The sequence below is a fragment of the Xenopus tropicalis genome, chromosome 5 (genome assembly GCF_000004195.4).
Source record: "Xenopus tropicalis strain Nigerian chromosome 5, UCB_Xtro_10.0, whole genome shotgun sequence".
NCBI lineage: Eukaryota > Metazoa > Chordata > Amphibia > Anura > Pipidae > Xenopus > Xenopus tropicalis.
In genome coordinates, this window is record NC_030681.2 from 144,039,811 (window position 1) to 144,111,899 (window position 72,089).

The following is a 72,089-nucleotide window of genomic DNA, read 5'->3' on the forward strand; positions in this document are numbered from 1 at the left end:
TAATTACCCCTTATTGGGGGCAGAACAGCCCTATTGGGTTTATTTCATGGTTAAATGATTCCCTTTTCTCTGTAATAATAAAACAGTACCTGTACTTGATCCCAACTAAGATATAATTACCCCTTATTGGGGGCAGAACAGCCCTATTGGGTTTATTTAATGGTTAAATGATTCCCTTTTCTCTGTAATAATAAAACAGTACCTGTACTTGATCCCAACTAAGATATAATTACCCCTTATTGGGGCAGAACAGCCCTATTGGGTTTATTTAATGGTTAAATGATTCCCTTTTCTCTGTAATAATAAAACAGTACCTGTACTTGATCCCAACTAAGATATAATTACCCCTTATTGGGGGCAGAACAGCCCTATTGGGTTTAGTTAATGGTTAAATGATTCCCTTTTCTCTGTAATAATAAAACAGTACCTGTACTTGATCCCAACTAAGATATAAATAATCATTACTGGATGCAAAACAATCCTATTGGGTTTAATTAATGTTTTATTTTTAGTAGACCTAAGGTATGGAGACCCAAATTATGGAAAGACCCTTTATCCGGAATACCATTGGTCCCGAGCATTCTGCATAATGGGTCCTATACCTGTACTGGACTTCTGTTTGATGAAGATGCAGGAAAGTTGCCTAACCTTTGGTAGGAAAAGTTGTGGTCATCAACAATCAGGCCTAACTTCCTTAGGAGCTTAGACAGACTTCCCGAAAACAGGTAATTCCTTACCACACAAGGTGATATTACATAGTCTAATCACTTAATTGTAAGTAACCCCACCTTGGTTCCAACACAATTATAAAAAGTCCTACGTTTCTGTCAATTCCAAGTAAAAGTATCTGGGAGGGGGAAGCAAAGAGATGGATTCTCATTTGCTGGAGACTGGATAATAGAATTTATTAATTGTCCCTGGAGATTTATCACTTTGGTTAGATCCTATTACAAGTTCTGGATAAGGTGGGCTTCAATCTACAGCTTCAAGATTGTAAGCTCTTTTGGGCAGGGCTCTCTTCCCCTCTTGTATCGGTTATTGATTGCTTTATATGTTACTCTGTATGTCTCCTTGTAGATTGTAAGCTCTTTTGGGCAGGGCTCTCTTCCCCTCTTGTATCGGTTATTGATTGCTTTATATGTTACTCTGTATGTCTCCTTGTAGATTGTAAGCTCTTTTGGGCAGGGCTCTCTTCCCCTCTTGTATCGGTTATTGGTTGCTTTATATGTTACTCTGTATGTCTCCTTGTAGATTGTAAGCTCTTTTGGGCAGGGCTCTCTTCACCTCTTGTATCTGTTATTGATTGCTTTATATGTTACTCTGTATGTCTCCTTGTAGATTGTAAGCTCTTTTGGGCAGGGCTCTCTTCACCTCTTGTATCTGTTATTGATTGCTTTATATGTTACTCTGTATGTCTCCTTGTAGATTGTAAGCTCTTTTGGGCAGGGCTCTCTTCCCCTCTTGTATCGGTTATTGATTGCTTTATATGTTACTCTGTATGTCTCCTTGTAGATTGTAAGCTCTTTTGGGCAGGGCTCCCTTCACCTCTTGTATCGGTTATTGATTGCTTTATATGTTACTCTGTATGTCCAATGTATGAAACCCACTTATTGTACAGCGCTGAGGGATATGTTGGCACTTTATAAATAAATGTTAATAATAATAATGTTAATAAACATTGAACTTTGGGATATGTGGGTGGGGCAATACATTCTCCAGCAGAAAGAGGGGGGAAAGGATCCTGTGCAAACAAACAGCCATCGTCCATGTAGCAGTGGACTGGAAGCTTTTTTTTTTTTTTTTACTTTAGAACACATGCTGCAATTATTTAAGCACTTAATTTATTTGTAGAGTGTTAATGAATGTACTTAATGCAAATTACTCCTTTCAAATGAACAGCTATAAGTATGTTTAATTTTAAATGCATTTGTTATTGCTGAAAATAGAGCTCGAGAATTTCACTACCGAAGTAAACAAAGAATAACAGTGTGTCTAGTTACATAGAAAATCTTTCATGATGGCTCCTCATTGTCTTTATTACATACACACTGCAATGTATTGTGAGTGTCAAGTGTACATAAGTATAAAGCATGTAAACATGGAGCAATGCCAGTATGTTATTTATAGTGGTAATATGATGTTAAGTACGGTATCTCTTTGTAAGAAAGTGACTAAAGAAGCAAACTAAAAGGAATAATGTCACAGGAAAAGTTAATAGTGCTGTTGTAGCAGAATTCTCAACTGGCATCTGTTTTTTTAAAGAGCAAATAGATGTTTTTATATTTAATTTTGAAATTTGACATTTCTGTAATTTTTAGACATTTTCTTAGGTTCCCAGGTGTACTCAGCCATGTGATTTGTGCCCTGATAAACTTCAGTCACTCTTTACTTCTGTGCTGCAAGTTGAAGTGATATCACCCCCTCCTTTTTCCCTGAGAGGGTGTGTTTTGCTGAGCTTCAGGGAGAGACTGCTGCATCCCAGGCCCATCTGGGTCTGGGGGAACTTTTTCTGTATTGTGTGCCTCTGGCATCCTCTCCTGATCACCCAGTTTTCCATAGTAGCGTTTTTAATTTGCTTTCATCATGAGGAAGAAGAATTTGCCCCCTTCAAGCTGTGTGTTGAGGGTCTGCCTTGAGCAGGAGGGCTGCCAAGCAGAATATGGATGCTGTGGTGGAACAGATGGTGTTACTATGCAGGCATCGTGTCAGGGAAGCCCTGTGGGTGCGACTGCAGACTCCGGAGAGTGTAAGCTTCAGGAGCAGAGCAGTGAAACAACAGAGAGGGGAACCAGGAAGCAGCACAGTGCAAGAGGAAGCAGGGGGCTCAGCTGATGTGCCCCTTACCAAAAACCTCTCTAATTGCACTATCCCCTGGGCTGTAGGTGAACTTTTTTCTCTGACATCTTTACTTTGCTTAGGCATTCTTGACCCTCCTGCTTAAGCATTTGAGTGTTGTAGACAGAATGTGCCCCTGGGGTTGAGCAACAGATGAGACGCAGGAACATTTTATGAAACTGTCGAACTTCTAAAGCTCTAACAGAAAGGCTGGCAAGGACTACCGTATATACTCGAGTATAAGCCGATCCGAATATAAGCCGAGGTACCTAATTTTACCTAAGAAAACTGGAAAAACTTATTGACCCGAGTATAAGCCTAGGGTGAGAAATAATTCAATAATTTCAATAATCAAATAAATAATAAAAGGACACTCAGCGTAACCCCCTGTGAACTCTTTATAAATATATCATGTTGGCAGCTGCAGATTAGGGAAAGGTGGATGGAGGACCCTTTGACCCTCCTGCATGCCTGTCTTTTTGTCCTCTCTGTCCCGCTCCTGTCTCTATGCCCTCTCTGTCTCACTCCTGCCTGCCTTGTCTCTATGCCCTCTCTCACTCCTGCCTGCCCTGTCTCAATGCCCTCTCTGCCCAACTCCTGCCTGTCCTTTCTCTGTGACCAGTCTGTCAATTCTGTTTCCTGATTTTCAGCCTCACCCCTTGTATAGTTACATTTTTGCCAGGACTCATTACAACCCAATAAAATTCCCTTACAAGCATAACCTGGGGTATATGGAGTAGATACATTTCTGGGACAAGCACAAATGCTATATGAAAAATAGTGTGTTTTCTTAAGAGGACAGACTGTATTAAACTTTGCAGTGCTAGTCTTGCAAGCTGAAAAGCAAAAATGATAATTACCCAACACAGTATTTTACTTTTAGTTGATATATAATTAGAATTTGAAATAATCTGGTAATAATAATTCACAACCAGATTATCATCTGGAAACAACATATTTTGTGGTTACAGCCTTTAGTGCACCATGCCATTTACCCAAAGCAGTTTTGTACAGGCTTAATCCTCCACTGTGTGCGCTCCCTTCTGCATCCCCTTTGTATCAGGTCTCTCAGCGCTTCCTTAGTATACATACGTGCGGTGTACAGGTGTACTGTGTGCGCCCCCCTACCCATCTTGTATACGTACTTGCGAGCGCTCTCCCTTTGTATGCAGTTTTGTACAGGTGTAATCCTCCTGGTTTAATCCTCCTGTGTGCGCTCCCTTCTGCGTCTCCTTCATATCAGGTGTCTTAGCGTACGTGCGTGCGCTCCCTTAGTATACGTACATGCGGTGTACAGGTGTACTGTGTGCGCTCCCTTCCCCATCTTGTATACGTAAGTGCGTGCGCTCTCCTTTTGTATGCAGTACAGGTGTAATCTCCTCCTTGTTTAATCCTCCCGTGTGCCCCGTGTGCTCCCTTCTGCGTCCCCTTTGTATCATGTCTCTCAGTGGTCCCCAAGGGGCTGATTTACTAACCCACGAACGGGCCGAATGAGTCCGATTGCGTTTTTTTCGTAATGATCGGTATTTTGCGATTTTTCGGCTAATTGTCGCAACTTTTTCGTTGCCATTCCGAATGTTGCGCAAAATCTGATGATTTTTTCGTAGCGTTAATACTTGCGCGAAAAGTCGCGACTTTTTCGCAGCTTTCGCGCCGAGTACGAAAGATTCGGATTCATTCAAGCTTCAGTATGGTGACTTTTCTTGGGCCAGGTTGGAGCTGCAGAGTGCCATTGAGCCCTATGGGAGACTTTCCTTGGGCCGGGTTGGAGCTGCAGAGTGCCATTGAGCCCTATGGGAGACTTTCCTTGGGCCGGGTTGGAGCTGCAGAGTGCCATTGAGCCCTATGGGAGACTTTCCTTGGGCCGGGTTGGAGCTGCAGAGTGCCATTGAGCCCTATGGGAGACTTTCCTTGGGCCGGGTTGGAGCTGCAGAGTGCCATTGAGCCCTATGGGAGACTTTCCTTGGGCCGGGTTGGAGCTGCAGAGTGCCATTGAGCCCTATGGGAGACTTTCCTTGGGCCGGGTTGGAGCTGCAGAGTGCCATTGAGCCCTATGGGAGACTTTCCTTGGGCCGGGTTGGAGCTGCAGAGTGCCATTGAGCCCTATGGGAGACTTTCCTTGGGCCGGGTTGGAGCTGCAGAGTGCCATTGAGCCCTATGGGAGACTTTCCTTGGGCCGGGTTGGAGCTGCAGAGTGCCATTGAGCCCTATGGGAGACTTTCCTTGGGCCGGGTTGGAGCTGCAGAGTGCCATTGAGCCCTATGGGTGACTTTTCTTGGGCCAGGTTGGAGCTGCAGAGTGCCATTGAGCCCTATGGGAGACTTTCCTTGGGCCGGGTTGGAGCTGCAGAGTGCCATTGAGCACTATGGGAGACTTTCCTTGGGCCGGGTTGGAGCTGCAGAGTGCCATTGAGCCCTATGGGAGACTTTCCTTGGGCCGGGTTGGAGCTGCAGAGTGCCATTGAGCCCTATGGGAGACTTTCCTTGGGCCGGGTTGGAGCTGCAGGGTGCCATTGAGCCCTATGGGAGACTTTCCTTGGGCCAGGTTGGAGCTGCAGGGTGCCATTGAGTCCTATGGGAGGCTTCCAAAATCATGCTAAGTCTGAAAGTTTCGCCCGCTGCTTAAGAGCGCTCAATACAAAAAAGTCGCGACAAGATACGAGCGCATCGTAATGGCTACGAAAAACTCACGTTTTTTCGCGCAAATCGTATTGGTAACGAAAAAGTCGTGACAATTTCCGCAAAGTCGTAAAGGCACCGAAAATTCGCAAAAAATACGAAAAAGTCGCAAAATGTTCGTTTTCCAATCGGAATTTTTCCAATTCGGATTCGAATTCGTGTCTTAGTAAATCAGCCCCCAAGTATACATACGTGCGTATACTAAGGGGCTGATTTACTAAGACACGAATTCGAATCCGAATTGGAAAAATTCTGATTGGAAAACTAACATTTTGCGACTTTTTTGTATTTTTTTCGACGACTTTTCGGAAATTATCGCAACTTTTTCGTTACCAATACGATTTGCGCGAAAAAACACGAGTTTTTCGTAGCCATTCCGAAAGTTGCGCAAAATCTGGCGATTTTTTCGTAGCGTTAAAACTTGCGCAAAAAGTCGCACCTTTTTCGTAGCGTTAAAACTTGAGCGAAAAGTTGCGCCTTTTTTTTGTAGCAAGTTTTAACGCTACGAAAAAATCGCGATTTTGCGCAACTTTCGGAATGACTACGAAAAACTCGCGTTTTTTCGCGCAAATCGTATTGGTAACGAAAAAGTCGCGATAATTTTCCGAAAAAATCGCAAGTACCGATCATTACGAAAAAAACGCAATCGGACGCATTCAGCCCGTTCGTGGGTTAGTAAATGTGCCCCTATGGGTGCGCGCAACACATGCCGCCGAGGTTGCCAGCGAAGCACATCTATATACTCCACGAGGTAAATCCATATACTCGAGTATAAGCCGAGGGTGACTTTTTCAGCACTCGGCTTATACTCGAGTATATACGGTACATCCATATAATTATTTGGCTACATATGCAGAATTATCCTGTGGAATTGTTCCCAGAGTCATTAGTATTCATAAGAAAGTGTATATAATTATTGCAGCGTTTATATTTTTTCTCTGGAACATGAAGTGTCGCCTGACACGGGGACAGGTGGAGGAGTCAGTGGGCTAGGTGACAAATGCTATAATAAGGGAAATCAGTTTCATGCAAACAAAGGATATGGAGAAATCAAACTTAATATGTCTCTTTGGGAAAATGTTAACTTTGAATTATATTAATTTGAATTAATTAACATTTATTTTCATTGTATGTCTTTGTGAATTAATGTTTATGCATTTCTTCTGTTACATAATAAACAAAATTGCATTGCTAAAAATGCTCCCATGCCCCACCTAGCGGTAGATATCAGAATAGCAAAAATAGTAAAAATCCAAGTCCAGCTCACCCAAGCCATGACTCCTCCATTTACACTGGCTAGGAGAAAAAATAGTTCATCTGAAAGCACTTCCATTGTGCAGTGCTGACTCTTTCTAAAAAGCTCAGTATCAGACACAATGCACTGAGATGGCCTACACACTAATATTACAACAAAAAAATATTTTAATGGTAGAGTGTAAACAGTGTGATTTAGAATTAAAAAGTACCCCATAAAAAATCATGACAGAATCCCTTTAAAATACGGCTTAAGGTGGCCATACACCTTCTCCCCACCTACAGGTGGGTGATATCGGGAGAATCCTGGGGCCAAACAATTGAATTATAACAACGGGTATAGGCAAAGTCGGTTCGGTGACCGCATCAACGAGCCGTTGTGGTCCCCGATCCGACTAATTTTTTTAACCTGCTCGATCGATAACTGCCCGATTTCAGGCCAGATATCAGTCAGGCAGGTCCATCGGTAGTGCCCATACACGGGCCAATTAGCTAGCATATTGGTCTAAGGGACCCATATCGGCAGCTAGAATCGGCCCGTGTATAGCCACCTTTACCTCCCATTTTACTGTTTCCTACCAAAATGGCCATTACTCCTGTAATGAGATCAGTCTGGTCTGTTCTTCAAAAGTACTTAATATTACAGTGCTGCTGAATATGTTGGTGCTTTATAAATAAATGTTAATAGTAATTAATAATAATAATATTAACAGTGAGAATGCTGGAATAATTAAGATGTTATCTCTTACAGTACCTTGGACATACAAATTAAAAGAGCAACAATGACAACAAGAAACACAAAAGACAGAGCACAATAGAAAGGAGGATGAGTAAGAAGGCAAGGGGAAACAATCATGAAATGAAGAATCCAATAAGGGAGAAGAAGACTGGGGTAGAGTAGTGGGGTGGACAAACTAACAATGGCTGACAGAATGGGAAAGTAGCATGAGGAAAAACAACAGCAGCCAGGCATGAAGGAAAACATGTGGGGAAACAGTAGATTGGTGGACACAGGGCGATAGATAATAACCAGGGTAAAGGACCTAAGGCAATAGAACATTAAAGAGCAGGTCTTGGAAAAACAGGAAAAATGTACAATGTAAAATCCACATGGAACTGCCAAATAGCAAATCACAGCCTGTATTGCTGACCCCTAGGAACTTTTTTCATGCTTGAGTTGCTCCCCAACTTTTTTTTATATTTAAATGTTGCTCATGGGTCAAAAAGGTTGGGGAACCCCAAGATGGAGTACAGGCTTTCCCATCTTAGATTTTAGAAATTAAATCGATTTGCTATCAATTACCGATTTGCATTTCTTTCATTATCTCTATTTCTGCTGTTGTCAATGTCAGGGCCCCATTAAACTATTGTGTTTAAGAAAATGATAAATTCTATGGATTTTTACAGGTTTTGTTTTTTTTTTTTATATTTTTAGTTTTTTGTCTTTTCTTTTGCAAGTAAACATCAGTACAAACATAAAACGAAACATAGTAAGCATACTAGACATAGAGAACCTGAGTTCTGCTGATTTCGGTTGTCTTGAAGCGATAATAATTATTGTCCTTGTTGTTATTGTCCTCATTCCCCTTGTATGAGTGAAGATTGTTTGAGTGAAGATTGTGAAGATGGGCAATCCTAGACTCAAAGTTTCTGTTACTTTCAATCCTTTGATAGAGTTCTTCCCATGTTGGGAGAGTTGGTGTTTTCCATTTGGATGCTATGGAGATGCGAACTGCGGTTAGTATGTGGTTGGAAAGTTTCTGTTGTGATCTAGTGAGTCCGATTATGGGTCCGCCCAGTAAAAATGTGTTCTGTTGTGATCTAGTGAGTCCGATTATGGGTCTGCTCAGTAAAAATGTGTTCTGTTGTGATCTAGTGAGTCCGATTATGGGTCTGCCCAGTAAAAATGTGTTCTGTTGTGATCTAGTGAGTCCGATTATGGGTCTGCCCAGTAAAAATATGTTCTGTTGTGATCTAGTGAGTCCGATTATGGGTCTGCCCGGTAAAAATGTGTTCTGTTGTGATCTAGTGAGTCCGATTATGGGTCTGCCCAGTAAAAATGTGTTCTGTTGTGATCTAGTGAGTCCGATTATGGGTCTGCCCAGTAAAAATGTGTTTTGTTGTGATCTAGTGAGTCCGATTATGGGTCTGCCCAGTAAAAATGTGTTCTGTTGTGATCTAGTGAGTCCGATTATGGGTCTGCCCAGTAAAAATGTGTTCTGTTGTGATCTAGTGAGTCCGATTATGGGTCTGCCCGGTAAAAATGTGTTCTGTTGTGATCTTGTGAGTCCGATTATGGGTCTGCCCAGTAAAAATGTGTTCTGTTGTGATCTAGTGAGTCCGATTATGGGTCTGTCTAGTAAAAATGTGTTCTGCTGTGATCTAGTGAGTCCGATTATGGGTCTGTCTAGTAAAAATGTGTTCTGCTGTGATCTAGTGAGTCCAATTATGGGTCTGCCCAGTAAAAATGTGGCTATGTTTTTTTGGATTGTTTGGTGCATAAGAGATGACAAAAGATCTCAGGCTTTGTCCCAGAGAGATTGTAGGGGAGGACAAAACCAGAATATATGTGGTATGGATTTTTACAGTTTTACTGCTGGCCTTTTAACCACTGCAATCAGCAATGAGCTCCTTCAGCAGTGGGTAATTAGCAAGATAGCAGGGTCCACATATTAAATAGTGCCAACTGACAGTGGGTTGGTATAGTCCATGTTATGTGTGCTGCATTATGTAACATTTGTATGAAACTATGGTGTATTATTTAGATTGCATTATATATAAAGCTCCATAATTTCCTTCTTATTTTATTCTTATTACTAACAAGTTTTTATTGAATTAATTTACTGTCAGCACTTCCATTTCCATTTTATGCGTGAAAGCAAGCATATGGTTTCTGTATAAGCATCGGAGAGTTTCTCTCAGATACGGGAGCTCGACATATGTTTTTACATGTATAATTTACCGTGTATTCATTTTTTTGTGTGGACTTTTTGTTTCAAGACCGTCTTTAAGATCTAACATCCGTCTGAGGCCACATTTACATTCTACAAGGTCATAAATATCTATAAAAAAATGTTATATCAGCCATTCAGCCGTAGTTCCAAGAAAAAATAGTGCAGTAAACAGCTGTTGACCCAAAAGTCAATGACCTTCCGAGGGTGTATGAGGCCAACACTTAGGAGAACAATGCAACATTTTACACTATTTTTTCCTGCTGCACTCTGTGTTTCTCCATGGAACTCCAGCTCCATTGCATTCACCAGAAAATCATGTTCATGTTGCAAACAATGAGCCAATGTAGCAGCAATTCTTACACCCATGTGTGTATCTTGTGCAACATTATAGGGCACTGAGTTCATTGCTTTTAGATCTAAAATCAAAATGTGAGTTTGCAGCTTAATACATAAAAACTCACCCACGTTCTACTCTATCTTCTTGGGTTACTGGGAGCACATCCAGGATTGGACATGGGGGGGGGGTGAACCTGATTCTCTACAAACATTTTATAGATGATATTCTAATCTTCTGAAAGGGTTTTAGGGCTACTCTAGAATCCTTCAACTCCCCTCTCAGTTTGAATGATATTGGTATCACATTTACATCTACCAACGACCCTGTGAAAATTACCGTTTTAGGTACTAAAATCAAATCACTTTTATTGTCACATCATATTACTGGTACACTGGTACAGTACATGTGAGTGAAATTCTTGTGCGCAAGCTTCACAAGCAGCAGTGGGGTACAATATATAGAATAAATATGCACACGAGTAGGCACGTATAAGAATATAAGAATGAGTGAACATGAATAGTGTCATAGGGGCTGATTTACTAACCCACGAATCCGACCCGAATTGGAAAAGTTCCGACTTGAAAACGAACATTTTGCGACTTTTTCGTATGTTTTGCGATTTTTTCGGCGTGTTTACGAATTTTTCGTTACCAATACGATTTTTGCGTAAAAACGCGAGTTTTTCGTAGCCTTTACGAAAGTTGCGTAAAATCTTGCGATTTTTCGTAGCGTTAAAACTTGCGCAAAAAGTTGCACTTTTTTCGTAGCGTTAAAACTTACGCGAAACTTCGCACTTTTTACATTTTAACGCTACGAAAAAGGCGCAACTTTTCGCGTAAGTTTTAACGCTACGAAAAATTGCAAGATTTTACGCAACTTTCGTAATGGCTACGAAAAACTCGCGTTTTTACGCAAAAATCGTATTGGTAACGAAAAATTCAAAAAGACGCCGAAAAAATCGCAAAAAATACGAAAAAATCGCAAAATACTGATCTTTACGAAAAAAACGCAATCGGACTCATTTCGACCCGTTCGTGGGTTAGTAAATCAGCCCCATAGTGTTGCTGAAGTGTTAGCGGTCAGTGTTCAGCAGTCTGATTGCCTGATGGAAAAAGCTGTCCCTCAGCCTGCTGGTTCGGGACCGGATGTTACTATATCTCCTGCCTGACGGAAGTAGTTGGAACAGTCCGTGGCTAGGGTGACTGGAGTCTTTGATGATCCTCTCCGCTTTCCTCAGGCCTTCCTATAGATGTCCTGGAGGGAAGCTCACCTCCAATTATCCTTTTGAAACACCGCACCATTCTCTGCAGAGCTTTGCGGTTGTAGGCAGTGCTGTTGCCGTACCAGGTAGTGATGCATCCAGTGAGGACACTCTCAATGGCACAGTGGTAGAAGGTCCTGAGGATGCCTCCTGAGAAAGAAGAGGCGCTGCTTCTTCGATGTTTTGTCCGTGTGAACTGACCATGTGAGATCCTCCGCTAAATGCACACCCAGGAAACGGAAGCTACTCACTTTCTCCACAGCAGCTCCACTGATGGTGATGGGGTTATGTACGCCTCCACACCTCTGGAAGTCCACTATCATCTCTTTGGTCTTTGTAACATTGAGGGTAAGATGGTTCTCCTGGCAAGGGAGAAAGGAGAAGGGCAAGGACAAGATGGGTCTATACATAGTCGCTAGTTTTATTGCGGCAACTTTTTTGTCTCAGCAATGTTTTTTCTAGGCGACTTTTTTGACTTGGCGACTTTTAGGAGAAAAATTTTGCAAGCGGCAAAATTCGATGGTGAATTTACCTGCGAATCTATGTCTGCCAGAACTTTTATCATCACTAATAGTCACATACGTTTCAAGGTTGTTTCAGGTAATAGCTACTTAAACAGGTCCAGTAACCACCATCCACAATGGTTGATGAACATTCCATAGAAACAATTTCTCAGATTGAGGAGGAACTGTTCTACTGTCGATGCCTATAATAAGAAGGCTGATTTATTGCCCCAGAGATTTAGAGATAAGTATTATGATGTGTGTGTGTACTTGGGTATGTATATGCATATTTTTACACACACACTCACAAATAGCATTTATATATTAAAACAAACATTTATTTCCTTAGTTTGACCTTGACTCGTTCTCATTTCCCCTCTTCCACTTTACTTTTCTTCTTCTACATTTTTTCCCCTGTTCGCCACCGGCCTAGGTACGATTTCATAAGCACCGCTAACTACTTTGGGAAATGGTCTACATAGAAGATTCTATTTGAAAGAAAATGACTTTCCTATCTATCTGTTCTTCAAGATAAATGTAAACATCCTTCGCCTGAAAAACAAAGGCATTTTGAGTCCGGTAAATAATAGGTTTATTATGTGTGAAACTGTTCAAACAGTTTATAAGAGATTGCCCTGAAAAGCAATAAAAATGTTGGTCCAATTTCTGCAAAACAACTTATCCTTCAACATTTCAGTATTAATAGTGCTGTGATTGCTTAAATGTTTTTATTAAATGAATGTCCCAGAGCTGTTTAGTATCCTAGATACTTTGTTTTTTGCAACAACTATGGTTAAATTAGTATTTTGGTTCAGGCTCTGTTGGGTACTGACATTTTCAGTTGCTGTTTACACATCAGGTAATGCTATTTAATAAGAGTTGGTCAGATATAAACACATTCATCCAAAGGTGCTCATTGCTCTTAAACTTTTTAGTAGGACCCCTTATCCGGAAACCCATTATCCAGAATGTTCCAGATTATGCCACCTCCCATAGACTCCATTGTAATCAAGTAATTTGCGTTTTTAGAAATGATTTCCCTTTTCTCTGTAATAATAAAACAGTACCTGTACTTGATCCCAACTAAGATATAATTACCCCTTATTGGGGCAGAACAGCCCTATTGGGTTTATTTAATGGTTAAATGATTCCCTTTTCTCTGTAATAATAAAACAGTACTTGTACTTGATCCCAACTAAGACATAATTACCCCTTATTGGGGCAGAACAGTCCTATTGGGTTTATTTCATGGTTAAATGATTCCCTTTTCTCTGTAATAATAAAACAGTACCTGTACTTGATCCCAACTAAGATATAATTACCCCTTATTGGGGCAGAACAGCCCTATTGGGTTTATTTAATGGTTAAATGATTCCCTTTTCTCTGTAATAATAAAACAGTACTTGTACTTGATCCCAACTAAGACATAATTACCCCTTATTGGGGCAGAACAGTCCTATTGGGTTTATTTCATGGTTAAATGATTCCCTTTTCTCTGTAATAATAAAACAGTACCTGTACTTGATCCCAACTAAGATATAATTACCCATTATTGGGGCAGAACAGCCCTATTGGGTTTATTTCATGTTTAAATGATTCCCTTTTCTCTGTAATAATAAAACAGTACCTGTACTTGATCCCAACTAAGATATAATTACCCCTTATTGGGGGCAGAACAGCCCTATTGGGTTTATTTAATGGTTAAATGATTCCCTTTTCTCTGTAATAATAAAACAGTACCTGTACTTGATCCCAACTAAGATATAATTACCCCTTATTGGGGGCACAACAGCCCTATTGGGTTTATTTAATGGTTAAATGATTCCCTTTTCTCTGTAATAATAAAACAGTACCTGTACTTGATCCCAACTAAGATATAATTACCCCTTATTGGGGGCACAACAGCCCTATTGGGTTTATTTCATGGTTAAATGATTCCCTTTTCTCTGTAATAATAAAACAGTACCTGTACTTGATCCCAACTAAGATATAATTAATCCTTTTTGGAGGCAAAACAATCCTATTGGGTTTAATTACTGTTTAAATAATGTTTTTAGTAGACTTAAGGTAGGAGATCTGAATTACAGAAAACCCCAGGTCCCGAGCATTCTGGATAACGGGTCCCATACCTGTACTTTACTAATGAGTCAATTTTCTCCTCGTCTAACTTCACCAAACTTGGGGCATTTATTGACATTCCGATTTTTGTTTTTTTTTTGTTTTAGAGTTTTTTGAAACCATGACTAAACTCACCAGAAATGTCAATCATTTATCAAAAGATCTGAATTGAAAAAGCACAAATGAAAAAAGACAAGGAAGAAACATGAAAAACGCAACTTTTTCATATTGTCGTGAAAAAAAAGTGACTGATTAATATTGCTGAACAAATGACAGTGCCAAAACCCCCCAAAAACCCCCCAAAGATCTTCCAGTTAATTTCCAGTTGGGGCATCTGCCAATGACTTCTGCATGATCTGGACATGTTTTAGATGGCGTATTTTTGCTTTTGGATTTGTAATTTTTTTGTCACATGATAAATCGCAAAAATCGCCTTTTTCATGAGAAAACGGTATTTTGGTACTATTATAAAAAAATAATGTTTATAATAGTGATGAGCAATTGGGAACCTGCTGAAAAATTTGGGAAACGCCAAAAATTTGCAAAACTTATTTGCCATGACCACAATTTTTTTACGTGATCGCAACTTTTTTCTCACTCTGCAAATTTTTGTCGCAGCAAATTTTAGAGCCAGTTTCGTAAGAAAATTCACCAATGCCGAAATGCAGAATTTTGCATCGAATCAATGCCTGGGGAGAAAAATCTCATCACTAATTAATACATGCTCCCCTTAGTCTCAATTCACCAGGAATATTTTCACAACATATCTCATATTTACCAAAAATCATAAGTACGCTTCTAAGAGAAATTTTGCCTGGTGAAAAGATGTACATTTTTCACCAGTGTGATGTACAATTTGCACCAGTGTGAAGATAATTTGCCAAAACTTCTCATAATCATCTTTTAGTAAATTCTTGTAGCGAATTATCATACTTGGCGAAAATACACCGACATTCAACATTTGTTTGTTGGTAAATATGCTCCTATGTCTTCTTAAACCTAAAACTGATAGGGAACAAGAGCTGACAGAAGGTAGGGCTCTGGGCTGTGAGCCTATTATCGGTGCATTTGCTCATGGATATGTAATTATTTAGAAAAACAAATGGACCTCAGCTTCATTAATAGGTCTGTGTTTGAACAGATCCATATTGCTGAAGAATGCTCACCACTAAGTACTGGGCATTCTGTTTCAGGGTAGAAATGTGTTGGGCTTTAAAGGAGAAGGAATCACTTACCTGAAACCCTGGGCCAGTGCTCCTGTTTGCTAAAAACTGCCCTGGCCCAGGGTATTTCTGCAGAAGATCCTTTTGACCATCTTCTCCAGAATATTTTTTTTGTTCCGGTTCGGGCAGGCGAATGAGCAGTAGAATTAAAACCGAACTTAGAAACAAAAAAGCACGTCCGCACCACGGTGAAAAGAAGGGAGAAGGGGAAGAAAGGTTACGCTGAAGAACTTCTGCAGAAGTACCCCTGGCCAGGGCAGTTTCCTGCTAACAGGATGTAATAAAGGGGGGTGGACTTTTATTAATATTAATAATTTGTATTTATTGACATTATTAATAAATATGCTGGATCAATGATTAAACCTTCTGATAGACTGTTAGTGAGCAATAACTTACACACACACAATTAATAATAGAATCAAATAGATTTACTTATTTTTGTATGATTATAGTTACAAGCATAGCCAGTTCTGCATCAATTCAGCACAATCGGGGAGCCCCACAATCTTTGGTGCAAGACCTTTTAGGTTCCCGATAACCAAGCGATGATCCAAATGTCCCGGCACTCGTTCAGGAGTCCCAGGCAAAGCTACTGACACATGCTGGGGGCTCCCTTTTTTAGTTCTTAGCAAAACCCCCAACACCAAGTGCTGACTTGTGCAATATTGTGTACAAACATTTGTCATGAACAAAAGATCTAACTATACAATTTATTAGCTTTGTAGCAGGCTTTATTTATTTCTTAAATAAGTTGTACATAGAGTATATTGTCTATCAGCTGTCTGTTTATTCCAAGGATATTTGCGGGGTAACAATACCTGGGTTTACTGTTTACCCAGCAATATACATAGAACAAAGACATTGTACCTTGAACATTGGACAATAACTGTCCCAAAATCTGCTGCTTTTACTTGACTTAAACCTAAGATTTGATTCATATGTCAAAGCAGATGTACAGGTATATATTGTACAGTAAATCATTATAAAATCAATAGAAAATCCACCGTGCTACACAGGAGCACCAGTTTGGGGTATTAGGTAAGGTATTACAATCACTGGGTACCTAACCTAACATTTGCCCCCCACCAGTGAATTAGACTTTCCTTCTCCTATAAGGCGATGTATTATTATTATTGTTGTTCAGCAATGGGGGAATATTCTGTTTATTTGACATGACTTATTCTCTAGGCTGATGGCAGAAATATTTCCAAATGATGACGGTAATTTAAAAAGGAAAAAAAAAAATTGTGCATAGCAATGAATTGCTGAAGGTTATATATCTCAGAGATAAGTTAGGCAGGTGTTTAACTGCAGGCAGTTTATTTATCAGATGGTGTTATCCATTAGTGGCAGGAGTGTAAATCTCTAAATACTAAAATAAATTCCACTTAGGAGAAATCCTGATGATTGAAAATGAAATGTCTATTAAACTGAACAGATTTATTGAACTTTACGGGAGTAGAGAGACATCAGCCCTTAGTGCATTTGCTTGTAGTGGGGAATAAAAAAAACCAAGTAACGACCTCCGACTGTCAAGATATATGTTTCCTTTGCTTCTTGTTCGACTGTAGATATGATGGTAAGAAAAAGGCTCGAAATGTGTTTGTTTTTGTAACAAAATGCACAAAGGGTCTTATTTGTGCCAGTCAGCAGCGTAATTATATTGTCTGAAGTCATGTTGTTTTGAGAGAAAAATAAAGAAAAAAATATTTCGGTACCAGTGAAAGAGTAGTTTCTTATTTCACCAGATTTTGGTCTTCTTCAAAGTAGCAATTGGTTAGTTATAAAATCAGAATGTTTTTTTATTGAAGGTGATATATTTTTTGAAACTGGAATGGATATTTTAGCAAGACAGGTGAACTTTACTGAAACTCCATTACAAATCTATTGGTGGGTAGTAGGATCCCCATGATCTTGGGCAATCATCTTTCTTGAATAAAGCTCTTCACTCTCCTATAATATATCATGGTTTTTACAAAGTCAGAGATGAAAAAATAGTCACAATATGAACCTGTGAAAAATGTTGGAAACTTAAATTTTTGTTAAAAATAATAATAGGAAAGGAAAGTTGCAAATGCATTTTTTTTTTTACTTTCCACCTTAGTAAATGACTATATCGTACAATACCAAAGCCTTGCATGGCTCTGGCTGTATATGCTGGTCGGGCTATGGTTACACATATTCAAGCAACATATAACTAGCGATGAGTGAATTTTTGGGGCAGGCATAGATTCGCAGGCAATTTCCAATTGTTTTGTGAAACTTCAACAGAAAATTGAAGCGGAAAAATTTAGCCCGTCAAAATTGGCACGGGCTTGTCAACAAAAAGTCACGGGCGACAAAATGGTCATGTGACAGATTGTCTCATCACTGCTTATAACCTCTTGGAAGTATTCATACAAGTGTTGCAGAACCCTTTTTACATTTTAATGAAAATAAAGAAGCCGGAGTTCCCCTTTAAAAATGGAACTAACTGTAAACTTATATAGATAATCTGCAATCGTGGCCAACTCCCTTGGGATACCCTCGACTTTCAGGATAGTGTATTTCGTGTAAGAGCCTTTCTTACTTTTGTATGTGCCCAAAATGAAACGACACATAACAAAGATTTTTGTTTGGCAAGCCAGCCAGGGAGTTTTTATACAGGTCAGATTTTAACCTTGAAATCTGTTCAACTGGCAGAATATTAGAAGGCTTTTGTGTTTCTCTTTTTGATATTTTTAAAAATCCGATGTGTTTGTGCACAGTAAGCAAGGACAGCGGGTCAGGGCACAGGCAAACATTGTCACTGGTTTTCCCACATAATTTATCTCTCGGTCTCTTGAGCTCCAAAAAGTACATTGGAAGCTCAGAAACTGGCAATATTATCTGAAAATACAATATGTAATACATCAGTAATAGGTTTCTTTCTCTCAAAGCAGCAGTTTTCCTTTTGCTAGACTGACTGAGGAACTGAGGTTTTGTAAGGAAGATATCACTGAATTTTTGTATGGCTTTCAGCATTTAAAGCGCTACACTACCATCAGAGCTAGTGTGGCTTCTTAAAGGGATTCAGTCTTGGTAAACCATGTTTTTTTGTTGTTTTTTTTTTTTTCAAAATGTATCAGTTAATAGCACTGCTCCAGCAGAATCCTGCACTGAAATCAGTTTTTCAAAAGAGCAAACAGAGGTTTTTCTATTTGATTTTGAAATTTGACATATTCTTAGTTTCCTGATTGCTCTCAGCCATGTGACTTGAGCTCTGATAAACACCAGTCTCTCTTTATGGCTGTGTTGCAAAGTGAAATGAAATCACTTCCTTTCTTCCTTCCCCCAGCAGCCGATCAGCAGAACATTGGTAGGGTAACCAGATAACAGTTCCCTGACATCTGCTTTGTTAAAAATATTCCCATGCCCCACCTATTGGTAGGTATGAGAACAGCACTTAATAGTAAAAATTCAAGTCCGGCTTACCCATGTCATGACTCCTCCAGTTACACTGAATAGGGGAAATCATAGCTTATCTGAAAGCAGTTCTATTGTGTAGTGCTGGCTCTTTCTCAAAGCTCAGACTCAGCAAAATGACCTGAGATGGCGCCTACATACCAATATTACAGCTAAAACAAAAATACATTTATTGGTTCAAGAATAATATTTTAAATGAATTAATTAATTATTTGCAAGGTACACAGTATTTGAAGAGAAACTCATTGAAGTCAATGGGCAACAATACTTTTATGTTTTTTATTACGTGCGCAACTTTTTTTTTCTCCCTTCGAATGTATTTTTTGTATGTTTTGTTTTCACTCCCACAGCGTGACAAAAGATCTGTGAAATGGCGTAAATGTTGCACGTCATTTTTTTAAATGACATTTCTTATGAAACAATTGTTTTCATGCGGGCGACAATTTTTTGTTGCGCTGCAAATTTGTTTGTGAAGATTTTTTTGCCCGTTTTACCGGGCAAAAAAAATGGAGAAATGCAGAAATTTGCTGCAAATCCATGCCTGACGAAATTATTTTACCCATCACTAGGGGTAATCCACAGCAACCAATCAACAGGTAGAATTTACCGGTCATCTGTTTAAAGAATAAGTAAACCTTTTTTTTTTTTTCAATCAGTAAAATTACTCTAAACAGCCTCCAGAATTACCTACCTTTGTCCCAGCATTCTCTCTGACCTGGTTCCTCAGTCAGAAGGTTTGTTTTTCTTTGCTTCCTTGTGCAGAGTGAAGCCCCACCCCCACTTGCTGTTCAGTTTTCTCTTCAATTCGACTACTGTTGTCGACCTGGAGAGCCTTCTGCGCATGCCTGGAGGCAGCAGGAGCCAGTCTGTGCATTAGTAGGGTTTTTTTTTTTTTTATGAGAGACCTGAACAGGAAGTGGGGGCGGGGCTTCACTCTGCACAAGGAAGCAAAGAAAAATGAACACCTTCTGACTGAGGAACCAGGTCAGAGAGAATGCTGGGACAAAGGTAGGTAATTCTTGAGGCTGTTTAGAGTCATTTTACTAATAGAAAAAAGGCTTAGTTATTCTTTAAAAGCCAACATCTTATTGGTTGCTATGGGATACTACTCCTGGGCAAATGTATTGCCTTTTATTACATTTGGGGGAAAACCTGGTAAATTATTCAGTGGTTTATTTACATATATAGCCAGTTATTTTGAAATAGGGCTTAATTAATTTTTTTTATTAAAAAATATACTTTTTTTGTAATTAATAAATATCTTTTATAATTTTTTTAGCTACAATTTTCACTTTCCAATTAAACTAACCAAGCTGGTATTCGGAATGTCTCTTGTACAGTAACTGGGAAAATGGAAGATAGCATTTTGTTAGCAACTAGATGGCACTGTGGAATGTGATATGAGAGTATGCTAAAAGGGAAAAAACCTGGATTGGTAAGCACTGTTTAATAGTTTCTTGCACAGGAGATTTACCGTATGCTATTTAAATCTCTCCTTAAGGCAGGTGGTGAGTAAAAAGCAGTGCAAGGATAGCCAAGACTTTATGTAAACATGCTCACATAAATCACAATAAGGGATTGTTGTGCAAATACAGTATGTAGGGGGGTACAAAAAGGGAAAGCTAACTCATATCATAGTCAATGTATATCCTAATTTATTCTGAAACTAAAAATTCCTCCTTCAAAATATCCGTGTCTCACATCGACATTGTTTTGAAAGACTCCGCAGCTATTTTTATCCGTATTTGCAATTATTTTATGCATGGAAATGTACAGGCATATTTATTTTTAAATAATAGAGTGAGTATTTAAGGTGGCCATACACGGGCTGATTTTAGCTGCCAATATTGGTCCCTTAGACCGTTTCAGCAGCTTATCGGCCCGTGTAGGGGCAGAAACAATGGGCCTGCCCAACCGACCGACATCTGGCCTGAAATTGGGCAGATATCGATCGGGCAGGTTAAAAGATTTAGTCGGATCAGGGACAACATTGGCTCGTTGATGCGGTCCCCTAATAGAGATGTAGCGAACTGTTCGCCGGCGAACTAATTTGCGCGAAGATCGGGTGTTCGCAAGTTCGCGAACTTTTCGCGATGTTCGCAATTTGGGTTTGCCTAGGTGTTTTTCCGCTGCATTTTTTCTCGGTCTAAAAACGCCGCACAAGCCACACGTAACGTTTTTCAGCCTAGTACTGGTGTAAGCAAATCCCGTTTCCATGGTGCTAATAGTGCCAAATAGCAAAAAACGCTGCGTATTTCCGCTAGGTCTGCCAGCTGACTTTGCGTATACATAGGAATAGCTTGCGTTTTTACGCAACGCTGTTTCAACAACGTATTTTTCAGAGAAATTTTTGCCCTTGATCCCCCTCCTGCATGCCCCTGTCCAGGTCGTGGCACCCTTTAAACAACTTTAAAATCAGTTTTCTGGACAGAAATGGCTTTTCTAGGTTTTAAAGTTGGCTTTCCCATTGAAGTCTATGGGGTTCGCAAAGTTCGTGAACGTTCGCACTTTTTGGCGGAAGTTCGCGGACTTTTTTTTTGAGGTTCGCTACATCCCTATCCTCTAACCGATTGCCCCATTGCCGCCATTATAATGGGGCCAGACGATTGAATTAGCCTACATTTCCCCGTAGGTGGGGATATCGGGAGAAAATTGCCAAGCGAGCGGATCTTTACGTGTATGGGCACCTTTAGACTTTTCAAACCCATTGCAAAGCTAGTGTTAACTTAAACAAATAAAACAAGTCTCCTATCAGAATTACAGACTGGAGAAGACATAAGACTTTTTGCTCATGTAGAGTAGGTTAGACTGCGGGCAGAGAACATGAGAATAAGACTTTGTCATTGCATTGCTTATGGTTCCAATACAAAGCCTTAGACCATTTAATCATGTGGCTGTTTAGTTGTCAAAAAACAGTAAATACACAGGGAGACTTATTTATCGGTTCTCGAATTTGAGAATTTTACTGGAGCTTTTTGTTTTCAATTTGAAATTTTACTGAACTCAAATGTCTATTTACTTATTAAACCTATACAGGTATAGGACCTGTTATCCAGAATGCTCAGGACCTGGGGATGTTTTCACAATTTGCATCTCCATACCTTAAGTATACTAAACAATCATTTAAACATTAAATAAGCCCAATAGGAATGGTTTGCCCCCAATAATGATTGAGTCTAGTGGAGATGGTCTTCCTGCAGGGCCGCCATCAGAAACTCTGGGGCCCTGCACAGGTTATTATATGGGGACCCCCATGAACACAAGCGCTCAGTACCCACATTTTGGCCACACCCCTTGTTTGTGCAATATAAACAGCTCTATAATAAGCAGTTCATATAAAGAGTTCCATTGATTAATGTACTAATAATTCAGTCAGTTTATTGGGGGTCAGTGGAGTTTGCCCTGAGTTTAACCCCTTCCCACCTACCTTCCCCTGCTCTGCACTGTCATTGCTTGATATGGAAGTTTTCCCTTTAGTTATGTAAACTGCGTAAGTTTAGGGGCCCCAAAGATCTTGCTGTGGGCCCCAAAAACTAGTCAGCAGTAATTAAAAAAAATAATAATGTCAGTATTTTAAATGGGTGGGGGGGGGGGGTCAGTGGAGTTTATATGTAAGTTACTTGAGTTTCTTTGAAAGTAACGTAAGTTTTTGCACAAGTTACGTAAATTTTGTAAATGTAGGGGCCCAATGATGTTGCTGTGGGGCCCATTCCCACTGCTGGAAAATTCATGTAGGAGCCGATGATAAAATTTAGTAAATAGCTTCTAAAATTAACATTCACCCAGTGGGTGAGCTTTAGCCTATAGGACAGAGGTCCCCAACCTTTTTTTACCCGTGAGCCACATTCAAATGTAAAAAGGTTTGGAGAGCAACACAAGCATAAAACATGTTCCGGGGGGGGTGCCAAATAAAGACTGTTATTGCCTATTTGGTAGCCCCTATGTGAACTGGAAACCTATGGGATGTTTTGTTTGTCAGTATACCTGGTTTTTATGCAACCAAAACTTGCCTTCAAGACAAGAATTAAAAAAATAAGCCCCTACTTTTAGGCCACTGGGAGCAACATCCAAGGGGTTGGGGGGCAACATCCAAGGGGTTGGGGAGCAACATCCAAGGGGTTGGGGAGCAACATCCAAGGGGTTGGGGAGCAACATCCAAGGGTTGGGGAGTAACATCCAAGGGTTGGGGAGAAACATCCAAGGGGTTGGGGAACAACATCCAAGGGTTGGGGGCAACATTCAAGGGGTTGGGGAGCAACATCCAAGGGTTGGGGGCAACATCCAAGGGGTTGGGGAACAACATCCAAGGGTTGGAGGCAACATCCAAGGGTTGGGGAGCAACATCCAAGGGGTTGGGGAGCAACATCCAAGGGGTTGGGGAACAACATCCAAGGGTTGGGGAGCAACATCCAAGGGTTGGGGAGCAACATCCAAGGGGTTGGGGAGCAACATCCAAGGGTTGGGGAGCAACATCCAAGGGTTGGGGAGCAACATCCAAGGGGTTGGGGAACAACATCCAAGGGTTGGGAAGCAACATCCAAGGGGTTGGGGAGCAACATCCAAAGGGTTGAGGGCAACATCCAAAGGGTTGGGGGCAACATCCAAGGGTTGAGGGCAACATCCAAAGGGTTGGGGGCAACATCCAAAGGGTTGGGGGCAACATCCAAGGGGTTGGGGAGCAACATCCAAGGGGTTGGGGAGCAACATCCAAGGGGTTGGGGAGCAACATCCAAGGGTTGGGGAGCAACATCCAAGGGGTTGGGGAGCAACATCCAAGGGGTTGGGGAGCAACATCCAAGGGTTGGGGAACAACATCCAAGGGTTCGGGAGCAACATCCAAGGGGTTGGGGAGCAACATCCAAGGGGTTGGGGAGCAACATCCAAAGGGTTGAGGGCAACATCCAAAGGGTTGGGGGCAACATCCAAGGGGTTGGGGAGTAACATGTTGCTCACAAGCCACTGGTTGGGGATCACTGCTATAGGATAAACCAATGTAAATGAGATTTTTTTTTTAGGAGTTTGGAATTCATTCCCATTATTACAGAGAAAAAGGAAATCGTTTTTATAAATTAGAATTATTTGCATATAATGGAGTCTATGGGAGATAGCCTTTCTGTGATTCGAAACTTTCTGGATAATGGTTTTCCGGATCCCGGATCCCATACCTGTACTTTTGTTTGTGTATACTGTGCCAAGGAGAAATAACATTATGGCACCTTCTAAAATACAGTTGTAGCCTTGCACATTGCAGCACAAAATGAACATTTTCCAATCAAAAAATAAAAAACAAAATCATAAAAATACATATAAAAAGCAAAATAACACAGACTAAACCAACTCTTCTTAAGTGTTTGACTCAACTGTGTCCGTATGGCACATTTCTGCCCATTGTAGTACTGAGGCATAATGCTCAGCTAAAGCTCCTTTCATCTGTGCAAATCAATCTCCTCCAAGAAGTGTTTCCTAGGGGCATCTTTCTAGACTGATTATCGAGTAAAACCTTGTTAATCTCCTAGAGGGGTGGGTTTTTATTTGCTTTGTAAAGCTTTTCCAAAATAGAGAGCGTCTAAGATACTTAAAGGAGAATGCAAGTCAAAATGTAAAAAGCATAGTGCCCAATAGTCCTCCTATTGTTTAGTAAAAACCCCACACTTTTGGCTCACCTAATCACATATTTACTCACTCACACTTACTCACATTTTCTAGAACAGGCAGCCATCTTTAAAAAGGTATTCTCCCTTCCTTTCCCTCCTTGCTTCATACTGCACATGTGTTTCATTCCCTCCCCCCCTCCCCTCTGCCAGATCCGCTTCTGATTGGCTGGTGGGCATGTGTAGCTCAGAACAGGAGACAGGATCAAGTTACACACATGCTCAGAGAATAGGAAGGCTGCCGCTGGCACCTACAGGAAGGGGAGAGAGATTTCAGTGATGTCACTGTAGGCTTCACTATTTTTCCTCCATGATTCAAGGGTATTTTTGCGCTAATAATCATAAATTTGAATTTATTAAGTGACAGAAAATTTGAAAAATTCAGCATCTGAGATCTTGCAAGGTTTTGTGGAGCTCAAGGGGCTGTTCGAGGCAGAAATGTAATTGTTTAGTCAGTTGGAGTTTTGTTTTGTTTTTTTTACTTTTTTTGGGCTTTGTAATTAAAATGATCTGAAAATTACTCATTTCAACATTTTATCAATGGCTTCATGAAAACAATGTTAAAGGGATTCTGTCATGATTTTTATGGGGTACTTTTTATTACTAAATGCTGTTTACACAGCAAATAATTCCCTCTGCCATTTAACATTTTATTCTTGAACCAACAAATGTATTTGTAGCTGTAATATTGGTGTGTAGGCGCCATCTCAGTGCCTTGTGCCTGAGTCTGAGCTTTCAGCCAGCGCTACACATTAGAACTGCTTTCAGCTAACCTATTGTTTCTCCTACTCCCATGTAACTGGAGGAGTCCCAAGCCGGACTTGGATTTCTTACTATTGAGTGCTATTCTGATACCTACTGGGAGCTGCTATCTTGCTCCCTTCCCATTGTTCTGCTGATCGGCTGGTGGATGGGGGGGGGGGATATCACTCCAACTTGCAGCGCAGCAGTAAAGTGTGCCTGAAATATATTTGACTAGCAATCCCCAAAGCTATGGCAATTGTTCTTATTATTTCATATTTTAAAAAGGATTCTGGCATTCCATGTGTAAGCAAATTACTCTTTTGATTTTGTATTCATTCTATTAAATGGGAAGCACTTCGCCCTGAATGGTTACATGGGCAACACCTGAATACTCTTAAGGGCAGATTCTTCAAAGTATGAGTTCGAATCCCGAAATGGTAAAATTCGGATTAGATATGATAATTTCTTTTTTCTGAAAAAATCGTATTAGTCTCAATAATATCGTATTGGCGATCCGAAAGTCACAAAATTTTCGTATCGAACGATCGTAAACGGCGGGAAAACCTTTTCGACTTTGATCCTTCTCTGCATGATTTTAAAAGTCTCCCATAGGGCTCAATGGCACTCTGCAGCTCTAACCCGGCCCAAGGAAAGTCTCCCATAGGGCTCAATGGCACTCTGCAGCTCTAACCCGGCCCAAGGAAAGTCTCCCATAGGGCTCAATGGCACTCTGCAGCTCCAACCCGGCCCAAGGAAAGTCTCCCATAGGGCTCAATGGCACTCTGCAGCTCCAACACGGCCCAAGGAAAGTCTCCCATAGGGCTCAATGGCACTCTGCAGCTCCAACCCGGCCCAAGGAAAGTCTCCCATAGGGCTCAATGGAACTCTGCAGCTCCAACCTGGCCCAAGGAAAGTCTCCCATAGGGCTCAATCGCACTCTGCAGCTCCAACCCGGCCCAAGGAAAGTCTCCCATAGGGCTCAATGGCACTCTGCAGCTCCAACCCGGCCCAAGGAAAGTCTCCCATAGGGCTCAGTGGCACTCTGCAGCTCCAACCCGGCCCAAGGAAAGTCTCCCATAGGGCTCAATGGCACTCTGCAGCTCCAACCCGGCCCAAGGAAAGTCTCACATAGGGCTCAATGGCACTCTGCAGCTCCAACCCGGCCCAAGGAAAGTCTCCATAGGGCTCAATGGCACTCTGCAGCTCCATCCCGGCCCAAGGAAAGTCTCCCATAGGGCTCAATGGCACTCTGCAGCTCCAACCCGGCCCAAGGAAAGTCTCCCATAGGGCTCAATGGCACTCTGCAGCTCCAACCCGGCCCAAGGAAAGTCTCCCATAGGGCTCAATGGCACTCTGCAGCTCCAACCCGGCCCAAGGAAAGTCTCCCATAGGACTCAATGGCACTCTGCAGCTCCAACCCGGCCCAAGGAAAGCCTCCCATAGGGCTCAATGGCACTCTGCAGCTCCAACCCGGCCCAAGGAAAGTCTCCCATAGGGCTCAATGGCACTCTGCAGCTCCAACCTGGCCCAAGGAAAGTCTCCCATAGGGCTCAATGACACTCTGCAGCTCCAACCTGGCCCAAGGAAAGTCTCCCATAGGGCTCAATGGCACTCTGCAGCTCCAACCCGGCCCAAGGAAAGTCTCCCATAGGGCTCAATGGCACTCTGCAGCTCCAACCTGGCCCAAGGATAGTCTCCCATAGGGCTCAATGGCACTCTGCAGCTCCAACCCGGCCCAAGGAAAGCCTTCCATAGGGCTCAATGGCACTCTGCAGCTCCAACCCGGCCCAAGGAAAGTCTCCCATAGGGCTCAATGGCACTCTGCAGCTCCAACCCGGCCCAAGGAATGTCTTCCATAGGGCTCAATGGCACTCTGCAGCTCCAACCCGGCCCAAGGAAAGTCTCCCATAGGGCTCAATGGCACTCTGCAGCTCCAACCCGGCCCAAGGAAAGTCTCCCATAGGGCTCAATGGCACTCTGCAGCTCCAACCTGGCCCAAGGAAAGTCTCCCATAGGGCTCAATGGCACTCTGCAGCTCCAACCCGGCCCAAGGAAACCCTCCCATAGGGCTCAATGGCACTCTGCAGCTCCAACCCGGCCCAAGGAAAGTCTCCCATAGGGCTCAATGGCACTCTGCAGCTCCAACCTGGCCCAAGGAAAGTCACGATACCGAAGCTTGAATGAATCCAAAACTTTCGTACTCGATGCGACAATACAATTTGGCGCATAATTTTTGAGGCACAGTATGACAAAGTTGCACAAAATAAAGAAAAAATCATCAAAAATATGCAAGGTACAAAAAAATATGAATAAGTTGTGTTCTGAGTACTTTGATGAATAGGCCCCTTCATATACTTTTTATAAAACTTAAATTTAACACCAAAAGTATGTTATTATTTTATGTAAGATGTCTTAAAGTGAGAGAGGATTAGTCAAGGAGATATCTGGGTTAATTAAATATTCTTTTTTGCCTCTACGTTGTGCCTCTAGCATAAAATAAGATTAAGGTTACAAGTGAAGTAAGCACTATTAACCATTGCTTTTCCTACATTTTTGTTGTATCAGCCTTTGAAAGACTCCTTGCCTTCCTATCTGTACACGTCCATCAGACTGCTCTTGATGAGCCTACTGCTTGAGTCTCGGGCTTCATGGGATCTAATCTAGACCAACACACACAAGTTGATTGTGTCTTCTTATGAACATGCCAGTCATCAGAGTGAGTCAGTACAGAGTTGCCTCTATATCAGGAGTGAAGTCTACCTCTGTGACATGCTCTCAGGGAAGCCTGAATGGCACCTTAATTGTCAGTTTACATTAGATCTTCTGAAGTCTGAGGCTCAAGCAGGGAGCCTGTCTCAAACAGTCTGAAGTCAGAAAGTCTTTGATGGCTAATATTTTCAATCCAGTTCCCAGACGTTTGAAAAATATATGTGTCTGTGTGATATACAGTATATATAAAAATATATACTTCTGCTGGCTCAGAAATAAAATATTGAAGACGACCATAAACATATTTTATGTATGAAGTAATGACAGTGCAGTTTGGTTTACTTTACAATCATTCAGTTGACTTAGTGATAAACTGCTGAAAACCCATATGGGCTTTATTTGCCTACAAACAAACAAGGGCACATTCACAATGCTCCACACAGTGTGCAAATTGCAAAAAAAGGCCACAATCAGGCATGTTTTTTTTCACCTTGCCCACTGTATGGGGATTGTGCTTATAGCCACAGGCCTCTGTGCTGCATTTCACACCGAATAGAGAATGGTCTGCGTTAGGCCTCGCTGGAGTCTAAAGGGGGGATTGGGGGCATATATGCATTCTTCCCTCCCATCTCTTTCCCACCATAATGTTTATGTAATTTGCATGGATAAGTTATGGAGCAAAAAGAGGTGCTTCCCATATACAGGCAGTAAGAATGGCTGCATCTCCAGATGCTTCTCTCAGCGTGTTCTGTCGGACTTCTGGAGCACTAAAACATTATTTTGCCTAGTCCTGTGCTTAAGGGCAAATGCCCATACCTGGTGCACTCTTACCTTCCAGTTTGTGCCTGTATGTTACCCAACCACTTAGATCGTAAGCTCTACGGGGCAGGGACCTCCTTCCCACTGTGTTTCATACCACATGGCACTTATATATATAAGAGGAAGAGTGGAGCACACCCTATAAGGGTACAAACGCCCTAGGTGCTGGCTAAAATGAGGGAATATATGGACAGAGAGCCGCACACACATGGACTTAGCAATAAAGTGAAAAAGTTTATTGAAAAAAAATCCAACGTTTCGAGTACTGACTGTACTCTTCCTCAGGGACAAACCAGGAAGAACCAGGTTTGTCCCTGAGGAAGAGTACAGTCAGTACTCGAAACGTTGGATTTTTTTCAATAAACTTTTTCACTTTATTGCTAAGTCCCTGTGTGTGCGGCTCTCTGTCCATATATATATATATATTTATTTATTGTATTTATTTATTATATCACTTGTCCTCCCTGTGTGTAATTGTGTATATTGTAAGATTGTACAGCGCTGCTTATCCTTGTGGCGCTTTATAAATAAAGTTATACATACATACAGTACATACATACTTTCTCCAAAACTTTCTGCTTTCAAAAGGTCTCTTAAAACACATTTCTTCAAAGAAACTTACGCTCATGTAGTTTAGCACAGTGTGCACTATATGCTGCTAAATGAATTGCACAATGGCACTTTTCTCACCTTGCCAGCTCCTAATCTTGCCCATCCCTGTACCATATGTCCCATACCCCTTCTTTGTTTTTGATTGTAAGCTTGTTGGGGCAAGGAGCTCCTTGACATGTAATAATAATAATAATGCCGACGGTGTACTTTACTGGAATGGCCATATTCCTATGTAGGAAATAGTTGAAAGTTAAAACATATGGAATACAGAAAACCTTCACTAAACCACATATTTATAAAGAGTGAATACTCACAGCACTAACATGTAGGTCACTGTATATCAAACACAGTTTAGAAGGCGCTAAAAGGTTGTTGCCCTATTCAGTAACGATAATGAGAAGATTAAGGACATAAGAGCCTGCCTCCTTGCAACCTTCCCTACTCATTTCTTGAGGATACTTCATAATGCAAACCAGGGCATTAATTGTTATTTGTAATTATGTTCATGACTTATAACTACGACCCATAAGGGATTATTTATGAAAATTCCCATTTGTGTCATTTTCTCATTTTTTTTCTTCAAATAGCCTGTGTAAAAAATGCTCAAATTTGTATTTTACTCATTTAGGTAAAAAAACAATTGGAAAACTAAAATCAGAAGACTAAATACTTAGGACAGCTCCCATTGACTTCTACATGTCCTTCCAGTTGCCGAAGTTTTACACTGTTTTACAAAAGTTTTTTTGCTTAATAAATATCTAAAATTCAAGTTTTTTTTAAACCACAATTCAAATTCATGATTTTTAGCGGAAAAAAAATGTAAATCCAAATGTTGATTAATAACCCCCTTGGTGGGGCATTTACTAATAGTGATGAGAAAATTTTTTCTTTCGCAGAAATTCACCACGAAAAAATTTGTTGCGCACCAAAAAAAGTTGCGGTCGCTTCAAATTGGGCACCGTCGCATCAAAATAGGTGCGGTCATGTTAAAATAGGCATGGTCACATCAAAAAGTTGCGCGTGGCAAATAAAAGTCACGTGACACCTGCGTTTCGTGAATTTTTTTGCTGTTTCACAAAAATTTCTGTAGTTTTGCATATTTTTTGGCGAAACAAAGAGGGACAGATTCGCTCATCACTATTTGCTAACATTAATATTCTATTTTTTGTGCTAAAATTCAAGTTTTTAGTATGCCATTTATTGGGCCTGATTCACTAAAGTGCGATAAATTTTATTGCACGCTTTTTTGCGTTAAAAAAGTCGCCATATCGCATGCGTTATTTTTCGCGTGACCGCATGCGTTAATTTTCGCGCTGGAAAAAATACGATCGCATGATTCACAAACAGTAACGCGCGCAAAATATCGCATTAGGCTATGCGAAAATTAACACCTACTTCAGGCAGGCGATAATTATAGAGTAAATGAGCTTTTGGCAATAAAATATGGACTTTGCAGTGTTATTTATTCAAGTCTGTGTTTCCCCTAGAGTGACGCAGCCGCCAGTTTGCAGGGAAATGTTCATTTTTTATACAGTAATTTTCTGCAAGTATTGGCGTGTATGGCTAACATGAGTGCGTTTATTCGCGTGACTATTTATATGCGGCTACAATTGATGAAATGTTTCGCCAGGCATGGACTTGCAGCAAATTTTTGGACGTGCAGCGAATTTTTCCGCGGCAAATTTTTTCATGTGTTTCGCAAAACAATCCGCCAATGGCAAAACGCATGAAAAAATTCCCCACGCAAAAATTCACCGCACGTCCAAAAATTTACACAGGCGTCAAAAAATAATAGTCACACGGGCAACAATTTTTTTGCCCGCACAACATTTTTGCCGTTTCGTGGATCTTTCAAAAGATTTGCTAATTTTTCACTAAAGATAACCAGAACACATTTGCTCATCACTAGTGGCTACTATTTATAAGCATCTACTATTTATATGCTACCATTTATATGTGGCGAATATTTATATACACCATTTATATGTGGCGACAATTTATATACACTATTTATAAGCTACTATTCATATGCGGCGACTATTTGCGTGCGTTATTTAGTGCATGTACCATCATATACCGCTTGAAAATAGTCATCGCAAGTTAAATAACGCATGCAATATCGCGCGTAAAATAGCGCAAGTATGCTTATAGTGAATCGTGCGAAAAGTCGCGAAAATTAAGGCGCGATAACATTTTTAACACGCTATAAATAGCGCACGTTTTCTCGCACTTTAGTGAATCAGGCCCATTATGCGTCAAAACTGCAATAAATCCGGAAGACAAAATACTCCATCTAAAAACTGTTGCGGGTCATACTTTTTCAATTCAGATCTTTTAACCAATAATATGGGTAGTGATGGGAGAAATAATTCTCAAGGCATGGATTCGTGACAAATTTCTGCGTTTCGCCATTGGCAGATTTTTTTGCAAAATGGATGACAAAATTTGCCGCACAAAACTTGGTTGTGCAACAAAAAATTGTCACCTGCATCAAAAAATAATGGGCTCGTCAAAAAATTGTTGCACAACGTGCATCAGAAAACAATCGTGCACGGCGACAATTTTCTGTGACACGCAACATTTTCGGGACAGATTCGCTCGTCATTAGATACGAGTTTAGTTTTGATTCCAAAAAACTACAAAAACCACGAAGATGAGAATCCCTATAAATGGGCCTCCCTGCCTCTCAGGTATGAAGTGAAGTATGCATTGTGCTGCAACAATTCAGGTTCTTCATTCAGCTGGAGTGCATGTCTCTTTAGAGAGCGCAACATGCAGGATTGTGTTTTTGGAGAATGCAAATACAGAACAAGATCACGACGCTAACACCTTTATCAAAGAAACCGGCTGCTTGGCTTCTTTCCTCGGCTGCTTAGGAGAGAGGCTGTTACATTCTTCTCTCTTCAGCGCTCAATTCCATTATATTTGTGGATCATTTTTGACATCCTGACATTTGTCATCCCCCTTTTTAAGAGAACTATTAATTTTCCCTTTATCTGTAAATGTCAACATGTCATCTATTCATAAGATGATTAGTGTTCCTAGAAACCTGGTTTACAGGCATAACTTGATTTTTTTTTTATTTTATAACTAAATATTCTGCCTTTCAAAAACACTGATATTTCAGTTCTTTCAATAAAATATTTCTAAAAAAAAAAAAAATGGAGTTCTAAATTTTACAAATGTGTTGGCTTAGGGCGAAGACACACGGGGCGATTAGTCTCTCAAATAATTCTAATTTTTAAAAATGATTCCCTTTTCTCTGTAATAATAAAACAGTACCTGTACTTGATCCCAACTAAGATATAATTACCCCTTATTGGGGGCAGAAAAGCCCTATTGGGTTTATTTAATGGTTAAATGATTCCCTTTTCTCTGTAATAATAAAACAGTACCTGTACTTGATCCCAACTAAGATATAATTACCCCTTATTGGGGCAGAACAACCCTATTGGGTTTATTTAATGGTTAAATGATTCCCTTTTCTCTGTAATAATAAAACAGTACCTGTACTTGATCCCAACTAAGATATAATTACCCCTTATTGGGGGCAGAACAGCCCTATTGGGTTTATTTCATGGTTAAATGATTCCCTTTTCTCTGTAATAATAAAACAGTACCTGTACTTGATCCCAACTAAGATATAATTACCCCTTATTGGGGGCAGAACAGCCCTATTGGGTTTATTTCATGGTTAAATGATTCCCTTTTCTCTGTAATAATAAAACAGTACCTGTACTTGATCCCAACTAAGATATAATTACCCCTTATTGGGGGCAGAAAAGCCCTATTGGGTTTATTTAATGGTTAAATGATTCCCTTTTCTCTGTAATAATAAAACAGTACCTGTACTTGATCCCAACTAAGATATAATTACCCCTTATTGGAGGCAGAACAGCCCTATTGGGTTTATTTCATGCTTAAATGATTCCCTTTTCTCTGTAATAATAAAACAGTACCTGTACTTGATCCCAACTAAGATATAATTATCCCTTATTGGGGGCAGAACAGCCCTATTGGGTTTATTTAATGGTTAAATGATTCCCTTTTCTCTGTAATAATAAAACAGTACCTGTACTTGATCCCAACTAAGATATAAATAATCCTTATTGGATGCAAAACAATCTTATTGGGTTTAATTAATGTTTTATTGATTTTTTAGTAGACATAAGGTATTGAGATCCAAATTACGGAAAGACCCCTTGTCCGGGATACCCTTAGTCCCGAGCATTCTGGATAACGGGTCCTATACCTGTACTTAAAAATCAGCCCCGTTGTAGGCAAAATTCTATAAATAATTCCCAGCTTTCCTTCAGATAAAATCCAACTGAAAAAATGCTCCCATTTCCCTATTGCTTGTGCTGTATATGTCAGAATAACATTTGAAGTTGCCTCTGCAGGAATAACACAGAAGGTAACACTAATATTTCTCCCCACTGTGGCCATGGTATTGGAATCAGTGGGACCAATTGTAAAAAAAATATAGTGTAAAAAACTTTTTCCATGCGTTGTGAAGTTTTTTTTTTTTACAGTTTTACATTGAATACAGTGACATGCATTTTATCAGTGTATATTGTATGTTGTTGTGCTTTATTCCCCACATACTTCTATAAGTAGGCCTCTTGTAGGTTGGAGATTCAAAAAGCCCAGTGTGCCATTGTCTGAAGTTGTATCTTTATGTAATTTGACATTTTATTGCAAAGAATGTATAAAGGAGCCTTACGTTTGCTTCAGGACACTTTGTGCCATTCCTGCCATTAAGCAGCATATTTTATAGTAGCAGGTCATTCCCTATTCTTCCCATTAGAGACTGCTGATGAGTTGTCCTTCACCGTTCAGAATAAATCAGTTAACACTCCTTGGCACATATGTAACTGCAGCACACTTAGGGCTCCCTGCTGCATTTGTGTGATATATAGCTTTACATTTCCTACAGAGAAGCCATAATCAAAAAAATATTGGATTGCCATGGTGCCTGGGCTCTGAGCCAGCGCTAGGTTGTGCCAGTTATGCCTCTCTCAAGGGACCCGGGCACGTGGTTTATAAATGTCACTAGGAATAAAACAATAGACCAGACAGGCACTCCAGATCTCCCAGTAAAAGTAAATGTAAAGCTCAGGTATCAGTAAAATCAAAAAAGTTTTATTTACATATACAGGTATAGGACCCGTTATCCAGAATGCTCGGGACCAAGGGTATTTCGGATACGGTGTCTTTCCGTAATTTGGATCTCCATACCCTAAGTCCACTAAAAAATCAATAAAACATTAATTATCCCCAATAGGATTGTTTTGCACCCAATAAGGATTATTTATATCTTAGTTGGGATCAATTACAGGTACTGTTTTATTATTACAGAGAAAAGGGAATCATTTAACCATGAAATAAACCCAATAGGGCTGTTCTGCCCCCAATAAGGGGTAATTATATCTTAGTTGGGATCAATTACAGGTACTGTTTTATTATTACAGAGAAAAGGGAATCATTTAACCATGAAATAAACCCAATAGGGCTGTTCTGCCCCAATAAGGGGTAATTATATCTTAGTTGGGATCAAGTACAGGTACTGTTTTATTATTACAGAGAAAAGGGAATAATTTAACCATGAAATAAACCCAATAGGACTGTTCTGCCCCCAATAAGGGGTAATTATATCTTAGTTGGGATCAAGTACAGGTACTGTTTTATTATTACAGAGAAAAGGGAATCATTTAACCATTAAATAAACCCAATAGGGCTGTTCTGCCCCAATAAGGGGTAATTATATCTTAGTTGGGATCAAGTACAGGTACTGTTTTATTATTACAGAGAAAAGGGAATCATTTAACCATTAAATAAACCCAATAGGGCTGTTCTGCCCCCAATAAGGGGTAATTATATCTTAGTTGGGATCAAGTACAGGTACTGTTTTATTATTACAGAGAAAAGGGAATCATTTAACCATTAAATAAACCCAATAGGGCTGTTCTGCCCCCAATAAGGGGTAATTATATCTTAGTTGGGATCAATTACAAGGTACTGTTTTATTTCTACAGTGAAAAAGGAAATCAATTTTAAAAATTTGAATCATTTGATCAAAATGGAGTCTATGGGAGACAGGCTTTCCATAATTTGGAGCTTTCTGGATAACAGGTTTCCGGATATGGGATCCCATACCTGTACAAGAATATAGAGAAACAACATCAATTGAAGCCTATTTATATTCTCCTTGTTTCCAGTGGAAATTATTCAGAGCATGTATTAAATGGCCACTATCTCTTAAATAGCTAGGGAACCTCAGATCAAGAGGTTGTAGGAAATGATCGATAAATTCACATACATTTTCTCCTAGAGAACCTATACCTGCAATTATTGGTCTCCCTAAAGGAGGGCTTTCTTTTTATGTATTTTTGGTAAGCAATGAAAGATTGCAGTTTTTGGTGTCTCGGGTTTCAGAAATGAAAATCATTTTTCATCAACGATGTTAAATTCTAGGGCTTCTTGCAATAAGGAGCCTAGCTCTGATCCAAAAGAACTATAGCCCTAGTATAGCGCTGCAGGAATAGTTACTCTTTAGCCTGGGATAGGCTCCTCCTTTAGTACAATCATAACTACCAAAGGGTTACGTCTCCCTCTAGGGTTTGACTCCACTTACAGGGAATAACACAACAAGGACACACTGATTCAAGTTTATTGCAATTTATTCATTACAATTCTATTTAACAACCATTACATATGAAAATAAAACATGCTTAAAGTCCATGCTTTGCTTGAGTGCAGTCTCTATTTGTGCTTTGTTCTTTCCAGTCTCTTGCCTGACCCTTTAGCACCCAGTGCTCCAGGTGAGGGCAGGATAACAATCTGCTTGACTTCATAATTTGTTATCAGGGGCAAAACGGAACAAATAATTATTCAACATAAGTCCCTCAGATCTGGATTATTCAACATAAGTCCCTCAGATCTGGATTATTCAACATAAGTCCCTCAGATCTGGATTGCAATGTGTCCATATTATCTTGCTTTGGGACACTGTTTTTCTGTATCTTTCAGTTAATACCAGCATTTTTCTCTATGTCCTCTGCGGCATCACCCATTGGGAATGAGTAGCCGTCTCCTAAGCCGCTGAAGATTGGGAGGAACCAATATCTCTTTTCATTTCCAAACACTTGTCTCAGATTCTTGCTGCAGCCCAAGTCATAGGGATTAATCTCTATATCATCAGAATACTCTCTATCAGTTACATTCTCTATAGCCAGGTTGAAATGGGCAATGGCAAATAGGAGTAAGAATAAAGAGAAGAGTGCAGTAACAACAAACATCCCAATGATAGGGATTTTGGAGTTGGTGTCCGGCACCCGATGAGTCCAGAATAGTATGGAGCAATAAAGCGACACTGCGCAACTGAATAGGCACAATAGCAGCGCATACATTATGCACTGGAGGAAAAACTTGTAGTTGGAAAATCCCACACAGTTGTTTAGAAATACGCAGTGATGATCCAGTTTCAGTACACAGATGTCACATATTGGGCAATGGTGGCACCTGTCTGGCTTTAGCGCTTGGCATTTCTCACAGTAGCTAATTTCTCTCGTATATATAGGCAAGTCTTTAGCCATACGGTCGAGGATCTCCTGCAACACTTCCAGCCTCTCATCGCTCAGGTATAGCTGCTTGTCGGCTTCCGATAGGCGGAATTTGGCAGGAGGGACAGCAGGAGGGGTCATAACAGTGCGGAGATAGCTCCACAGGCACAGGAGGTACAAAAGGTGGAAAATGACCAGGAAGGTCACCTTTGCCTCTAATACCTCTACTGTCAATATGCAGAGCTCCACAACAAATATATAATAGCAGGCACAAAGGAGCCCAATGAAGAACAGAACCAAGATCCGGCCGGTCGTCCTTTTACCGGCATGTTCATCTGCATTTCTCTGCTTTTCTTCTTTCATCTCTTCAATTTCATTAATTTGTATCTCAATAGGTTTTTCTTCTTTTGACATTAGGATATATTTGATATAATAATAAAAAGTTTGAAAAAAAATCAAGAAAGTGATAAAAGCTGAGTGACTGATGTGTTACCACCAGCGCTCAACAGTCAAATGACAAAGTAGATGAGTGAGTAACATCAACATCATCTCTCCTGTCTATGACATCACAATGGTCTCAACAGACTTTTCCTCTCTCCTGGCTGTGACATCACAATGGACTCAACAGACAGGACCTCTCTCCTGGCTGTGACATCACAATGTGCTCTGTACACAGCAAATAGGAAACCAGATGCTAACCTACAACAGTGTTACAGTATTAAATGGGATTTAATGTCCCCATTACTTTTAATGCTTTCTGAGTTATTTGTAGTTTTAGACAGTTAATAGCAGGCTCTCAGCTTAACATCTCTCTTAGAAGGTCAGCGTGCCATCAACCCAACTGTCTCTGTACTGTCAGTTAACCCTAGGGAGAGAAAGCAGTTGAGCCACAAAGCCTGGAATTAGCCTAAAAATTTGTATAAAACAGTATCTTACAAACTGCCAGTGAATTAGGCTTTCCTTGTCCTTTAAACAATATAGAGGTTATGGTGCCACCCCTTTCCAAGTGGAGGCTGCTGATAAATCACTATTGAGATTATCATGGGTAAACGCAGCTCCTTTTCTAAACAAATCTGTGCCCCCCCGAACCTATATTAGAAAGGAATTACTGCAGGCAATAAGGCTCTATAGAATTGGCCTGTGCCCTGTACCCTGTATAAAATACATTCATTAGTCTCTTAAGGAACTTTAGCACATGGTGCAAAGGGCACTTTTCATATCCCCAGGTCTTGTAGCAGCAATGTGGTGTTTTTGTATTAGTGTAAAAAGAATAAGTGTAAGTTTATAAAATGCCACAGGTTACACTGCATCATCACAATTGCACGGAATATGCCAATACGGATGCAAAAGCTTGTTTAATGGCATGTAATTCGCCAATGACTTAAGTCCATATGATTCCTTTAGAGTTCGATTAAACAAACAGGAAAACATGATACAGTATAGGTAAAAATAAGCAACATTTATTGCAGTTAGAATTGTATTTATATACATTAAAATCACACTGAACTTTCCTTTTGTGACGTGTTGTGTGTTCCTGAATGAGAACTAATGCCAGAGCGGCTGCTGTAAGAGCCATAGACAGTCACTATTTATTGGGGTAATAATAATATTAATACTCACGTTGCACATTTTGAATATTACGGTCGCAACACAAATCAATTTGAAGAATTTACATCGTTGATTAACAGTAACACATATCATTTGAAATTTACCTTTAAAAATGAACCCAATTTCCCTTATTTATTTAGATATCACTTTATCCACTGAAGAGAATACCGTTATCACTACCATATTTCTAAAAGAATGTTCTGCTAATTTAATACTCAATGCTACATCGAGTCACCCTAAACACTTAATTCACAATATACAGGTAGAGGACCCGTTATCCAGAATGCTCGGGAATAAGGGTATTCCGGATAAGGGGTCTTTCCGTAATGTGGATCTCCATACCTTAAGTCTACTAAAAAAACAATAAAACATTAACTAAACCCAATGGGATTGTTTTGCACCCAATAAGGATTATTTAAATCTTAGTTGGGATCAATTACAGGTACTGTTTTATTATTACAGAGAAAAGGGAATCATTTAACCATGAAATAAACCCAATAGGGCTGTTCTGCCCCAATAAGGGGTAATTATATCTTAATTGGGATCAGTTACAAGGTACTGTTTTATTACTACAGAGAAAAGGAAATCAGTTTCAAAATTCTGAATTATTTGATTAAAATGGAGTCTATGGGAGACAGGCTTTCAGTAATTCGGAGCTTTCTGGATAATGGCTTTCCGGATAAGGGATCCTATACCTGTATTTTAAAAATTGATCCTATTTTAAGAAAGATTCTAGACAATGGTTATACATTTGTAACTAAGAAAACTGAAACCATAGGTAATAAATTAGCTCCTAGTCTCATTCAATCTAACAGATCTACTCACACTCGGTTATGTACCACAGGTACGTATAGATGTGGATCTAAACAATGCATTACATGCGGGTTCATAAATAAAACTCAATCTTTTACTTCAACTTTACTTACCCAAAAGACTTATAGAATTCAACACTTTTTTAATTGTAATACTAAAAATGTTATATAGCTGTTATCATGCAAGAAATGTAGGCCAGACTAGTAGAAAGCTTAAAGAGCGTATTAGAGAGCACATTCTGAATATTTCAGATGAAAGAAGCAATACAACAGTCACTAGGCATTTCTCATAACGCTCTAATAGGACTCTCTCTAACCTCATGGTTATTGGTATAGATAAAATATATCCAGATCCTCGTGGCGGTAATTTAGCAAGCGATTTAATTAAAAATGAAACAAAATGGATATTCTACTTACATTCTACTTACATACAAGACAACCAGAAGGACTAAGCTTTGATTATGATGTATCAGGCTATGTTTAAATGTATGTATTATATTTTACAGCATTATGTTAATACTATGGCTTGTAATGCCAATACTTCTCTTCTACATCAATTATAGATAGATTATAGATTGGTATAGATAAGGATAGGTATAGATAGATAGGTACAGATACATAGATAGTAGATATATTATAGATAGGTATAGATATAGATATATATATATAGGTATAGATAGATAGGAACAGACAGATAGATAGATTATATATATTTGTATCTTGAGAAAGGCTCTAGGCCAGAGCCGAAACGTTGATATGATGGCAACTTTGAAATAAAGATCGAATTTTTTAAGCTAAAGACCCTGGAGTGCGCTCACTAGCAGTTAAGTATATTTGATATTTCCCAAGCGGCACCCGGGCACTATTCTACAGTAATCGTGATCGCTTTTCTGAATATATATATATATATAGGTATAGATAGATAGGTACAGATATAGATAGATAGATAGATAGATAGATAGATAGATTATAGATAGATGATAGATAGATAGATAGATAGATAGATAGAATATAGATAGATAGATAGATAGATAGATAGATAGATAGATAGATAGATAGATAGATAGTAGATACTGTATATTATAGATAGGTATAGATATAATATATACCCCATTAATTTCTAACCACCTTTCTAACCACATGGGGTAATATATACCCTATGAATTTCTAACCACTTTTTCATACATATTAGTTATTAGTTTAAAGATACTATTATACTCCATGTTATATACTATATTCCTTAACTTTATGCAGATACACTTGATGCTTCTCCTGTATTACACCACAATAGTCTGTAATTACTGTTAATTACATGTCCTTTGTGATAGGTCAATACTCTAGCAATGTGATTGGCCACTTTGGCTTTAAATATACTGTGTTTGTGGGATGTTATTCAGCCTATGATTAAATACCCATAAGGGTACGAAACATGTAAGGCTTTGTAGCATTTATGTGTATATGTATATATATCTTCACTTGATTTTCTATGACATAAAATGTCACTAGCACAGACAGTGTTCTGAAACCCACAACTGTAATGTACTTAATATGCAGGGGGTGTAGAACTATCATGGTAAATATACATTCATATATATTCATTATAATATTATTCAATTAAATAATCATTCTATTTAAACCCATTGTATTTGTATAATATGGGTATTTCTGGTACCACTTTTCAGTAATTAAGTTAATTATACAGGTCAGGGAGTATCACATTATTATCATATAGGAGTTATCCCCTGCTGTAAAATCTACAAAGATGTTATGGGACCACATACAAGTCCAAAGCTGCAGGTTGAATTATAGAGGTCAGGGATCTCTGAGTATCACTCTTGTATTACAGGGGATAATGTACCCCTTACTGAAAATGATAAGGATATTAGCAGTCACTGAGGGGTTCTGTGCCCATATAAAGGCACAAGGCTGCAGGCTGAGTTATACAGGGAACTCTGAGTATCACTCATGTATTATAAGGGATAATGTACCCCCTACTGTAAATGATAAGGATATTAGCAGTCACTGAGGGGTTCTGTGCCCATATAAAGGCACAAGGCTGCAGGCTGAGTTATACAGGGATCTCTGAGTATCACTCTTGTATTACAGGGGATAATATACCCCTTACTGAAAATGATAAGGATATTAAAAGTCACTGAGGGGTTCTGTGCCCATATAAAGGCACAAGGCTGCAGGCTGAGTTATACAGGGAACTCTGAGTATCACTCATGTATTATAAGGGATAATGTACCCCCTACTGTAAATGATAAGGATATTAGCAGTCACTGAGGGGTTCTGTGCCCATATAAAGGCACAAGGCTGCAGGCTGAGTTATACAGGGAACTCTGAGTATCACTCATGTATTAGAAGGGATAATGTACCCCCTACTATAAATGATAAGGATATTAGCAGTCACTGAGGGGTTCTGTGCCCATATAAAGGCACAAGGCTACAGGCTGAGTTATACAGGGAACTCTGAGTATCACTCATGTATTAGAAGGGATAATGTACCCCCTACTGTAAATGATAAGGATATTAGCAGTCACTGAGGGGTTCTGTGCCCATATAAAGGCACAAGGCTGCAGGCTGAGTTATACAGGGAACTCTGAGTATCACTCATGTATTATAAGGGATAATGTACCCCCTACTGTAAATGATAAGGATATTAGCAGTCACTGAGGGGTTCTGTGCCCATATAAAGGCACAAGGCTGCAGGCTGAGTTATACAGGGAACTCTGAGTATCACTCATGTATTAGAAGGGATAATGTACCCCCTACTATAAATGATAAGGATATTAGCAGTCACTGAGGGGTTCTGTGCCCATATAAAGGCACAAGGCTACAGGCTGAGTTATACAGGGAACTCTGAGTATCACTCATGTATTAGAAGGGATAATGTACCCCCTACTGTAAATGATAAGGATATTAGCAGTCACTGAGGGGTTCTGTGCCCATATAAAGGCACAAGGCTGCAGGCTGAGTTATACAGGGAACTCTGAGTATCACTCATGTATTAGAAGGGATAATGTACCCCCTACTGTAAATGATAAGGATATTAGCAGTCACTGAGGGGTTCTGTGCCCATATAAAGGCACAAGGCTGCAGGCTGAGTTATACAGGGAACTCTGAGTATCACTCATGTATTAGAAGGGATAATGTACTCCCCACTGTAAATGATGAGAAGTTATTGACCAGGTCTGTGACAGTATAAAGATGCAAGACTACAGATTCAGTTATTCAGATCAAGGTGACCTTCTAAACTCCTTTATGTATTAATATTATTATTTATCTGATTTTGCTACTTTCCAGACTTTTGATTTGAAGATGCCTAATAGTCCCAAAGAAAAACATATCAATAATCAGATTTACTCTGAATACGAACAGTGGAGGAAACTGCGTGATTTCAGCTTCCCTTATCTGAGTACCGAAATCATCCTGCTGCTTTTACAAGAATTCCAATTTTTACAGGGGATAAGGAAAAAATAACTGTCGTTTTGCTTAAAGCCATATTTCTTCCTTTGGTGGCAAAAACAGTTTTAAGCCTTTGATTTCCAGTAGGGGAGGTTTCTGCCGACAAGCTGAGAATATAATTGAATTCTAATCATTATAACAAGATGCCAACAAATATAGAAGTGGGCAGAACTTTAATGGGGTATGAAATATATAATATTTCCAGGCAGTACATTGAACAAATCAGAGCCAAACACACACATATATGGATATTCCGGGTTTGGGGAGAGGTAAGATATTTATTTTGGAACATGTTTGTGTTTGAGCGAGTCTGAGCTCGTGTTGAGATGTATATCAAGGATTCTTATTATGTGCTATTAAAGCTCAGCACCCCGATGTACAAGCACGAGAAAGCAAATTATGAGCCTCATAAAGGCTGGCTGTTTAACCGCTGGGGGTAGCCATTCTGTGCAGTGCGGAAGAGCATTGCGCTATTTTAATAACGGTCCAATTTGAAGGGATTGGGGCATTTTTCAAAGAATGTTGCTTTTGATGTTGACTTCTTGTAAGCAAGAGAAATAGCTTCTGTACGTAAAATGTAAATATCACCCGGGGAAAATGATTGCAAGTTCTGGTAGCAATCTGATTCCTCTGCAGTCATTTGCCTGTAAAATCACTTTTATGGAAGGGGTTGTTCACCTCTGAGTTAACTTTTTGTATGTTTTGTTTGGTGTAGAGCAGTGATCCCAACCAGTGGCTCAGGGGCAACATGTTGCTCCCCAACCCCTTGGATGTTGCTCTCAGTGCCCCCAAACCAGGGAGTTATTTTTGAATTCTTGAATTGGGGCAAGTTTTGGTTGAATAAAAACAAGATTTCCTACCAAATAAAGTCCCTGTAAGCTGATAGGGTGCATAGAGGCTGCCTAATAGCCAATCACAGCCCTTATTTGGCTCCTCCATGAACTGTTATGGTGCTTGTGTTGATCTCCAAGTCTTTTTACATTTGACTTTGGCTCAAAAAAGGGTGCGGTCACGTCAAATTGGTCGTGGGCGCCAAAAAAAAATGTGGGTGACCAAAAAAAAAGACGCGGCGACAAAACAATTGCGTGACAAATATGTTGCATGAATTTTTCTCCTTTTCGCAAATTTTATGGCAAAGTGAAATGGGACAGATTCACTCATCACTATACAGGGGCTTTATTTGGTAGGAAATCTTGTTTTTATTCAACCAAAACTTGCCCCCAAGTCAGGAATTCAAAAATAACTCCCTGGTTTGGGGGCACTGAGAGCAACATCCAAGGGGTTGGTGAGCAACATGTTGCCCCCGAGTCACTGAGTGGGGATCACTGGCATAATGAATTCCCCATTTTTTACATACTAGCAATAAAACTTGAAGATGTTTAGTATGAAGTTTGGCTACATTTGGCAGCTGTATTGATAGGGGCAGGTGGGGGAAGGGCCTGTGGGCATCCCACCCCTCCCACCCCCTACTTTGTGCGTCATGCCAGGCAGTAAGGACAGGGTTGTCTTGAACCTGCCAATGCTACGCTCCTCATTGTGTGCTGATTGGTTATCCGCTACTGAGTGCAGACAGACCCTGGGCAGGAGTGCTCTCTGAGTGAGCACTAAGGGGGCACTATTATACACCTTAGTTCTCTGGCACTTCAGTCTGAGCTCTTTGTAAATGAGCCCTAATGCGTTTGCGCAGTTTAGGTGCAGGAGAATGCCCACAGCATGGACACGGGAAGCCCACAGCATAGACAGGTGATGCCCACAGCATGGACACGTGATTCCCACAGCATGGACACGTGATTCCCACAGCATGGACACGTGATGCCCACAGCATGGACAGGTGATGCCCACAGCATGGACAGGTGATGCCCACAGCATGGACAGGTGATTCCCACAGCATGGACACGTGATTCCCACAGCATGGACACGTGATGCCCACAGCATGGACAGGTGATGCCCACAGCATGGACAGGTGATTCCCACAGCATGGACACGTGATTCCCACAGCATGGACACGTGATGCCCACAGCATGGACACGTGATGCCCACAGCATGGACACGTGATGTCCACAGCATGGACACAGGATGCCCACAGCATGGACACGTGATGCCCACATCGACCTTCATGGTGCAAACTCAGCAGCAGTATCGATGGATCGCTTGCATGTAGCAACACTGAAATTCTGGGTAACAGCAATGCATTATGGGTCGGGTAAAGTTGCTGTCTATAAATGCAGCTCATAATCATGGCGATTAATGGGGGAGAAGTGGCCCCTGAAGTGCCGGGGTTATCTACACCCGAGTGTCATATACACACACACAAATACATCCCTATGAGAAAGTTTTACATTTTCTCAGTATAAAATTCCATTAGGCTGTTGTTGATACAAATGGCTCTACGGCCCATAATACACAATATTAGATGATTGCATAACCGCATAAATGGAAATTTCTTAATAAAAGCAGAGCTGCGGTTATTACTGTCCTGCAACATTCTTCTCATCTCTATTTTCATTTGCCTCATTATCTGTTCAATGTGCAAAAGAACTGCATCTGCGCGGCGGGGAACCTTCCTTCCCACACGTAAAGCTTTTCTGCTCAAAAACCCATTTAGTAGTGAGTTTATCCTATCTCCATCCATTTCACTTTCATTAAAGGGGAACCAAGAGCCCCACACAACACAGAAACCCCTAATATCCCTATCCCTGTAATCTGTTCCTTCAAAATATATCAATAAATACCATTTTATATGCTGAAATCCAGCTTCAAAACAGTTTTTTCCTTTCTGCGTCATTTGAAATCATTCATGTTACAAACTGTAACAGCTTACAGACAGCATGCAGGAACTACATAACCCACAATGCATTGCACTGTGATGTTCCTTTCCTTATTGACATCATGTGTGCAGGGAATTGTGGGATTGGGAGGCTGCAGGCTGCATTAATCATACAATTGTATTTGAAACCCCATGGTGGGACCATATACTGTAGGTACATGAGTAGCCTATACTGGACTGTCTGATGTTACTGACTCCCCCTGTAAGTAGAAGAACAAGCAAAGGATTTTGTTTTTTTTAACTCAACTTTATTGAGTAATTGAACAAAGTTGCATCGTATAACAGAAAGAAAAGGAAGGTTATTACATAAGTAACATACAAACAGGGTCGGACTGGGGGGTGAAGGGCCCACCGGGGCTTCCACCCCAGGGGCCCTGCAGGTGCCCCCGCCGGCCGTATCCCCTAATTCCCTCTTGCCCCCCCCCTTTGCAGGGGCCCCCCTGACCCCCCTCACAGGGCCCCCACCCAACGTCCTCCCCCAAACGCGCGTAATTTAACGTGTCAGGGCAGGAGCGGTCGAGCAAGGGGAGCACAGGTAAGGGTTGGGTCTGGCCCGCCGGGGTCCAGTCCGACCCTGCATACAAAAGATGAAAAGCATATCTATATACATATATACTTATGGAAGGTTTTAGTTTTACATATTGCATCTAAATCTGGGCGGTGTGGTATTTGTAGCAGCTTTGTTGTGGGGGTTAACGGGCTTTTATAGATAATTACTTGGTCATTATGCCAGGGATCCCAAATTAAGGCCAATTTGTTTTTGCGGTCGGGAGTGATAGCTGTCATTTTCTCCATTGTTGCTCTGAAGTTAACTTGTTGAATTAAATGTTGTATGTTCGGGGTGGAAGGTTGTTTCCACAATTTCGCAATGAGGGAGAGCGCTGTGTTAAAGATGTGGAACAGAAGCTTTTTAGTGGTAGGTGGTGTGCCCGGGGGGTATAGTTGCAGTAATGCTATTTGAGGCTGTAGAGGTAAATTCCAACCCAGTTTATGTTTAATTAAGTTGAAGACTAGTGATGAGCGAATCTGTCCCGTTTCACGTCGCCGGAAAACTCGCAAATCTTTCAAAAGATTCGCAAAACGGCGAAAATGTTGTGCGTCAAAAAGAAATTCTCAAATGGTTGCCCTGTTATTGGCTCCACTGGGATCACCTGACTGTAGCTGGGAATGATGGGACCTACATGTACAGGGTGGGCCATTTATATGGATACACCTTAATATGGTGGGAATCCATTCCCACCATATTAAGGTGTATCCATATAAATGGCCCACCCTGTATAATCTATATAGCAACAAAGGGGAAGTTGTGCTCACCAACAAAATTTTCAAGGAAAGGGCATTGCTTAGTAGCTTAATGCACAAAAGGTCTTAATGCCCCATATATATTTCCGGATAAGGGATCTTTTCAAATTTGGATCTCCATAATTTAAGTCTACTAAAAAATAATTTAAGCACTAAAAAAATAGTGGAGCCTATGGGAGAGAGTCTTCCCGTAATTCAGAACTTTTTGGATAACAGGTTTCTGACACTTAGGGGCTGATTTACGAACCCACGAATCCGAATGGGAAAAATTCAGATTGGAAAACGAACATTTTGCGACTTTTTCATATTTTTTTACGTCGCCGTTACGACTTTTTCGCAAATTGTCGCAACTTTTTCGTAACGGCTACGAAAAAAACGTATTAGTCACGATAATATAGTTTTGGCGATCCAAAAGTCACGAAATTTTCGCACCGAACTATTGTAAACAGCGGCAAAACCACTGATTTTTGCACACTAAAGATACGCAAAAAGGCGCGGAAAATACAATTGGACTGATCGAACGAACGCTCGGAGCGTTCAGGGATAAGTAAATGTGCCCCTTAAACTTGTGTATTATAAAAATAACATACCCCCTGTTGTAATGGATCTGGCCATGGAACTCCTTGGTGACTACCAGTAGGGGGGTACAGCATTAAATATATCATTATCCCACAGGTATGTCGATTTTTCTAAATTCTATTCCAAATATATCAGACATTAATGGAACAATCCACTTTCAGTTCTGGTCTCCCAGTATCTCATTTGGAACTCATTTCCTTCTGACAATAATGTAGCCCCACAATCAGAACGTGTTCTGCCGTTTCAGGGAATGAGGAGACATTTAGATTACTCCGCTGCCTTTTTACCTGGAATTATCACTACCAGGAATAACAATAAGACAATATTATTATTATTCAAATCTGCAATCGGCTTTATCCCATTTATTTCTGGCAACAGGCGAGTGTGCCTTTTATTGTTCTCCCTATCGGCACTACACAAAGGCCTTGCTGTGTATGTCTGTTCAGTGAATAGGCCGGCGCTATCGCTTAGCGAGATAGCACCCAATGAATAAAATTAGGTTTTCCTACTCACAAAGCAATATCTACTCACATTGAAATAGGAGCTTAACAAAAGGGGAAAGTTTATTTGGCGTTTATGAGGTTTTGGGTCTATATAGGTCAGAACTAACTAGAAAGGGAAGTTTGAGAACAAACTTCATGTTGGTTTGAAAAACGTAAAGTCACTGAATAAAATCTGAACTTTTGTTGGCTCCGCCCACTTTTTCTAACCTTGGACCCCGGTTATATAGTAAAGACCAGTGTTCAAAGTTTGGGGGCCCTGGTTTTAATAGTGTCTGAATGGCAGCAACTTAAATTTCCCCACTGAAAGTCAATGAGTGACTTCTGATTGGCGGTTGGTGGCTCCACCCACTTTTTCTAACCTGGAATGCAGTTACCAGTGGGCACCCTGGCATAAATAGCGTGAGAATGACAGCATTTTAAATGTACACCAATAAAATTCAATGGATGAAATCTGATTGGCTGTTAGTGGCCCAACCCACTTTTCCTATTTTTGAACTGCAGTCCCCCAGTGACCAACTCTGAAAAACAACCCTGGAATTAACACTTAAATAATGGCATTCCCTCTGCAAAGTTTGGGGACCCCGGTGTTATTACTGTGAGAATGGCAGCAGGTTAGATTTCAACCAAGTCAATAGGCAAAATCTGATTGACTGTTCATAGCTCCGCCCACTTTTCAGCATCCAACAATCAACAAAATAAAAAATAAAGACCAGGGGGTGAAATGTTATGTGACATGTCAAAATTTGGTAGAATGAAGAGTTTTACATTTTTGCTAAGTCCCTGCCAAAACGTTTATGTCACAGTTCTACGCCACAAACAATAAAAATGAATGAACATAAAGACAAAATAATAGATACAATGAACCCCTCAGTGACTTCTAATATCCTTATTATTTACAGTAGGGGGTACATTATCCCTTATAATACATGAGTGATACTCAGAGTTCCCTGTATAACTCAGCCTGCAGCCTTGTGCCTTTATATGGGCACAGAACCCCTCAGTGACTTCTAATATCCTTATCATTTACAGTAGGGGGTACATTATCCCTTATAATACATGAGTGATACTCAGAGTTCCCTGTATAACTCAGCCTGCAGCCTTGTGCCTTTATATGGGCACAGAACCCCTCAGTGACTGCTAATATCCTTATCATTTACAGTAGGGGGTACATTATCCCTTATAATACATGAGTGATACTCAGAGTTCCCTGTATAACTCAGCCTGCAGCCTTGTGCCTTTATATGGGCACAGAACCCCTCAGTGACTGCTAATATCCTTATCATTTACAGTAGGGGGTACATTATCCCTTATAATACATGAGTGATACTCAGAGTTCCCTGTATAACTCAGCCTGCAGCCTTGTGCCTTTATATGGGCACAGAACCCCTCAGTGACTGCTAATATCCTTATCATTTACAGTAGGGGGTACATTATCCTTTATAATACATGAGTGATACTCAGAGTTCCCTGTATAACTCAGCCTGCAGCCTTGTGCCTTTATATGGGCACAGAACCCCTCAGTGACTGCTAATATCCTTATCATTTACAGTAGGGGGTACATTATCCCTTATAATACATGAGTGATACTCAGAAATCCTCTCCTATTCATTCAGTCTCAATGGGCAACAGGAAAATGAATAGGAGAGGATTTCAATTGAAATATAAGTAATAAAACATTAATACAGGTATGGGACCTATTATCCAGAATGCTCGGGACCTGGGCTTTTCCGGATTAGGGATCTTTCCGTAATTTGGATCTCCATAACTTAAGTCTGCTAAAAATCATTTAAATATTGAATAAACCCAATAGGACTGTTCTGCCTCCAATAAGGATTAATTATATCTTAGTTGGGATCAAGTACAGGTACTGTTTTATTATTACAGAGAAAAGGGAATCATTTAACCATTAAATAAACCCAATAGGGCTGTTCTGCCTCCAATAAGGATTAATTATATCTTAGTTGGGATCAAGTACAGGTACTGTTTTATTATTACAGAGAAAAGGGAATCATTTAACCATTAAATAAACCCAATAGGACTGTTCTGCCCCCAATAAGGGGTAATTATATCTTAGTTGGGATCAAGTACAGGTACTGTTTTATTATTACAGAGAAAAGGGAATCATTTAACCATTAAATAAACCCAATAGGGCTGTTCTGCCCCAATAAGTGGTAATTATATCTTAGTTGGGATCAAGTACAGGTACTGTTTTATTATTACAGGGAAAAAGGAAATCATTTTTAAAAATTAGAATTATTTGCTTATAATGGAGTCTATGGGAGATGGCGATTCCGTAATTCTGAACTTTCTGGATAATGGGGGTCCCTGCAGGGGGTTAGGAGGGGTGCGGTGGGGGCCCCTGCAGGGGGTTAGGAGGTGCGGTGGGGGCCCCTGCAGGGGGTTAGGAGGTGCGGTGGGGGTCCCTGCAGGGGGTTAGGAGGTGCGGTGGGGGCCCCTGCAGGGGGTTAGGAGGTGCGGTGGGGGCCCCTGCAGGGGGTTAGGAGGTGCGGTGGGGGCCCCTGCAGGGGGTTAGGAGGTGCGGTGGGGGTCCCTGCAGGGGGTTAGGAGGTGCGGTGGGGGTCCCTGCAGGGGGTTAGGAGGTGCGGTGGGGGCCCCTGCAGGGGGTTAGGAGGTGCGGTGGGGGCCCCTGCAGGGGGTTAGGAGGTGCGGTGGGTGTCCCTGCAGGGGGTTAGGAGGTGCGGTGGGTGTCCCTGCAGGGGGTTAGGAGGTGCGGTGGGTGTCCCTGCAGGGGGTTAGGAGGTGCGGTGGGGGTCCCTGCAGGGGGTTAGGAGGTGCGGTGGGGGCCCCTGCAGGGGGTTAGGAGGTGCGGTGGGTGTCCCTGCAGGGGGTTAGGAGGTGCAGTGGGGGTCCCTGCAGGGGGTTAGGAGGTGCGGTGGGGGCCCCTGCAGGGGGTTAGGAGGTGCGGTGGGGGCCCCTGCAGGGGGTTAGGAGGTGCAGTGGGGGCCCCTGCAGGGGGTGTGGGGTATGCGGCTCATGGGGGTGCCTTTGGGGGCAGCTCCGGTGGGCCCTGCACCCCCCAGTCCGACCCTGTTCTTATAGAAAATAAAATGGCCAATGACAAAAAACCCTTTTTCAATGCTATGTATAACTTGGATTTTAGTTCTTTATTGTAAAAAAAAGAATTTCTTTGAAGCAGAGACCAGGGGTTCAGATCAGAGAAGTCTTTATTCAAAACACAACATCTTATACAGCAATAACTGTATCTGTCGGTCGTAGAAAATTAAATTGCTTTGATGATTATAATTAATAAAATATCATTTAATTGGTGCTGGTTTTAGTAAGTAGCTAGTGGGTGTGGCTTGTACCAAGTTCCTTTGTTAATTGCATTTGTCTGTGTGGCTTGTAACTGAGGAATTCAGTACAAACGATGGATTTTACACTATCTACAATTTGCAAAATGTTCTGTTCAGCCTCACTCGTATCCATCCCACTGAATGATCTCGGGTTTTGATACATCAATGTGTTCAGACAAAGATGACTTTAGTATGAGCCACATAATGGCTTTCATTTTCCCAAAACAACCAAACATGGCGTTTGAATGTCAGACCTTTGTGGTTGGTTGCAGAACATGGATCCGTTTCAAAGAGCTTGGATCAAAGACCAACCGGGCGCAAGTTTAATCTGAATAAACATGAGCTGAAACTGGGAGATTACTGAGTTTTTTGTACATAAAAAAATACAAATTGTGACCGTCATACAAAATCTGCAAATAGTATGTATTAAGGAAAAGCAGGATACAATGCTGCGCCAATCCTGCGACTTTATAGTGCAAGTTCATGGCGTCGCATTAAGGAGCTGTATGGTTTTTGAAGGAAACTGACCAATGTTTGGCTTAAGCTTTAATATAGGTTTTAATAAGGAGACATTAGTGATGAGTGTAATTTTTTGGCAGGCATGGATTCACTACAAAATTCCCATTGGCGAATTTTTTCACAAAAAAATAGTGGTTATGTCAAAAAAAGTCACATTTGCGTCAAAAAAGTTGTGTGTGTCAAAAAGCCACAGGGTATCCACATTTCACAATTTTTTCACCTTTTTGCAATTTTTTAGGCTAAGCCCCCAATAAGTATTAATTGTATCTTAGATGGGAAGTACAGGTACTGTTTTATTATTACAGAGAAAAGGGAATCATTTAACCATTAAATAAACCCAATAGGGCTGTTCTGCCCCAATAAGGGGTAATTATATCTTAGTTGGGATCAAGTACAGGTACTGTTTTATTATTACAGAGAAAAGGGAATCATTTAACCATTAAATAAACCCAATAGGGCTGTTCTGCCCCAATAAGGGGTAATTATATCTTAGTTGGGATCAAGTACAGGTACTGTTTTATTATTACAGAGAAAAGGGAATCATTTAACCATGAAATAAACCCAATAGGGCTGTTCTGCCCCCAATAAGGGGTAATTATATCTTAGTTGGGATCAAGTACATGTACTGTTTTATTATTATAGAGAAAAGGGAATCATTTAACCATGAAATAAACCCAATAGGGGTGTCTATGAAGATTCTCATTCATCCAGGTCATGATATACAGTATCTAGTAGAATTAAGTCTAAAACAACTGGACTTTTCTGAGTTTTTCTTGAAAACGTTTCACCACTCATCCGAGTGGCTTCTTCAGTTCAAATGACTGGTAGGGAATTCCCCGGTATTTAAACTCTTGATGGTAGTAGAGTCACAGACATCCAATCACAATGGTTCCATTGAACTTGTTCAGTTAGGTGTGGGTGTTCTGCCCCCAATAAGGGGTAATTATATCTTAGTTGGGATCAAGTACAGGTACTGTTTTATTATTACAGAGAAAAGGGAATCATTTAACCATTAAATAAACCCAATAGGGCTGTTCTGCCCCCAATAAGGGGTAATTATATCTTAGTTGGGATCAAGTACAGGTACTGTTTTATTATTACAGAGAAAAGGGAATCATTTAACCATTAAATAAACCCAATAGGACTGTTCTGCCCCCAATAAGGGGTAATTATATCTTAGTTGGGATCAATTACAGGTACTGTTTTATTATTACAGAGAAAAGGGAATCATTTAACCATTAAATAAACCCAATAGGACTGTTCTGCCCCCAATAAGGGGTAATTATATCTTAGTTGGGATCAAGTACAGGTACTGTTTTATTATTACAGAGAAAAGGGAATCATTGAAACATTAAATAAACCCAATAGGATTGTCGTTCAGCACTAGACCTGATCATACCAAACCTTTGTTACAATATATGTCATTGGAGCTAATAGAATATTGGATTCCTTTTGTTTCAGGCAAGATGAGTTTCCTTCTGCATTGTTATAAAGGTGATAAAGATATTATTCATATTAGCTCTTTATCAGCCTCTTAGCGAACACAATATAAGTGCTTTTTCAAGGCCAAAATTATTATCTACATATAGGCAGGCAGCAGATGGCAAAACTGAGGTGAATATATTTTCATCTCATCTTTGCAATGTTCCTATTATTATATACGTATATTGTATATATACAATATCTAGTGGAATTAAGTTTATATATGTATATATATGTATATATGTTCCTATCATTTTGTATACAGGTATGGGACCAGAATGCTCGGGACCTGGGGTTTTCTGGATAAGGGGTCTTTCCGTAATTTGGATCTTAAGTCATATCTTAAATCTATTAAAAAATCCTTCAAACATCAGTTAATCCAATAGCATTGTTTTGCCTCCAATAATTATTAATTATAATTAACAGATGTACATTATTCACAATATATGTCCCTAAGCCAAAAAGAAAAAAAAAGGGTGCTATTTAACTAAATGAATGTACTACCAGGTGCAAAGCTTGCTGTAGCAACTAATCAGTGGGTAACTCTTCATGGGCTGCTGTTTGAAAGAAAACATCTGATTGGTTGATATAGGCTCCCAGACCACACAAGGCATTGTGATAAGAGAAGCCTTGACAAACACACAAGGGATTGAATGTGTAATATAAAAGCACTGGGCAAATACTTATATGGCAAATTTAGTAATAATAAATAGCCTGCACAATGTTATGATTGATGGAAATAAGGTTTCATTTCTGGTGTCAGTGTCTCTAAGGGCCAATATAACATAGCAATCATGTACTCCTTATATGATTCTTTTCAGGCCCTATGCAGTAAATAAGAGAAATATAACAGCCTTTCTAGGTGAAAAATGAATAAAAATGAGTAAACTTAAGGCACTGCCCCTACGTATACCAGAGAGAGAGACCTGGAAGCAGTGAAGGCTAAATTCAATTCTAATTTAATATTTGACTAGGAAACCTACCTAAGATGCACTTGGGACTACATACTGTCAGTGTCAGACTGGGGTGTCCTGGGTCCAAAGGGGCTGCCACCCCAGTGGGGAGCTGTTACACTCAATGCCAACCCCCTGCTTTCCCATGTACCGCACTTGCGCTCAAGATAGGAGTTGGAGCACCGGCGCCCAAAGATACCAGCAGGGGGAGCAGGCTTGGGTTGGTGGGGCTGCAGGAACCACTAGGGCCTTCTGATTGTAGTAGCCCCAAAGACATAGAAAAACTGAAAATTCAATTCCAAGACACGTGGCCTATAACATTTAAGGTTGCCATACACCTCAGATCAGATCGTAACGGGGGCCAATGCAGGCCACTGTGAGAGGACCACTCAATGGGTGATGTGGTTCTTGATCCCATGGGATTTTGTAACCTGACTAAAAGATATGTGGCTGATATTCAGACAGATATTTGTCAGGTATGTTGTCTGGGAGGACCAATACACAGGCAGATTAGCTGCTGACTTATGGTGGCCATACAAGGCCAGATTTAAGCTGCCGATTCGAGTCCTTTAGACCGATTTGGCAGCTCATCTGCCCATGTTTGGGGCCCCCAACAGGCCCCCTGAACGATATCTGCCCAAAAATCTGTGTTGATCGGGCAGTTTTGTTTTCCTGTCAGATTGGGGACCACATTTGCTCATTGATATGATCCTCGGTCCAGCAGCTCCTATGCCCATGATTGTAATTAGTCCTATATCACTCACCTTAAGGTCCCCATACACGGGCCAATTCTAGCTGCCGATATCAGCCCCTTAGACCGATTTGGTAGGTTATCCGCCCGTGTAGGGGCACGAACGACAGGCCTGCCCGACCAACATCTGGCCTGAAATCGGCTTGATATCGATCGGGCAGGTTAAAAAATTCAGTCAGATCGGGGACTGCATCGACTCATTGATGTGGTCCCTGAACCAACTGCGCCTGTTTGACCCCAGGGCCAAATGACCGAATTAGCCTTGATTTGCCAGATATCACCCACCCGTAGGTGGGGGATAGCGGGAGAAGATCCGATCGCTTGGCGACATCGCCATGTATGGCCACCTTAAGGTAGGCATATCAGTAGAAGATCCACTTGTTTTGTGACCTTGTCTGAGGGGTCCTAGTCTAGTCTGAAGGGGCCAAATCAGTATCTTAAATCTTGTTCTCTATGGCCAGCTTTATTGTCTTAACTTATTATGGGCATTATTATTAGGCACTGCTAAACCAGGGAGGCCTGGTGTTTCCTAGTTCAGATAATATTATGAAACATCCCTTATTAGGTAGGCAAATAACAGAATGTCATAATTATAGATTAGTAGACTGATGGAGGGATAGATAGATAGATAGATAGATAGATAGATGATAGATAGACAGATAGATGATAGATAGATAGATAGATAGATAGATAGATGATAGATAGACAGATAGATGATAGATAGATAGATAGATAGATAGATAGATAGATGATAGATAGATAGATAGATAGATGATAGATAGACAGATAGATGATAGATAGATAGATAGATAGATAGATAGACAGATAGATGATAGATAGATAGATAGATAGATAGATAGATGATAGATAGATAGATAGATAGATGATAGATAGACAGATAGATGATAGATAGATAGATAGATAGATAGATAGATAGATAGATGATAGATAGATAGATAGATAGATAGATAGATGATAGATAGATAGATAGATAGATAGATAGATAGATGATAGATAGATAGATAGATAGATAGATAGATGATAGATAGATGGATGGATAGATAGATGATAGATAGATAGATAGATAGATAGATGATAGATAGATAGATAGATGATAGATAGATAAATAGATAGATAGATGATAGATAGATAGATGATAGATAGATAGATGATAGATAGATAGATAGATAGATAGATGATAGATAGATGATAGATAGATAGATAGATAGATAGATAGATGATAGATAGATAGATGATAGATAGATAGATGATAGATAGATGATAGATAGATAGATAGATAGATAGATGATAGATAGATAGATATAGATACTATATAGAAAGATGATAGGCAGCTAGATTGACAATAGATACGATAAACACATCATTCTGATTATATTTAGATATTCCGAGGCAGCAGATACCAATAACAAACATGTCTGCCCTTGATTAAAGCTGCCCACTTAGTATTTGCGTTGAAATGAAATGATTGATTGTATTTGTGTTTAGTTGGACGACATCAGACGCCAGAGACAATCTTCCTATTAAACACCACAAACAGGGCTCAGTGGTTAGCGACAGAGTTTATTATTCTTCTCCAAAATCCCTCGTACTTTTTGCCCACTATTCTTTGCTTTCAAAATTGAAATATTAGGGAGTAATAGAAGCAGCGTGCCAGTGTAAAATCATGTTAATAATGAATTATCTGCCTAACGAGACAACCAGCCTGCGCATTGATGTTTATTTATTGGAACTTTTACTCTTGGTTTTTTAAAGATAAATCATTTTTTTCCCATTAAAGTGCTGCATGTGTACAGCTAAGGGCCAATGGCAAGTGGAGACGAGGGCACCCCCCCCCCCAAGTTAAATAAAGGGGAACACTGGCTTCCAAACCTAAATGTGTTAAAGAGCCCCACACAGCACAGAAACCCCTAATCTACCTAATCTACTTATCCCTGTAATCTGTTCCTTCAAAAAAGTGTTAATAAATTCTATTTTTATGTGAAATCCTGGCAGGGGAGGAGGGACTAAAACAGTAATGTTACAAATTGTAACAACTTCTCCACAGCTTACAGACAGCATGCAGGAACTACACAACCCACGATGCATTGCACTGTGATGTTCCTTTCCTTACTGACATCACGTGTGCAGGGAATTGTGGGATTGGGAGGAGGCAGGCTGAAGGCAGGCTGAGGACAAGCGACTACTGTTACATTTTAATTGAGTGACAAAGTAGTCAGATCAGCAGGGGAACAGGGGGCGGGGCTTAGGGAACTGTTCCAAACCAGATTATTACATTACAAATCACAAAAAGGCTGAATATTTTTAATTGATTGTAAGCTCTTTTGGGCAGGGCTCTCTTCCCCCTCTTGTATCGGTTATTGGTTGCTTTATATGTTACTCTGTATGTCTCCTTGTAGATTGTAAGCTCTTTTGGGCAGGGCTCTCTTCCCCTCTTGTATCAGTTATTGATTGCTTTATATGTTACTCTGTATGTCTCCTTGTAGATTGTAAGCTCTTTTGGGCAGGGCTCTCTTCACCTCTTGTATCGGTTATTGGTTGCTTTATATGTTACTCTGTATGTCTCCTTGTAGATTGTAAGCTCTTTTGGGCAGGGCTCTCTTCACCTCTTGTATCGGTTATTGATTGCTTTATATATTACTCTGTATGTCTCCTTGTAGATTGTAAGCTCTTTTGGGCAGGGCTCCCTTCACCTCTTGTATCAGTTATTGGTTGCTTTATATGTTACTCTGTATGTCTCCTTGTAGATTGTAAGCTCTTTTGGGCAGGGCTCTTTTCACCTCTTGTATCGGTTACTGATTGCTTTATATGTTACTCTGTATGTCCAATGTATGAAACCCACTTATTGTACAGCGCAGCTTACTTCGTTTTTACTTTTCCTTCTCCTTTGGGCCCTAATTCATAGCACCATATTTAATTTATTAATGCCTACAAGATGATGGCGCTTATTCAAAAAATGATATTGTTCCCTTTAAACTCAAATATCTTTTCAAATATCAGTCAGTCGCTGTTTTGTGTAACTATGTAATAAAACAAATCAAGAAGGAGGTACTTGGCTAAACGGGCAGTCCAGGCAGTCGATCTGCAGAACCGCCACTTAATTGGATTTTATACATTCTAATGTGTCGCTTATTGCTTCATTCTGACAAAGCGCTTTCCTGACTGATCACTTTTTAGCTGGCAAGTACCGAGCTTGAATTTGCTACGAAAGCCGTTCTTGGCTCTCGCTGGCAGATACACAACAGTATATCATTTTAAATAAAAGGTCCATTACCCAAATGATATCGGTGCCTCATAGCAGGTTGCATCTTTATGCCGTTCTGTTAATAATTACTACTGTACTAGTGAACAAAGTTGTAAAATATGTTAGGTCTTTATAAATAATTCATACATATAATGGCTTAAACCACTGAGAGCGCCGGGGCATATCTATCAACATAAAGATTCCGGCCAGCAGGACGCAAAGAAACTCGGCTGGAGTGAGCAGTCCCCGTGCCAAAGTACAAAGAGTTGAACAGACAGACTACTGTATGTAGGGACGTGTTTAGGCCCAGGACTACCCTAGGCCCTGCTCTATAGGCTGTGTATTAAGTCAGAAACACTGATTTATAATCCTGGATTGATTATAAATAGTGTTGGGTGAAATGTTTTGCCAGGCATGGATTCGCGGCGAATTTCCACGTTTCGCCATTGGCAAATTGTTTCGTGAAATGAATGAAAAACTTCACCACGGAAAAATTTGCCGCGCGTCCAAAAATTGTCGCAAGAATAGTCGCTTGTCCAAAAATTGTCGCAAGAATAGTCGCGGGCGTCAAAAGAATAGACGTGCGGCCAAAATTGTCGCAAGAATAGTCGCGGGCATCGAAAGAATAGTCAAGTGGCCAAAATTGTCACAAGAATAGTTGCAAGAATAGTCGCAGGCGTCAAAAGAATAGTCACATGGCCAAAATTGTCCCAAGAATAGTCGCAGGCGTCAAAAGAATAGTTGTGCGCCAAAAGAATAGTCACGGGCGTGTTTTCCGTGCGACATTTTTGCCGTTTCGCGAAGCTTTTGAAAGATTCGCGAAGCGAAGGGGGCAGATTCGCTCATTACTTATTATAAAGCCTGGATTATATTTACAACTGGTAAAGATGGTTTTAGATATAACAAACAATGAAATGATGTGTTTATTTGCCCAAATGCTTTATTCACACTTGCACTAAACATCAGGGAAGAAGGATTCAGACAGGTGATAGTGCTCAGGGCTGCTGCTGAAAAGCACTGAACGCTACTGTCCAGTAGATCAGAATAATATTCGACTGTTCAAATGAATATTTACATGAACCATGTTGTCCAGAAAAAATATGTTCAGGGCCACGCATGGGAATCATATGGCCCTATATATTAGCAGGGCTCTCCCCAGTTATCAGCCTATTGGTCACCTGGGCAGTGGGTCCTGCCAATAAGTACAAAGAGGATCCACTGAAATATTTATTGAAATAAATGGCCTGTGCATGCATGACTATGCTCCTAAACTGCCCCAGTCATGCCCCTTTAAGCAGAAGCCATATCCATGATCCACACAGACCCTGCCCACTCCCCCACAGGCCCCACCTCCTTTGCAGTTATAATAGCCAAGAATTTCCAGTATACAAGCACTTACCTTAAATCACAGCATTGCATTGTCACTAGTGGAGCTGAGCATAGTAACCCAGCAGCAAGCAACGTAGTGTCCGTCATTACGCCAGCTTACGTTCCCTATAAAATATTATGGGGAAAATACACCAATTAAGTAGTGATGAGCAACATTTTTCACCAGGCATGGATTCGCACTGAATGGATTCGCCAGTGGCGGATTTTTTTTTTGTGAAATGGGAGCAAAAATTTGGTGCATGATAATTCACTGTGCAACAAAAACATTGTCAAGTTGTAATTTTTTTATGTGTGCGTCAATTTTTCGAAGCGCGGGTCAAAAAAACGATGCACTTTTTTTTGACGTGCGTCATTTTCGTTGTTTCGCAAATTTTCCAGCGAAGTGAAATAGGACAGATTTGCTCATCATTACAATTACGTCATAACATACAGTATGTGGGATGTTACCATGGTGAATATGATGTAGACCAGTGCTTCCCAACCTTTCTTACTTGTGATCCACAGTCAAATGTAAAAAGAGAGCAACACAAGCACCATAAAAGTTCATGGAGGAGCCAAATAAGGGCTGTGATTGGCTATTAGGGGCCTCTATGCACACTATCAGCTTACAGGGGCTTTATTTGGTAGGAAATCTTGTTTTTATTCAACCAAAACTTGCCCCCAAGTCAGGAATTCAAAAATAACTCCCTGGTTTAGGGGCACTGAGAGCAACACCCAAGGGGTTGGGGAGCAACATGTTGCCCCTGAGCCACTGGTTCGGGATCACTGATGTAGATGATGAGATGCTAAAGTGACTGCTGTATCTTTATAATGGTAGTTTGAAAGCTGGGACCTGGCTCCAATGATGGCAAATAAAAATGTGTTTTATGAAAATACAACAAATTTGAAATTTCACATTTTTGCAAATAGTCCCCATAAAGATCACAGCTTGAACACGCCTCGGAGTAAGGTATGCAAACTTGCATTTCATTTATACACCAAGCCCATTATCGCCTAATAAATTCACACGACATTCAGAGATTGCCTGAATAGGCCCTTTAGCAGGGTATGATGGATATTAATTAGCACAGCGGCGTAAATTGTATTACAGACCTATTGGGTAAATTAATATCACCTTCAGCTTTGCACATTAGATTTGTGATACCAGTGAGATAACGCAAGCATTAGATCTGAACTTTGACTTTATAAATTAATGGAAACATTTCTCACATTGTTTTGTCTTTGGGGGCTTTTTATATTAACAGTTTCTGTATCTAATATTGAGCAAGTTCCGGAAAGCCATAAAAATCATGTCTTCTTGGTTATTAAACATCCGTAAACAAAGAACAGATATTTCCTTTATCTCATGTACCGCCTCTCCAAATGGAACTTTATTTATTCCTGGAGTTAGTTTCATATATATTATGGTTAGTGATGAGTGAATCTGTCCCGTTCGGAGCGCCGGAAAATTCGTGAAACGCCAAAAAATTTGCGAAATGCGTAGTGGTGTGCGCCTTTAACGTGACCAGCGCAAGAAAACTGGAATTGCAGCAAGAATTCAAATTCAAATGTATAAGATCCTTTAGGGCACAATTTATCAAAATCCGGCATGGATTCGGAGCAAATTTCCATATTTTGCCGTTGGCGAATTGTCTCGCAAAGCTTCCATGAAAATTCACTGCGGAAAAATTTGTTGTGTCAAAAAAAGTCACAGTTGCATCAAATTGGGCATGGTCGTGTCAGAAAATAGGTGAGGCCGGACAAAAAAAAGATGCGGGCGACAAAAAAAAGACGCGGGCGACAAAAGAAAAGACAAGCGACAAATGTGTTTCGCAGATTTTTCGTTATTTCACGAATTTTCTTGTCATTTTGCTAATTTTACGCCGAAGCAAAATGGGACAGATTCGCTCATCACTTAGTTTTGCTGCCGTTTTTTCTCAAATTGACTAAAAACAAATTGACAAAATTAAATCGTCCCTATAAGAGCCAATATGACTATATGTGAGAATATTTTCAAAACCTCAAATAGTCACAATTTATCAAACCAAAAACAGCAAAACCACTAAATTTGATCCCTTTGTAGATGTTATATTTTCAATTAATGGCATTTAGTAGAGAAGTACCTCATTGCTTAATAACAAAATCAAAGATGTAATACATCTACTGCATTATCCAGAAAGTTCTGAATTAAAGGAAGACCAACTCCCATAGACTTCATTTCAAGCAAATAATTCTAATTTTAAAAAATGATTTCCTTTTTCTCTGTAATAATAAAGCAGTACCTGTACTTGATCCCAACTAAGATATAATTACCCCTTATTGGGGGCAGAACAGCCCTATTGGGTTTATTTCATGGTTAAATGATTCCCTTTTCTCTGTAATAATAAAACAGTACCTGTACTTGATCCCAACTAAGATATAATTACCCCTTATTGGGGGCAGAACAGCCCTATTGGGTTTATTTAATGGTTAAATGATTCCCTTTTCTCTGTAATAATAAAACAGTACCTGTACTTGATTCCAACTAAGATAAAATTACCCCTTATTGGGGCAGAACAGCCCTATTGGGTTTATTTAATGGTTAAATGATTCCCTTTTCTCTGTAATAATAAAACAGTACCTGTACTTGATCCCAACTAAGATATAATTACCCCTTATTGGGGGCAAAACAGCCCTATTGGGTTTATTTCATGGTTAAATGATTCCCCTTTCTCTGTAATAATAAAACAGTACCTGTACTTGATCCCAACTAAGATATAATTACCCCTTATTGGGGGCAGAACAATCCTATTGGGTTTATTTCATGGTTAAATGATTCCCTTTTCTCTGTAATAATAAAACAGTACCTGTACTTGATCCCAACTAAGATATAATTACCCCTTATTGGGGCAGAACAGCCCTATTGGGTTTATTTCATGGTTAAATGATTCCCCTTTCTCTGTAATAATAAAACAGTACCTGTACTTGATCCCAACTAAGATATAATTACCCCTTATTGGGGGCAGAACAGCCCTATTGGGTTTATTTAATGGTTAAATGATTCCCTTTTCTCTGTAATAATAAAACAGTACCTGTACTTGATCCCAACTAAGATATAATTACCCCTTATTGGGGGCAGAACAGCCCTATTGGGTTTATTTAATGGTTAAATGATTCCCTTTTCTCTGTAATAATAAAACAGTACCTGTACTTGATCCTTGTGGCCATCCTTATGTAATATATAAGGCATTGTTCTACCTTATTTACCTTATTTATTCCTTTAGACCAGAAGTTTGCTACAAACAAGTGTTGGGCAAAAATAGCATCAGTGTAGTCCATGAATAAATGATTCTCCTTAAAAAGGTTAATTGATGTAGTATCTACTACATGCGTTTAAAAGTCGCCCATTAGCGTTACCATAAGGCCTACGCATTAGTACATGTTCTCTGTTTTCAGCACAGCTGTTTAACTGCCAGTAAAGGGAATTGCAGTCATATGGGAATTTATTCTCCACTTCTGATCTTTTAAGAATATCATTTATGCATTTATGCAAAGTAATAACTTGGTTAGCTCTATGTGTCGGTCGGGTTAATGCAGTTTAATGGGGGCATTAGCTGTAAAGGCTCAGGGCAAAAACAATAAGGGGCACATTTACTAAAATTCTTTTTTTTTTTCTGGCCTTGAAAGTCGTATGAACTTGATATGGTATACATTCAAATTAAACTCGATCATTACTGTATTTATATAATGTCACAATAATGCGTAAATCGTTTGTACGAAAATTTTGAGTTTACGTTTGAAAATCACGAATTTTTCGAGTTGAAAGCATTATTAAAACTCGAAAAATTTGAGTTTAAATGGACGTTCTTTTCCATGATTCTTTTTTATTTTTCCCAAACAGGAATTGCCCCAGCGGCCATTTTAGGAGCATTGGCTCTCATTCTTGGAAAACAATAATGTGTTTAAGTTTCAGTTTAAACTGGGTGAAACTAAAAACAATAAGGGGATTAAAATCCTTTTGAAGATGGGTGAAACTGAAAACATTGATGGGATTAACTTCCCCTTAAAAGATGTGAAATAGAAAACAATGAGGGGATTAAGTTCCCCTTGAAAGATGTGAAATAGAAAACAATGAGGGGATTAACTTCCCCTTGAAAGGTGTGAAATTGAAAACAATGAGGGGATTAACTTCCCCTTGAAAGGTGTGAAATTGAAAACAATGAGGAGATTAACTTCCCCTTGAAAGGTGTGAAATTGAAAACAATGAGGGGATTAACTTCCCCTTGAAAGGTGTGAAATTGAAAACAATGAGGGGATTAACTTCCCCTTGAAAGATGTGAAATTGAAAACAATGAGGGGATTAACTTCCCCTTGAAAGGTGTGAAATTGAAAACAATGAGGGGATTAACTTCCCCTTGAAAGATGTGAAATTGAAAACAATGAGGGGATTAACTTCCCCTTGAAAGATGTGAAATTGAAAACAATGAGGGGATTAACTTCCCCTTGAAAGGTGTGAAATTGAAAACAATGAGGGGATTAACTTCCCCTTGAAAGATGTGAAATTGAAAACAATGAGGGGATTAACTTCCCCTTGAAAGATGTGAAATTGAAAACAATGAGGGGATTAACTTCCCCTTGAAAGGTGTGAAATTGAAAACAATGAGGGGATTAACTTCCCCTTGAAAGATGTGAAATTGAAAACAATGAGGGGATTAACTTCCCCTTGAAAGGTGTGAAATTGAAAACAATGAGGGGATTAACTTCCCCTTGAAAGATGTGAAATTGAAAACAATGAGGGGATTAACTTCCCCTTGAAAGGTGTGAAATTGAAAACAATGAGGGGATTAACTTCCCCTTGAAAGATGTGAAATTGAAAACAATGAGGGGATTAACTTCCCCTTGAAAGGTGTGAAATTGAAAACAATGAGGGGATTAACTTCCCCTTGAAAGATGTGAAATTGAAAACAATGAGGGGATTAACTTCCCCTTGAAAGATGTGAAATTGAAAACAATGAGGGGATTAACTTCCCCTTGAAAGGTGTGAAATTGAAAACAATGAGGGGATTAACTTCCCCTTGAAAGATGTGAAATTGAAAACAATGAGGGGATTAACTTCCCCTTGAAAGATGTGAAATTGAAAACAATGAGGGGATTAACTTCCCCTTGAAAGGTGTGAAATTGAAAACAATGAGGGGATTAACTTCCCCTTGAAAGATGTGAAATTGAAAACAATGAGGGGATTAACTTCCCCTTGAAAGGTGTGAAATTGAAAACAATGAGGGGATTAACTTTCCCTTGAAAGGTGTGAAATTGAAAACAATGAGGGGATTAACTTCCCCTTGAAAGGTGTGAAATTGAAAACAATGAGGGGATTAACTTTCCCTTGAAAGGTGTGAAATTGAAAACAATGAGGGGATTAACTTCCCCTTGAAAGGTGTGAAATTGAAAACAATGAGGGGATTAACTTCCCCTTGAAAGATGTGAAACTAAAAACAATGAGGGGATTAACTTCCCCTTGAAAGATGTGAAATTGAAAACAATGAGGGGATTAAGTTCCCCTTGAAAGATGTGAAATAGAAAACAATGAGGGGATTAACTTCCCCTTGAAAGGTGTGAAACTGAAAACAATGAGGGGATTAAGTTCCCGGTGAAGATAGGTGAAACTAAAAACAAAAAGGGGATTAAAATCCTTTTGAAGATGGGTGAAACTGAAAACATTGATGGGATTAACTTCCCCTTAAAAGATGTGAAATAGAAAACAATGAGGGGATTAAGTTCCCCTTGAAAGATGTGAAACAGAAAACAATGAGGGGATTAAGTTCCCCTTGAAGCTGGGTGAAACTAAAAACAATGAGGGGATTAACTTCCCCTTGAAAGATGTGAAACAGAAAACAATGAGGGGATTAAAGTGTTCTCGAAAATGTGTCAAGGACAGGCTGTCGCTATGCAAATCAAGAAAAATGACATCACATTTAGAGGCAGATTTACTAAAACTACATAATTTCTCTCTTTTTTTTTAATTTTCAAATTCGACTGAACTCATTTTCCCGTATATCTAAGGTTTAGCTTCTTCCACTTTACGAAGCGCCGGTAAGGCCCCATCTAGAATATGCTGTTCAGTTTTGGTCTCCAGTGCTCAAAAGGGACATTACTGAGTTAGAGAGGGTCCAGAGAAGGGCAACTAAGCTGGTAAAGGGTATGGAAAGTCTCAGTTATGAAGAAAGACTGGCCGGGTTGGGTCTGTTTACACTGGAGAAGAGGCGCTTAACTTTCGCTGAACTTTCGGAAGACAATTCGCCAATGGCAACATGCACAAATTTGCTGTGAATCCATCCCTGCCGAAAAAAATCACTATTTATGGGCAAAATATTATCCCAGACCTTCTACTCAGTCCTAATGAGTATTACTGCTTTTCCTGATCAGGTTTATGATGTTGAGAAATGCAAGAAAATGGTATTACACCCATTAAGTGTGATCCCTGGGCAACACACTCGGGGCAGCCTGGGGAATCGAACTGTTTCTTTGTGAGCACTTCCATCTATCTGTTATACTGTAACTTACTGTACCTTGCTTCCTTGTGCTTTACTGTATGTTACTTCATTCCTCTTCTTGTAAAACAACGATATATTTGTTTTAACGATTGTTCTTATTCCCGTTATCGTTGGAATGAAATCTGTTTTCGGTTCCCTGGGCACCGAAAGTCTCACACTATTTATTTTTATTGAAGCGTTAGAAAAACAAATGGTTTTGTAAATATCTTTATTATAAAAATAAACCCGGTATCCTTGGTGATGATATCAAGTGATAATATAAAGCAAAATGGCCATTTGCGGTTAATCAGATGCAAGTCTAATATATAAAATAACATATACGGCCAATGAGAGCACTGGCAGAAATGTTACCTCCCTAAATCCCTTCATGTTGACATTAAAATGGATGTCCTTCCACCATTTCCAAGAATATTGCAAGACTGTAACATGAGGAACTGATAGCAACACCAGCAAAGACAGATTCCTATGCTTTAAATACTATAGGGTTGATTCACTAAAGCGTGATAAGCATTATCGCATGCTTTTTTGCGTTAAAATCGGAGCGAAAAAAACCCACACAATTCACTGAAGTATTATCGAATGCATTAAGTTGCATATTGCGTGCATTAATTAGCGCACAACTGCATGCATTAATTTTACCGTATTGCTTTAATTAGCGCTCAGAAATTATACTAACACATGATTCACAAACACTTAGGGGCAGAATTACTAATGCACGAACGGACCGAAAGCGTCCGAACGCATTTTTTCGTAATGATCGGTATTTTTGCGACTTTTTTGTTGCCGTTGCAACTTTTTCGTATGTCCCGCGATTTTTCCTTCGCCATTACGACTTTTTCGTCACCGTCGCGAAAGAATCGGATTGGTTTTTCTGCCGTTTACAATTGCTCTATACGGAAAAATCGCGTCAGCGACGAAAAAGTTGCGCAAAATACGAAAAAAGTGACAGCGACGAAAAAGTCGCAAAATTTTCGTTTCCAATCCGATTTTTTCCCATTCGGGATTCGGATTCATGGATTAGTAAATGTGCCCCTTAGACGCGCTAAATATCGCATTAGTCTGTGCAAATATTAACCCCTACTTGGGGCAGGCGGTAATTATAGAAAAGTACAGTTAATGAGCTTTTGGCAACACAATATGGACTTTGCAGTGGGATTTATTCAAGTCTGTGTTGGCCCCAGAGTGATGCAGCCGCCAGTTTGCAGGGAAATGGGCATTTTAAAAAAAGTACTTTTACGAACGTAATGGTGTGTATGGCTAATATGACGACAAGTAGCGTGCTGCGTTAATTAGCGTGCAATGCGTCAAATACCACACAAAAATAGTCTTTGCGACTTATATAACACAAACAACATCGCGTCTAAATTAACGCAAGTATCCTTTTAGTAAATCATGCGTTAAGACGCGAAAAATTAGACACAATAAAAATTTTTAACGCATGCTATAAATAGCGCTCATTTTGACGCACTTTAGTGAATCAGCCCTCAGGTACAGAATTTATTGGTATTTACAATAAGATATACCACCGAATCTATCTGCAGTGTCCTGGGACGAGGAGTGATTTTTTACATAGAGTGGATACGTATTAAATTAAGGGGGACTATTAGATTATTAGATCCACGTCTTGGTGGTGCTGCGGGACTTTCATAGCTTGGCGCAAAACGAGTACCCATAGCCGTGCCTTTCACTTACAAAAAGTATTAGAAAATAATTCTAATTTAGTATAAATTCAATTCCCTCCTTTGAAAATGTAATGTTCAATGACCTATCTTTGTCTAAACAGTGTTTGACCGCTGTCAAACCCCGGTGTTGGTCTATTGTCGTATAAAGAGAGGTTACATCACAAGTTCATATATTCATGTTTTCAGGGAATTTCCCCAACAAAATCGATTGTATCTCTTTTCATAATAACAATACCCCCACCCTTATCCGCTGGTTTTATCACGATTTTATCATTCTGAAAAAACAAAATTTCCTACCAAATAAAGCCCCTGTAAGCTGATAAGGTGCATAGAGGCTGCCTAATAGCCAATCACAGCTAGAGATGTCAGCTAGCGAACTGTTCGCAAGTTCGCAAAGTTTTCGCGATGTTCGCCATTTGGGTTCGCCGGCGTTTTTCCGCTGCGTTTTTTCGCTGTGTTTTTTCTCGGCCTAAAAACGCCGCACAAGCCACACATGGCGTTTTTCAGCCTAGTACTGGTGTAAGCAAATCCCGTTTCCATGGTGCTAATAGTGAGAAATAGCAAAAAACGCCGCGTATTTCCGCTAGGTCTGCCAGCTGCCTTTGCGTATACATAGGAATAACTTGCGTTTTTACGCAACGCTGTGTCAACAAAGTATTTTTCAGAGAAATTTTTGCCCTTGATCCCCCTCCTGCATGTCACTGTCCAGGTCATGGCACCCTTTAAACAACTTTAAAATCAGTTTTCTGGCCAGAAATGGCTTTTCTAGGTTTTAAAGTTCGCCTTCCCATTGAAGTCTATGGGGTTCGCGAACTTTCGCACTTTTTGGCGTAAGTTCGCGAACGGGTTCGCAAACTTTTTTTTTGAGGTTCGCTACATCCCTAATCACAGCCCTTATTTGGCTCCTCCATGAACTTTTATGGTGCTTGTGTTGCTCTCCAAGTCTTTTTACAGTTGACTTTGGCTCACGAGTAAGAAAGGTTGGGGACCCCTGCTCTAAAACGAAGTCCTGAAAAGTGTTGATGTAATAACTATTAGCAAAGCAAAGGTTAAACGTTGATTTTGATTTTAACTCAGTATGTCTATATGTGTTATCAAACACCATAGTTTCTGTATTTCTATTTTTCAAGACTTAATTTCCTAATAAATGTATGAATATCAATATATGTCTGAAAATGATTCTTATCATTAGTGGGGGCATATTTAAGACCTTTTTGTAGAACTTGTGTTTGGTGAGTTGTAAGGGATTTATCTGTCTAACCTCTCTCAATTTACCCCCCGTTCCCCTTTTTGTCTCTTGTAATTTTTCTTTTTTTATTTGGTGTCCCAAATTCCAAACTTCCCTCTCTCCTTACGTGATTCCTTACGTGATTCCTTACGTGATTCCTTTCTACTTGTCTCTCATTCGCCCAATAGGAAAATCCTTCGTTGGCCCATGTTCAAATCTTGGTTCATGATCAAATAATTTCCTCACACTCTTAATGATCTCCTTCTCCAAACCCACAAGTTTTGATTCTATAGAATTGGCTGATATTCTCCATTCTTCTTAATTGGTTCTAATTTCCCCTGTACATCCCTAATCTGAACTTCTAATGTTCTTAATTGGGTCTTATGATTCATAATGATCGAACGTGTGAGATCAAAAGAAGCCCTTTTAAGAATTAAGTTCCACAATTTATTGGTAAATTAAAACTTACCTTTGTATCATGTCCATTCAAAAACAGCAAATGGCAATTTAGATGGTTGTAGGAGCAGCTTTATTCAAATTTCTTTAGAGTCCTGTATCTCCATAACCCCACTGCCTATATAACGGATATGTAACATACGTTAACCCATTTGAGGCCTTCTATATCTACACGTACCTCAATTTCAAATCCAAATTGCTTAAGCATTATCTTGTGGGGACTTAAACATACTGTACCAGGTTACACTGTGGCCTCTATATTATGTAGACCCAATCAAAAATGTTGCCTGATAAATTATAGTGGAATTTCTAAAATAACTCTAAAACTAGGGATGCACCAAATCCAGGATTCTGCAACGATTCTGCCTTTTTCATTAGATTTCGGCCGAATCCAAGCGTCTGGCTGAACCCAAATCCTTAAAATCACTTGGTTACATGAACATGGAAGTAATAAAAAAAAATGAAGCCCTTCCGTAGCCTAAAAATTAGGATTCAGATTTGGTTTGGTATTCAGCCGAATCTTTTACGAAGGATTCGGGGTTCAGTCAAACCCCAAAATAAGGGATCTGATGCATCCCAATCTAAAACCATTAAAAATGTATAATAAAAGTCACGGCCACGTCAAAAAAAGATGTGCAGTAGCTACATTTTGTGAATTTTTTGCCATTTTGTTAATTTTTCAGCAGTTTTGAGAATTTTTTGCCAAAGTGAAAAAGAACAGATTCGCTCATCATTAATTTTCATATGTAATCTCACCATCCAGGGTAACGTCCACACTCTGGATCTTTTCAGGGCTTCTCACCATCCCCAATGACTTTCACTGTGCCTCTGACGCTTATGAACACTCAGGCTTCTCACCAAGCCCTTCCAACTCTCCTCTCCAGGGATATCCGCTCTCCAGCCTCTGTCCAGTCTCACCTACTGGCAGCACCACGCACCCCTCCAACACCAGGAGGTCTCAGGAGAGCCCTGATGTGAAATCCCACCGTTCTTTTACCTTCTGCTAACCTGCACCCAATCAGGCAGCTCCTTTCAGTAGGGATGTAGCGAACATCGCCAAAAATGTTCGCGAACCCGTTCGCGGACTTTCGCCAAAACTCGCGAATATTCGCGAACTTTGCGAACCCCATAGACTTCAATGGGAAGGCGAACTTTAAAACCTAGAAAAGCCATTTCTGGCCAGAAAACTGATTTTAAAGTTGTTTAAAGGGTGCCACGACCTGGACAGTGGCATGCAGGAGGGGGATCAAGGGCAAAAATTTATCTGAAAAATACTTTGTAAAAAAAACGCCCCCCAAAAAAAAACCGCAAAAAAAACCGCAAAAAAATAACGCCAAAAAAACCCGCAAGCTATTCCTATGTATATGCAAAGGCAAAAAAAGAAGCAAAAAAACGCGGCGGAAAAAACTGAGGCAAAAAAACGCGGCGCAAAAAAAACCGCGGCGAACCAAAAATGCCGAACATCGCCAAAAGTTCGCGAATTTGCGGACTTGCGAACACCCGATGTTCGCGCGAATTAGTTCACCGGCGAACAGTTCGCTACATCTCTACCTTTCAGCTGTGCTCCTACGAACACTAAATGGATTACGGATTGGAAGGCCCATACTACTCTCCTTCATCCATTCCAGGAACCCATTCATTCAGCCAAGCCAACAAAAGAACACAGCCTTACTAACTGCAAGACCAGGCATATTCCCTAATTGTGTATCACCTTCACCGCTGGCAAAAATACACCTAAAAATAATCTTGGCCTTTGCATCTCTTACAATAAATAGATAGATAGATATAGATAGATAATATATAAAGTGAGCATTTAAGCATTTTTCATATGTTTCAAAAATGTGTTTTATAGAAACACATCTGAACTGATCTCTAAGCTGGCATCTGCTTCAAGCTGTACCAACTCTGTTTGGAAACCATATGATATACATATAAATAGACAAACCAGCTGGAGTCATGTAATGATGAAAATTGTTGCCTGCTGAATAGATGACAGTAGATGATTTACTTAGCAAGAAGCAGATGCATTTTCAACTGGTTTTGTAAGATTAATTGCTGATGCCTTACAGGGTGAGATGCACTTAAGGATATTTTCAGAATCAATACTGATGTACTCACATCATAAGCACTTAAAGAAAATGGATAGCTTTTCATCTAAATCGTCTGAGCAAGTATTTTCATATTTATATTGGTATCAACCTATATTGATAGGGTAACTAGAATGAGCAGTCCCCCAGTCTTCTTCACTAAGGAGGGACAATATGGGGATATTTCCCCATAGAACAGCTAGAATGGGCACTTAATGTAGGCACTCCAGTATAATATATATATATACTGCTACATGTGTCTCTCTTTCAGCTGGGCCCTTGCATTACAGTGGAGGTAAAGGGTCTCCAAACTGAACTGTAACCCTCTCACACACACTTGCATGCAATATGTTGAGTGCCAGGAACAGCTCATTCACTAAAGAACAAAAGTAGGTAAAGAAGTCCCTACTCTGGTGGCTGTCATCTGGAGAAATTACCCCACTGTCTCTCATCGGTGAAGCATAGCACTGTTCATTTTATATCATAGATCTTGTCAGTTGCTATCCTATGAGACACTAGAAGGCTTATTTATTAATTCTCAAATTTGGGAATTTTAAAGTTATTATCTACTTCAAATAAAAAAAAATCTTGAGAAACCATAACTTCTCTTTACTCAGTCCTCCTGACTCAGGCTACTACTGGCAAAAAGGAAAA

At 40.0% G+C, this 72,089-nt stretch overlaps 1 pseudogene; it reads right to left on the bottom strand.

Moving 5' to 3' along the window:
- Positions 1-35,804: 35,804 nt before the first annotated feature.
- LOC100498356 lies at positions 35,805-37,184 on the bottom strand (annotated as a pseudogene).
- Positions 37,185-72,089: the final 34,905 nt, after the last annotated feature.